This window comes from Sturnira hondurensis, unplaced genomic scaffold (genome assembly GCF_014824575.4).
Source record: "Sturnira hondurensis isolate 20B ecotype Veracruz unplaced genomic scaffold, ASM1482457v3 Scaffold0004322, whole genome shotgun sequence".
Lineage (NCBI taxonomy): Eukaryota > Metazoa > Chordata > Mammalia > Chiroptera > Phyllostomidae > Sturnira > Sturnira hondurensis.
This window is the reverse complement of record NW_028076953.1, coordinates 3,869,919-3,939,539: the sequence shown is the minus strand read 5'-3', so window position 1 is coordinate 3,939,539 and position 69,621 is coordinate 3,869,919. Positions and strand designations below refer to the sequence as shown.

At 38.2% G+C, this 69,621-nt stretch overlaps 1 protein-coding gene across 1 annotated transcript; it reads right to left on the bottom strand.

Annotated features, from left to right (window-relative positions):
* Positions 1-39,529: 39,529 nt before the first annotated feature.
* On the bottom strand, positions 39,530-56,911 carry DR1 (down-regulator of transcription 1). The gene is made up of 3 exons (XM_037045512.1): positions 56,004-56,911; positions 46,531-46,694; positions 39,530-40,409 (listed from the first exon to the last, which is right to left on the bottom strand). Exons 1-3 carry the CDS (start codon positions 56,221-56,223, stop codon positions 40,263-40,265), a joined length of 531 nt encoding a protein of 176 aa, XP_036901407.1. The 5' UTR covers positions 56,224-56,911; the 3' UTR covers positions 39,530-40,262.
* Between the last annotated feature and the right edge of the window lie 12,710 nt (positions 56,912-69,621).

Here is a 69,621-nt window from a genome sequence, read left to right as displayed (position 1 = left end):
ATGTTGGTTCTCTTCATCCTTGCCTAAATCCAGTAAGGATTTTAATGCTCATTTTAAAGACCAAAAGAGCTCAGACTTTAGATATTTTAAGTTCCTCGAAAGTAAGTCAATCTACTTGATGTAAATTCAATATATTTTTTTATTTTAGTTACCACTTCGTGGTAACAAAACAGTTTTATCCCATTAGATAAATAGCAAGTTAAAGCCACTTGTTTTGAAATAAGGCAACAAATACTCAATTTCTTTTTTTTTTAATTTTATTTATTTATCTGTATAGAGGAAGGGAAGGAGAGAAGGAGAGAAATATCAATGTATGGTTGCCTCTCGTGAGTCCCCTGCTGGGAACTGGCCTGCAACCCAGGCATGTGCCCTGACTGGGAATCGAACTGCGATCCTGTGGTTTGCAGGCCCACGCTCAATCCACTCAGCTAAACCAGCCAGGGCTCAATTTCTGATTAAACTCGGATTATTCGGCATCAGCCTGAAGAGCCTGGTCCTATTACTGTAACCTAAGTCATCTGCACTAAAGGGCATTCAAAAGACAATTAATTGGAATATATTCCAATGCATTAAAAATTTCCATATGGTTGTCATATTTAGCAAATAAAAATAAAGAGCTCTGAGTTAAATTTGAATTTCAAATATGCAAATATTACATGGGACATACTTATACTGAAAAATTACTTGCTATTTGAAATTAATTCAACTGGGCATTCTGTATTTTATCTGGCAACACTAAGTTCTCAAGGTGATCTTAGATTAAACACCCTAGGTCAAGGACCCTAAACCAAACAAATTTAGCCCATGGGTTTGAAGAAGCTGGTGAATATCTGAAAGTGTATGTAAAAGACTTTTACTAGATGTGACTGTAGCTTTTTCTGGGAAACAGCATAGCTTTTATCGGTGAATCTTAACGAAGAGTTTGCTTCACAATCTCTTGGAGAGCTTGTAAAAAATGTGTGCCCCCCCTGGCTGGTGTAGCTCAGTGGATTGAGCACGGGCCTGCGAACCACACGATCGCGGTTCGATTCCCAGTCAGGGCACATGCCTGGGTTGCAGGCTGGTTCCCTGCAGGCCAACTCCCAGCAGGGGATGCACGAAAGACAACCATACATTGATGTTTCTCTCCCTCCCCTTCCCCTCTAAAGATAAATAAATAAATAAAATCTTTAAAAAAAAGAAAACTTAAAAAAAAAATGTGTGCCCGACAAAGCTGAGAACAGTGGGTAGAAAATGCTCTTACTTTTGTTTAATAGAGGGAGGAACTTTTTACTATGCGTTTGCGGGTCCAGAATACATCCAGAACAACAACACATAAGAAACTGGAGGTAGTGGGCACCTCTGGAGAGGCGAGCTAGGAGACTGGGACAAGAAGTCTTACTTTTCACTGTGACTCTTTTGTTACACTTAATTTCATGGCATCGTCCATGTTTTATCTATTTAAAAATACAAAAATAACAGCAGTGCCTGGGCCTCACTCAGGTCTCTATAAGTCAGAATTGCTAAATTTTTAGTGGTTGGGCCATAATATTTGTCTATGTTTCTGAGGTTTTTGTTGTTTTTTAACTCTATAGTGTATTTTGAGTATATATCATAACCACTCACACTCCGTTCTATGGCATTTACCAAAACACCCACACCACACTTATATACCATCCCCTGTATTTCTCAGGGAAGCCCCAGGAAAGAATTAGTTATGTCAGCTTCTCTGGAGGAGTTCTGTGTGGAACTGACAGCAGGTGAGTCAAACCAGTCCATATCGGAGGTGGTGAGATAGGAAACTGCTCAATGTAACAAAGAAACAAATGACAAGTGCTGAAGAGGTTGTGGGGAAAGGGGGACCCTAGTTCACTGTTGATGGGATTACAGACTGGTACAACCACTATGGAAAACAGTATGGAACTTCCTAAGAAAACTAAAAATGAACATGCCTTTTGACCCAGCAATTCCACTGTTAGGAGTATATCCTAAGAACCCTGAAACACCAATCCAAAAGAATCTATGCACCCCGATGTTCATAGCAGCACAATTCACAATAGCCAAGAGTTGGAAGCAACCTAGATGCCCATCAGTAGATGACTGGATCAAAAAGCTATGGTACATTTACACAGTGGAATTCTATGCTGCAGAAAGGAAGAAGGAGCTCCTACCTTTCACAACATCATGGATGGAACTTGAGAGCATTATGTTGAGCGAAATAAGCCAGGCAGTGAAAGACAAATACCATATAATCTCACCTTTAACAGGAATCTAAACAAGAAAACAAACAAGCAAGCAAAATATGACCAATGACACTCAAATACGGAACAGGCTGACAGGGTCCAGAGAGGAGAGGGGAGAGAATCATAGGGGAAAAGGGGAGGGACTCACATGAATAAGTATAAAGGACACATGGACAATAATTAAGGTGGGGGGGCAGAAATGGGAGGGAGGTGGGGAGCACTGGGGGGGGGCAGGGCAGGGAATATAAAACAGAAAACTGTACTTGAATAAGAATTAAGTTAAAAAAAGAAACTGCTCAATGTTTAAGCTGAAGGCTCAGGGGAGTGGTCTCCTAACTAATGTTTCTGGCCACCATAGTATGCTGGGCGGTAATTGAGTATACAGTTGTTTATCTCTCTATTAAATAACCTGCATTCTCTGCCCTCCTAGTGGATGGGGCAAGGATTAGGAATGACCTACCACTCCTGGAAACTGTGCCCTGTGTTCTGGCTTCATAGGAATTTGCCCACCCTGGACCACGTGGACAGCCCCACCTGTCCACAATTTACCTCATCCTACCCACTACCCGGCAAATATGACTCAATGACTGAGGAATGGCTACAGTTCTTAGTGATTAAACCTACAAAGAGAAAACTCGCACCCGGCTAAATGTGTTAGACCACTACCAGGGCAATTCTCCTGCAGTCACCTTAACAAAAGTGCCTCTTCTTTATTCATTCATGCTTCTTTCATTTCAGCAAAATTGGCAAGAAAGAATTTCTTCATAGGTAAACGTACGACTGAGGAAAAGAAGTGTTTTATCCCCTTTTCTTAGAAATGTTCTATTTCTGGCCCATTGTGTCCAGAGAAAATGCCACAGATTTCATGACGGCACCACAATTTGCGATGCATTTGATTTCAGTCACAAACAGCTCCAGACATTACTATGAACCTGTGTCCTAGAAAATAGGGTCTGATATTCTTCTAGTGACAATGGTTCTTGGGTGCTGGGATCCCTCTTCAGCCTCCAATTTGGATCATTTCTGAGGTCATTATGGTATTTGACTTATTCTTTGAAAGATAGTACTCTAAAATACCCTTCGATAATCTTAAATATTTTCTTGGTTAAAAGGATCCAGAATGGTCACTCAAAAATTTTTATGTTGGTATTTTTAAGGAAAAGAAGTGTTACAGAACTGTGAATTTATGTTTTCTATAGAATGTCAACACTCAAAGGGGGGTGTGGAAGCAAGGGCGGGAGGTGGGATTGGCTGGGGTGGGGGGAAAAGGCAGACAACTGTAACTGAACAGCAATAAAGTAATTTTAAACAAGAATTTAAAAATGTCGACATTCAAGAACCTTCACAATATGGCCTCTAATCTCTTATCTCCTTCCACTCCCTGCTGTTGTTCCTGAACTCCAGCCACACATACCAGCTGCACTTAGCTCCATTACTGCCCAGGTACGCTCCCGTGGCTCTGTGGATGTGTTCTTCTCCATCTGGTTAATTCTTAGAGTTCTCAAAGACTCTCCTCACATGTAATGACTTTGAGAAATCTTCACAAATTTCCCTCTTCTTTTCTCTCCTGACTTTGAACTTGGTGCTCCTTTGCATGTTCTTATCATTCTTGGTACCCACCTCTAAGCTGACAGCAATCCTAATGTCTTTTAACTTGCCTGTCTCGTTTGAGGGCAGCACTATTTCTGGCACAGAATAGGTACTCACTTAGTGCTTAGTAGATATCAAATATTCTCAAATAATAAGTCAAAACAGCTGTCTATACAGCTTTAAAGTGATGTAGGTAAATCATATTTCTTGGATTGATTTTCAGATTCTTTTACCTCAAACACCTACTTCCCCATTCTTAACTTATTTGCTCTCAAATTACTAATAAACTAGAATTGAAATATGGTTTAAAAGAAATCTTAAAATGAAAATTATTTACATAATAATGTTCTTAATTGTACTTTTTTTTGTACAGAAAACAATTGGCAATTGCTAATTTTTGTAGATTTTTAAAAATGAGTAAATCCCTGAAACAATTTTTTTAAATTTTCACATAAAAATGACATCAGTTAGTTACCATTTTAAAAACTGTTCAGAATTCAAGGTTAAAAGAAACTCTTTAAAATTAAAAAGAGGAATTCAGAAAGACCAAAGTAAGCACGACTTTCATATTTCTGGCAAAAGATCAGTAAGTGGTTAAAGAGTGAATAATCAACCAAAAGATGCAAGCTTAAGTCTAATTTTTTTAAGTGTAAACAAAGTCAATTCAAATATGACTCCAAAACTTCTACTATAAACATGTTATCTTTTTCTACTGTTGCTTTCCTAAAGAATTATACTTGCAAATATTTAATTAGTCAAAAAATACATTCAAATGTACCTAAGTACAAAATATAATTTGGCAAGGCTTACACAGAAAGACAGCAAGATAAGGCCATCTGTGAAAACATATAATCATAAACTAAAAAAATAGTAAAGAAGGAAATCTACATTCAAGTATAAAAGTTATGAAGTATGGAAATAATTTTTGGCCTACAACATCTTTTTTAAAACCACACAATTAGACTTTTAAAATCATCAATCTTTTTCTTAATAGCTGGGGACAGGATTCATATTTTTTCAGCTTTTACCAAGCCTAATGTGAAGAGGTAGGAGTAGGAACACTTGATTTTATACTTGTGTTTGTTTTCTAAAGGTTGAGTGTGTCCATGTTTCCCCAACTCGTTGGTAACATCTTCAGAGGTTCGGATCAGGCCAGTCACAAAGCAGATTAATACAAGCTTTGAGGTTGATTAATTGACTTTAAAGTGTCAGCAGGATCATCTCTAAGTCTATATAATCTGCTTAACTTCAAGCAAATTGTTTGTTTATCCTTTATTTCAAATTCCCCCAAGAAAGGAGAGTGTTTCAACTCCCCAGAAAACGCAATATGTTTTTGAATGAAAGTATCCCCTTGTACAGTTAAATGTGCTTGGGTTTTGTCAAAACCCTGCAAATGTCAACCTATTAAAAAATTTTAATGGGATTTTTATTGGCATTTTTTTCTAGAAAAGCTCTACCAAATGATGAACTTTGCTAACTATGGGTATGTTCTACTTTATGCAAACCTGATGCAGCTTTTAAAAATCGGAACAGAAAGCCGCATGCTGGTACCGCAGAGCAGGAGAACTACAGCCTCTCTAACAGCCAGTGCTGCACTGGCTGGGCGCCCACATGGAAAAAAAGAGTCTTGGTCCCTGCCTCGTATGATACACAAAATTCAATTCCAAGTAGATTTTAGAGGTAACTATGAAAATTAATATAGTGAAGCTTATAGAACAAACCATATGAAATTATCTTCATGACTTGCTGTACACAGAAATTTTTAAAACAAGACACAAAATGCATTGGCCATAAAGGGAAAAATTGATAAATTAGAAGACATCAAAGTTCATTAAAAAGTGTTTTTAAGAGAAAGAAAAGGCAAGCCCAGAATGGGAGAATATATTAGTAATTAATATACCCAACAAAGTACCCATATGTAGAATATGTAAAGAACTCTTACAGAACAATAAGATAGGCTGCATGATAGAAAATTGGCAAATACAAGAACCAGCACTTCAACCAAGAAAATATTCAAATAGTTTACAACTATATGTAAAAAGTGTTTAAACTCATTACATGTCAGAGTAATGCACATTAAAGCCCTCAGTGAAATATTGCTACAGGTCTATCAGAATGGCTAAAATTAAAAAGATTGGCAATACTAAGTGTTGGTGAAAATACGGAACAATGGGAATTCTCACACACTGTTGGTGAAAATGTCAATTGCTACAATATTAAAGAACAATTTGACAATATCACATACTACATGACCCCAAAATTCCACTTCTAGATATATACTAAAAAGCAATACATTCATATGTGCATGTGCAAGAATGTTCATAGCAACAATTATTTGTAATAGCTAAATACTGGAAACCACTCAAATTTCCTTCAGTAGTAGAAAGGACAGAGGTACATTCATATAACAAAATATATTATGATGAAGAAAAACAAAATATATCTACAAGCAAAAGTAACAAAAATATTGAGTGAAAGAAACCATACACAAAAATGTATAATGTGCATAATTTCATTTGTAAAATTTCTCAAAACAGGAAAATCTAAATTATAATATTAGAAGTGAAGATAATGTTTATCTCTGGGGAGAAAGAATGGGGTAATGATTGGGAAGGAGCGCACTGGGCCCTTCTGAGATAATGGTGATGTTTTTTCATTTCATCTGGGTGATGCTTACATGTGTTTTCACTTTTTTAAAGATTTTATTCATTCATTTTTAGAGAGAGGGGAAGGTAGAGAGAAAGGGAGGGAGTGAAGCATCGATATATGAGAGATGCATCATCAGTCAGTTGCCTCTCACATACCCCCAACTGGGGACTTGGCCAGCAACCCAGGCACATGCCCAACGGGGAACAGAACAGAAGACCTTTCAGTGCGAGGGCTAGAACTCAATCCACTGAGCCACACCAGCCAGGGCTCACTTTTTGATGATACTTCAAACTGGTGGTACTTAGATTTGCGCATTTTGCCTATGAAGTCTGTCTGGAAAAAGTCCAGCCATTGTAAATATAATGAGAATGGTTTAGGCTACATTGATGTAACCTGGCAGCCAAGGAGAGTGGCCTGGAATGTGCATGAGTGAACAATGATGACTTCACTGCACTAGTCAGTGGGGCAGGTAGAAGCTGTGAAGTGAGCACATGTAGGGTGTGGCTGTCCATTCAAAATGACTGAGCGAGTAGAGCAATGACTCTGAATCAAATTTGTGTTAAGATTGAACATTCCTTTGCAGAAACTATTTGGATGATCAGAAGGCTGCAGCTATGGGCACCTGGTGATTGGCAGCTTCATCATGACCACTCATGTATAACGCACACACTCATGTATAACGTCTCATACAGAGTTTTGGTGAAACATCAAATCACTCAGGTGACTCAATCCCCTTACAACCCAAATTTGGTGCACTGTGACCTCTGGCTTTTCCCAAAACTAAAATCACCTTTGAAAGGGAAGAGATTTCAGATCATCAATGAGATTCAGGAAAATTCACCAGGGCAGCTGATAGCAACTGGGAAAACTGTGAGATCCCAAGGCGCCTACTTTAAAGGGGATTGAGGTGTCATTGTCCTATGTACAATGTTTCTAGTATCTTTTATCTTCTTCAGTAAATGTCTCTATTTTTTCATATTACATGGCTGGATATCTTCTAGACAGACCTTGTATATGTTATACTTAAAAAAGAACCAATCTTATTTACCTTGTAAAGTTACTTTTGTTTCCAAAAGAAATGTTGGATCATTTATTTCTTTTAATATTCACAGAACTTTTCAGAAACATGTCTACTGGATAACATAAGTAGTATCCATACAAACCAGCATTAAACATAAAGTAAGGGAGTTTAATCATTGCCTTAGTTTTGACTGCCATCTAATGGCAAGAATGCTGCACTACACAGAAACAAACATTATGTGTCCCCGCAGTGAGCAAAAGAATACTTACTGACTTTGCTGCAATTTGCAGAACTGCTTTCCTGTAGAACTTGTCATCTGCAAATATTAGGTAAATACTTTGACATGACATAAATATTATGAAATTCATTTAGGTTGTTAAATCTAAAATAAAATAGAAATTTCCATTTCTTTGTGTAAGAAGTTCATAACCCTATTATAATTTTTATTCTTTCCCTTAACCATACATTACAATCCTTACAGATTACATCTACTTAGTGCAGCAAATATAGTCAACAACATAATATATACCCATGTTACCATGGACATCCAAAGTGAGAAGTGGATTAGGCATGTGTAATTCAATGCCTTGAATACAGTGTAAGTGGTGCTCAGTACAAAGCACCATTGAATTAAAGCAGTCTACTTCGTAGCTTTTCCATGGGATTTTAAGAGGAGGTCCTATGTGGCGTGTTGCTAAGGTCTAACCGCGAGTGACATGCACGGTAACAAAATCTACAACTGACAGAGAAAGGTGTAGAATTCAAAGGTGAGAATTTTAGATGAGAATGAGAACTTTTGCACCTCAGGTATTAACTGGATATATTTTTTAATTTTTAAAAAGTATTTTTGTGGGTTCGAGAGAGAGAGAGAGAGAAACATTGATTGGTTGTTTCCCATACATGCTCCAACCAAAGATCAACCCAAAATCTTAGTATGTGCCCTGACCAAGAATGGAACCCGCAACCTTTTGCTGTATGGCTCCAAGCAACTGAGCCACACTGTCATGGGCTTAACTGTAAACTTCTTAAAGCAAAGAAGAATTTTCCCAGGCAGAACCCTCTGAAAGAATCTTTAAGCCTTGGTTGGTATGGTTCAGTGGGTTGAGCACCAGCCTGCACACTGTAAGGTGGCCAGTTCAATTCCTGGTCAGGGCACATTCCTGGTTGCCGACTGGGGGCATGTGAGAGGCAGCCAACTGATACTTCTTTTCCACACAAATGTTTCTCTCCCCCTCTCTCCAAAAATAAAAAAGTAAAATATTTTATTTTAATAAATAAAATATTTTTAAAAAGAGTCTTTAAGATAAATAAGTAGCAGCCTTTTTGGTGGATTTCAACAATTTCTATGGAAAACCAAAAAATGAAGAGAAAATTGGAAAAGAGGAGGTTTTGGTTATATTTCTTTTAGAATCCCACTCCTTATTAAATCCAGTTTTATTACCAAGTAATCAAGATGACTATAGCTTCGACCTCCAGCAAAATGCACGAACTCTTATATTATAATGAATCCAAACAGAACTACTCAATTTTTTTGTTTGTATAACAGCTTTATTGAGGTATAATTGACACATAATAAACTGTACATATTTAAATGAACATATATGCATTAAATCATCACAACTACCAAGATAATGAATATATTCATCACCCCCAAAGGTGACCTTACGACCCTTGTACCCCAAACCTTCCCAGCCATCCTCCTCCATCCCCAGTCACCAGTTGCTTCTGTTCATTATAAATTTGTGCTCTAGAATTTTATGTAGATGAAATCATGATATGTGTACTCTTTATTGTCTGGATCCTTTTACTTAGTATATTTCCACCAGGACCTGTGAGTAATAAACTTTTCTATTTCAGTTCCTCTTGTGGTCTTTTCTTGAACTGTGGCTCACCATTGGGAACCCTGTGCTCTAGTGAACAAAGGTTAACGAACGAGGGCGTAACAGGAGTCCGTGCAAGTGAAACAAGATGCAGGGGAGTTAGAGTCGGAGAAGATGTAACGAGAGAAGCAGAGCTGTCTTCAAGGACAGCCAGAAGCTAATGAATGCAGAAGCCAGTTTTCCAGCCTCTCAACTTAAAAAAAGCAAGGAAACAGACTGTCTCCTAAGTTGTCCTGAAAACACCCCAATTTTGGTCCAGTGAGATCCATTTCAGACATATACAGAAAAGGGAAACAAGCAATTGAACATTATATATCATCCATTAGCATTTACCTCCAACAGACTCAACATTCTCATACTTTCTTTGTGTGTGCATATTTTTCTGAACCATTTACTTTATTCCTAAATAGTTCACCAAGCATGATCTAAGAATAAAAATGTTCTTATATATATAACCCCATTACCATACCAAAGATTACTAATGATTTCGCGATATCATCTAATACCTGATTCATATTCACATTTTCCTCAAGAAATACCTTCAATGTTTGCCTTTTCAAACAATGGGTCCGTCAAAAAAACTACAAAAAGACCCTATTGAGAAAGCAAAGCAGAGGTTACTGTTTACTATGATAAGAAAGATCACTACTTCCAAGACCATTTTTTAAAAAAGATTTTATTCATTTATTTTTAGAGGGGAAGGGAAGGAGAGAGGGAGAGGAACATCAATGTATGGTTGCCTCTCATGTGTCCCCCGCTGGGAACTGGCCTGCAACTCAGGCATGTGCCCTGACTGGGAATCGAACCACGATCGTCTGCTTTGCAGACCTGAGCTAAGTCCACTGAGCTACACCAGCCAGGGCCCAAGACCAATTTTTAATAGTATCTCAGAGCCCTGGCTGGTGTGGCTCAGTGGACTGAATGCTGGCCTGTGAACCAAAGGGTTGCATTCTCAGTCCGGGCACATGCCTGTGTTGCCGGCCAGGTCCCCAGTAGGGGGCGTGTGAGAGGCAACCACACATTGATGTTTCTTTCTCCTCCCGCCCTTGTCCCCTCTCTAAAAATATATAAATAAAACCTTTAAAACACACACACAACATCTCAGAGAAGGGAAAGACAATATGCGTTTATAAGTTTGGGGGAAATTGTGGCTTAAGGTGGATCTTTTGATGTGGCAGTGGAGGCTTAATTCAGATTGGGCAAGGTAGGAGTGGAGGATAAAATGAAGAGTTAACAAACAAATCTTGAGCAAACCGTTGTTTGATGCTATTTTAGATTTACAGAGGAATGCAAAGACAGCCGAGAATTCTTGTATACCCATCATCCAGTTTCACTTTCCCTAATGACACGTCATTGTGGTACATTTGTCAAAACTAAGAAACCAATGTTGGTACATTACTATTAACAAAACTACACACTTTATTCCGATTTCACTATTTTTTCCTTTAATGTCTTCTTTCTGTTCCAAGGTCCACTCAGGACACCACATTGCATTTAGTTGTCATTTCCCCTTAGTCTTCTCTGTGACAATTTTTCAGACATTCCTTGTTTCTGACAATCATGGTAATTATGAGGTAAGATATTTTTGTGGAATGTCTCTCAATTTGGATGTGTCTTAGGTTTTTCTCATGACTAAACTGGAGTTACAGGGTTTTGGGGGGCGGAAATCTGGCAGAAGTGAAGCACCCTTCTCATTACATCATATTAGGGTGACATGATATCTGTTGGTGACATTAACCTTAGTCACTTGGTTAACGTGGTAGCCAGAAGGTTTCTTCACCGTGCAGTTACTTTTTTTTCATTCCAAACTCTATCCTGTTGAAGTGAGTCCCTAAGTCCAGCCCACATCCAAAGACAGGGAGCCAGTGACTAAGGTTCACTTCCTGAAGGGGGCAGGATTCACATAAATTATTTGGAATTCTTCTGTTAAGAAACATTTTTCTCTTTCCCCCCATTTATTTATCTCAATAATTTTCTTTATCAATATAGACTCAAACATGTGTTTTATTCTTTATTTATGTCATAAACCGATGAGCTGTTCATCCAACCTAATTCCCCTTCTTCATGGACACAAAGCATCCCTTGCAGTTAGATGTGGCCATGTAGACTGAACTCTGCACAACAGAATGTGGGTGGAAGTGATTTATGGCACCTCCCAATCTGGCCCATAAAAACTACCAATGCATCATCTGCATGCAGCTCTCTCTCTTCCCCATTCTACCAGCTGGATGTTGGGTGACTGACTACATGGAGCAAAGATGTTCTTCCTTCAACAACTGCCCTCCCATGACTACCTCTCACCCCACCAACTGTTAGATTTTTACATGAATCAGAAATTTATATTCAAGCCATTGAGATTTGATGATTGGTCTGCTTCAAGAGCTAAGAGTCCCTTAACTAATATAACCATCACCCATTTTTAAAATATAACATAAATTTTAGACCATCTTTTCTCTTCGAAGTAATTTCTATTCCACCTCTCCTACAGTATATTATCCTAAAATATTTTTTAGAATAATTTTTTAAGATTTTATTTATTTATCTTTAGAGGGGAAGGGAAAGAGAGAAGGAGAGAAGTATCAATGTATGGTTGCCTCTAGTGAGTCCTCTGCTGGGAACTGGCCTGCAACCCAGGCATGTGCCCTGACTGGGAATCAAACCGGGATCGTGTGGTTCGCAGGCCCGCGATCAATCCACTGAGCTACACCAGCCAGGGCTATCCTAAAATATTTTGATGGAAAGACATTCCTGGTTATCCTATCATACTTTTCTGAAACAAAAATAAGCATATAACCTTTCATTAGAAAAAGCATGTTTCCTCTGACCACAGGCTCTAAATATTTAAATTTTTTCTTTTGTATGCATTTATCATTCAAATCATTATCAGTATAAAACTTATTAAGATAGTGAAAATGTTACATATTTTTTCTTTAAAAATTTTTATTGACTGATTTTAGAGAGACAGGAAGGGAAAGAGAGAAACATTGATTTGTTTTTCCATTTATTTTTGCATTCATTGGTTGATTTTTGTGTGTGCCACACTAGGGATTGAACCCACAACCTTGGCATATTAGGACAATGCTTTAACCAACTGAGCTACCTGGACAGATTACATGTTTCAATAATTACTAAATATTCTAGTCCAATTACATTAGAAATGCATTGCTTAGTAAGTTGGATAGGTCTATTTTCATTTTTTATATGGATGAATATAACTTAATGCTAGAATGAGAGAGGATTCAGCATCAATTCTATTCCTGGTTTTGTTTTAACAGATGTAAGCACTGAGAAATCTGCATAAGTAAGTGGTTGGGAATGAAAAGAGTCTTGTGATAGCAATGTCACTCAATTCTTTGATCTTCCAAGTTATGTAAAAAAACTTAACTTACATAATGCTCTGTCATCAAAAATAATTTTTACTGATTTCACGAAGACAACTCAATTAGGCTCTCCTTGAAAGAAAAATGATTAAAACTACCCACTTGCAAAAGGACTTGCAACCTAGTCACTTACTTTCTCTATATCAACAACAATATTCAAATTACTCTTTTCTATCATATAGAAAATTTTAACGCCTGAAGAAATGTGTCTAGAAGAATTTGGAGTCTAGGAGAGGTTTATTTTTATAGAATGGGAACAGCCCTGGCTGGTGTGGCTCAGTGGACTGCGGAGCTGCCTGTTCACCTCCTGGTCAAGGCGCAGGCCTGGGCTGTGGGCTCCGTCCCTGGTTGTGGGTGTGTGAGAGGCAACCGATCGATGTGACGTTTCTGTCACACACCAGTGTTTCTCTCCCTTTCTTTCTACCTTATATCCCTGTCTCTAAACATAAGTAAATAAATAAAATATTTTCTAAGAAAAAGAATGGAAGACGAACAATGGTGAAAGGGGATAAGAGAAAGCAGGATCTACATTTCCATCCCAGGTTCACACTCAGGCGGATCAGTTTTCGAAGAGTGTATATGTTAATTGAGGACCTAGAAATTGACTCCTTAAAATGATCCTTTCTATGCCGTGAGAAATCCTTCGGGTATCTCACAAGGTACGCACTCGTGTCTTTGGGAACACTGAGAGGCAGGCTACATGTCTGAGTAATTGAAGGGCTCTGCTCCATATTGTAAAGACAAGTAGCATGAGTGGTGAGTTTTTATTGCTTTGAGCCACTGAGAATTTAGGAGAATTTTGGGTTGTTACCACATCGAAATCTGTATCATCCTCACTTAAGGAGGTAGAAATTGTTATCTAAAGTAAGGTGCTGCCATACAAGAACATAAAATATATTAAGAGACAGATGGCAGGTAGCAAGGAAACTGCTTTCAGAGGATGGAAAGATAGCAATCCATGTTATGCAGTGGTGAGGCATTTCCTAAAACCACTACCTATGGTTAACTTGGAAGATAGGTCATGTAATGTATGTGTAGCTTATGGGGAAGATTGGAAAGCAGAATATCATATGTTCATTGCTATTGGCTGCATTTGGCAAAATATTATTTAAAAATAAATGAGGTGAAAAAGAACTGGCCAATTTGCAAGCAAGAATGAAGGGAATAAAGAGTCCACCAATTTGGGTGCCCTCACTGGCGTGGCTCAGTTGGTTGGGCACCATCCAGTAAAGCGAAAGTTCACCAGTTTGATTCCCTGGGTTGCAGCTTTGGTCCCCACTCAGGGCCCATAGGAGAGGTGGCCATGGATGTCTCTCTCTCACATTGATGTTTCTCTCCCTCTTTTCCCCCTCCTTCCCCTCCCTCTAAAAATAAATAAACAAAATACGGTGTGGCTCAGTTGGTTGGAGCACCATCCCGTGGGCCAAAAAGTTGTGGGTTTGATTCCTGGTCAGGGCACACGCCTGGGTTGCGGGTTTGGTCTCCGGTTGGGGCACATACAAGAGGCAATCGATTGATGTTTCTCTCTCACATCAATGTTTCTCTCCCTCTTTCTCTACCCACTTTTCCCCTCTCTCTAAACAAGTAAGTAAGTAAGTAAATAATAAAGAGTTAAAGATAAAATTAAGGATAAAACAGCTGTTGGTAAAACAGCTTCAAATGACAAAGGATAACCAAAACTCAGCCTGGAGCCAATGCATTAACTTAAGAGAATGGCTGTTTTACCAACTTTAAAAAACTCCAAATGGAGTTTTGAAATAGGTCCACATCAAAGGTCTAATCAACTAAGGCTGTTTGAACACAATAGCTCAGGGAAAAGAGACTAAAGGAAAGTGATTTTCCCATCAAAGCCTGATAAACATACGGAATTACTATGGGGAGGGAGGGAGAAGGGGGAGGGAGAGAATGAATAGGGACTGGAAAACAAAGAATTATACCAAATAAACATTATATCTAGAAAGGAAACATAGAGGTGACTATTGGCTTAGGGAGCTGATAAAAATGACTAGTTTGAGTTTTTTTCTCCTCTTGATTAAGTTTCTGAGAGAGCTATATTTCCAAAATACCTACTAGGCTGGACTACAAGAGCTCATGACTGTTCACCCTCGACCTCCGACCATCTATGGGCAAAAAAGCAGACTACGAAAGCTGCTCAGCTTCTAAGGAGGGCATATTCCCAACAGTCATTCGAGATGTGGCCAAGGAGGAGAATGGAAAAGGAAAAATGAACCACAAAAAGAATCGGGAGCAATGGAGAACGATGAACAAGGAGTCACTACCAGAGAGCAGAGTCAGGGCCTGATGAAGAAACATTCCCCATTCTCCAGGGTGGTAGAGGGTCCTCCAAATTGCTGCCCAACAGGATTTCAGAACTGCTGCAGCTGAGTGTTCGTCTTTGCTGTGTGCCTCTTTCCAAATGGGAATCTTTATGGTGGTTATCCTGTCCATGGGGACCAGTAACTTGCCTTTTCAGGCACTGTCTTCAGATCAAAAGAAGCTACATCTCTAGCAAATGTAGAGATTACTACACATCACTTAGAGATTCTGGGTTTTCCATTGGATATCCCAACTAGAGCTTTTGGCTTTTCTACCTTGGGGAAGAGGTGAGTGTATTTTGCATGCAAACATGAGAATAATTGATGACAAAGAAGGCAGAAGGAAATATTGCTATCCCAACTTTTCTGATTTCCTTCCTTCTAGGCATATGAAAGGACTCAACTTCCTTGATGCCTGGAAGCTCTAAGTGGCCGGAAAAGCTCTGTTTGGGCTGGTAAAACTGAGTAGAAGTGATGAGTCACTCCCAGAAGGAAGGCTCTAAGAGCTGTTGTACAATCTGCTCTTCTCCCTTTCTTTGCTGTGGTTCCCAGCAATGTTTGATAGTGAAGCTTTGTCAACCTGTATCTTTGAGAGAGAATAACATGCAGCAGAGCCCGATAACCCAAGATGAATATATAGCATGAGTGAGAAATACACTCTTGTTTTAAGCCAATAAATGTTTGAGGATGTTAATGAAACATAATCTAACCTGTCCTGAGTATCACAGAAACAAAACAGGTAAACAGAAAACAGCTTGTCTTCAACTGAAAAAAGAAAACCAAATGTTTCTTTTTATATTAGATTTCATTTATTTATTTTTAAAGAGAGCAGAACAGAGGCAGAGAGGGAGAGAAACATCAATTCATTGGGACCTGGTCCACAACCGAGGCACATTCCCTGACTGGAATCAAACCAGCAACCCTTTGATTTGCAGGCCAGTACTCAATCCACTGAGCCACACCCACCAGGGCAGAAAAGCAAATATTTAAAAGAAGAAATGCTAAACATGACAATCTTTAAAATAAATGTTCATTTCAAAATTTGTCTAAGTGCTTGGAAACACAATACCTATAGAAAATTAGAAAACCTTCTGTTCATTTTGTTGTTGTTCATTTTAGACCTTAGAGTTTGCAATGAATATTTCAGGAAACTTCATAACCTTAATACTTAAAGCTGGGCTGCAGTTGCACTCTACTGCAAAGTATATTAAAAATAACTATGATCTCCAGTCTACAAAGAGCCAAGATGGAGTGGAATTATGGAGTGGAATTATTGAGAACAGATTAATTCAATGATTCCTTTAAGTGGTAGCTGGGGTAATATGAGCATTGAGATTCCCACTGAGAACAGAGACCACATCCTTTATACATTCTCAGCCCAGAACCTAATAGTGCCTGACACGTTACAGAAACATTGTAAATATTTTTTATTAAAGATTTTATTTACTTATCTTTAGAGAGAGGAAGGGAGAAAGAGAGGGAGAGAAACACCATTGTGTGGTTGCCTCTCACATATCCCCTACTGGGGACCTGGCCTGCAACCCAGGCATGTGCCCTGACTGGGAATCAAACCAGTGACCCTTTGGTTCATAGTCCACGCTCAATCCACTGAGCTACATCAGCCAGGACACATTGTAAATATTTGAAGTACTGAGTTCAGCTAAAGTCAGTTGCTCACTTGAAAATCTACTCACCAAGGCCAGCTTAAAGGAGCTGGACAGTACTTACTCAGGCCTGAAATGAGGGTAGTGCAGAGGTACTGGGAGGTGATGCTGATGTCATGGTAAAAGGCAAGCTCGGTCGTTAATTCCTATATCTTTGTTTCAAAAAGAACAAATTTTTAGAATCCTAGTCTCCTCTGCTCATATTGCTCACTACTCCTCTGTCCTTGTTGACTTAGTTTCATAAAACAATAGTCTTCTTTTTGCCTACAATAGCCCTGTCAGGGTTCATCACATGCAAACAGAAGTCCAAATCCAGGAGTGTCAGTAAAAGCAAGAGTCCAAATCCAGGAGTGTCAGTAAAAGCAAGAAGGACTGAAGGATTCAGCTGTTGGGCTGGAATTGTTTTCTTTTGTGTGTAGGCAGGCAAGACCTTTTGCAGGTTTGTGTTTGCTGCTAGGAAAAGAAGTGGCCCGCAGATGCTGGGAGGCTCAATTACACAGGGTGGGGGCCTCCTGACACACTAGGCTGGCGAGGCCATCGCAGTCCTGGGCTGCTGGACCATCTGTAAAATGTGTTTGGTCTGGTTCACTGTTTGGCTCTATTCCAAGAGAGCAAATTGTGGTTAGCTTCCTTACCCCAGCCAGCTTGCCTACTGGGAAAACATTTTAGGCCAAACTTATGACTAGAAAGATGAGCTTAAGGTGAAGTATTTTAAAACTAAAAATATTATTTTTGATGGATCTTCTCTAAAATAAAATGATTTTATCTAATTACTCTAGGCAGCCCAACTGATGTATTTTAATTACTTAGATGTACATTGAAAATACTTTTATTATAAAATATTTCCACGTACACAGTAGAGAAGTCAGTGTAATTAATTCCCACACATCTACCACCAATTTAAAGATTTATCATTTTACCATTTGTTTCACCTGTCCCTTTTATTATTTTCATTGCTAAAGTATTTTAAGGTGAATCTCAGACATCATTCTTGCTCACATACCTCCGTATGTATTTTTTAAAGATGCTTACCTGAGGATATGCTTATTAACTTTTAGAAAGAGAGGGAGAGGAAAAGCAACATTAATGTAAGGGAGAAACATCCATCTGTTGCCTCCTGTAGGCACTCTGAGCGACCTAGTTATGTGCCCTGACTGGCAATCAAACACACAGCCTTTGGTACATGGGACGATGCTCCAACCAACTGAGATGCCCAGCCAGGGCTCAGTACATATTTTCAAAGAAAGGTCATGCCTTCACATAACCACAGTATATAAACACATTGTAGATAATGGTGTCAGTGATTTCTCTCCTATAACCTTGGCCATTACCATTTCAGTGTATGCTTTTTGCCTGAGGGCTTTCCATGGCCACTGGAGCCCATTCTCCCTGCATACCTTCCCTCCCTGGCAGGAGCAGTGCTCCACCAATGCCTGATGGGAGTCGCTGTGTAGGTACTCCAGCTCCCTTGGCCTGGAAGGTGGAGATTAGCTCTGAGGTGTATTCTACAGTATTTCCCAAAGTACAGCAGTGAAATTAAGCTCCATTTGCCCACAGTGGTTAATTTGCATAAAAGTGGTGCTTTTATTGGCTTTCATTTCTTTCTCATCTCACTTCCTTTTCTTCTTCCAGTGTTTCCTGGAATCCCCTCTCAAATATGCTAACTTGCATTTGAATCTTTGTCTCAGTATCTGGGAGAACCCAAACTGAGACAGACACCTACCTAACAAAACATGAAGTAAGCCCTTGGTGTTATCTATTATCCAGATCTAATATTCGGATTTTCCTGACTGTATCAAAGGTATCTTTTAATGGTTGGTTTGTTGAAAGCGGATTTTTAAACAAATTGCTTTTGGTTCTCTCATAGGCCTCTTTTAATCTACAGCGCTCTCTTCTCCCTCATCTCTTTCTTCATACCATTGACTTGATTGCAGAGACCAGATCAGTTGTCCTGTAGAATCTCCCTCATTCTGGATTTGTCTGTTTGCTTCCTGGTGTTCCTTTACTTCCACTATTTCCCGTAACTGAAGTTAGCTTTACAAACTTTCAGATTCAAGTTTGGGGAGGCAAGGATACCTCATAAAGCCTCTGAGTTGGTTAGAGCATCGGCCTGATTTGCCAAGGCTGTGGGTTCAGTGTCCAGTCGGAGCATATGCAAGAATCAATCAATGAATGCATAAATAAATGGAACCACAAATCAGCCTTTCTCTCTCCAATTTATTTTCGTAAGGAATTATTCATAAGTAGTGTTGTCAGCTTCATATCAATCACTTTAGGAGACACATATTGCCTGGTTTTCTTATTTTAAATGATACTAAGGTTGACAAGCAGGTTCAGCTTGTTAATGTCAGAGTGGGTTCAACAGAAAGTTATGCCGCTAAAAACCATGTTCCATGTGTACATTACTGAGACTTTTTTGTAACTTCAGAGGGCAGCTACTAAGTTCATTTTTAACATTTTGTAGGGTACAATAATTTTAAATAGACTTTAAATGTTAAAGTCTTAAGACATGAAATTTCATGTCTTGAACAGACCCCAAACTATGTCTTAAGGCAAACTGTTCCCACTTGCATCTTGGATCATAATTTAGTGCATTGTTAGCATGGGAACTAGACTCCCCCCACCCACCTCGAGGCCTCATGAATCCATTTATTCAACAAATACTGAATATTGCAACATGCCAGGCAATGAAATAAGTACTGAGGATAGAGGGGTATGCAAATCATAGTCCTTGCCCTTGAAGAGTCTACAGTCCTGTAGGGATCTTTTTTTTTTTTTTTTTAGTGATACAACAGTAAACACATAGTAGCGGTACATAATTTAGAGGGAGTCAGTCACATCAGGGAAGGCTTTTTTTTTAATTTTATTTTTATTGCTGACACTAGTACAAATACCCCCATTCCCCCACATCTGCCTTTGCCCACCTCCACCCAGCCCGTGACCCCTAGGGAAGGCTTCTTAGAGGAAGTGANATGAAATAAGTACTGAGGATAGAGGGGTATGCAAATCATAGTCCTTGCCCTTGAAGAGTCTACAGTCCTGTAGGGATCTTTTTTTTTTTTTTAGTGATACAACGGTAAACACATAGTAGCGGTACATAATTTAGAGGGAGTCAGTCACATCAGGGAAGGCTTTTTTTTTTAATTTTATTTTTATTGCTGACACTAGTACAAATACCCCCATTCCCCCACATCTGCCTTTGCCCACCTCCACCCAGCCCGTGACCCCTAGGGAAGGCTTCTTAGAGGAAGTGATACCTAAATTGAAACCTGAAAGGTAATTTCTTAGAGAATAAGTGCCAGGAATAACAAAGCTTTCCTCTTCTTGAAATTACCATGTTTCTTTTTTTTTAGATTCTTTTTTTTGTTAGATTTTGTATTTATTTATCTTTAGAGGGAAAGGGAAGGAGAGAAGTATCAATGTATGGCTGCCTCTCGTGAGTCCCCTGCTGGGAACTGGCCTGCAACCCAGGCATGTGCCCTGACTGGGAATCGAACTGTGATCGTTTGGTTCACAGGCCCGAGCTCAATCCACCGAGGAGCTACACCAGCCAGGGCACCATGTTTCTTCTTAAGGATAATATTAATCACATAATTACCTCTCTTTTGTTTTGGACCCTTATAATTTCAGTTTTGCAACTTACCTCTAATTATGCAGGACCTGATAGTTTCCATATCTTCATTTTAAATTACTCCCTGATCCTGATATATTAATCTTTTTCTTTAAAATTTTTATTTATTTATTCACTTTTAGAGAGAGGGGAGAAGGGACTGAGAAAGAGGGAGAGAAACATTGATGTAAGAGAAAAACATTGATCAGTTGCTTTCTGCACGCACCCCAACTGGGAACCAAATCCAAACCCACAACCCAGGCATGTGCCCTTAAGGGTAATCAAATGGGTGACCTTTTGCTTTGTAGGACAATGCCCAACCAACTGAGCCACATTGGTCAGGGCAATCTTTTTCTGATTTTTAAATGTTTATATACAGAGGTGGACAAAAGTAGGTTGAATTACCAGGCATCATCACCTAAAAGATAAATCACAAGTATATGAAGTAATAACAAGAAGACAAATAATACAATAATAAATAATAATAAACTCTGTTTCACATACTCACAACTGTAAACCTACATTTGTCCATCCTTGTATTTTTTGTTTCAAATCATATGTAATTTTGAAGCTACCTCAAATCCCAATCTCTTTTGGTTATATTTAAAACAGGAACAAAAGTTTCCCACATTGAACTAAACCACTGATAAATCTAAACCTGGATACACTGATCAAAAATGTTCCTAAAGAGGGCACGTCTTTCCTCCCTGCTATCGATCTGCACTCCCTGCAGGAGAGTGCGGTGGGAGAAGGTGGGCTGGGAGATTGGCTGAAAACCCAAACCTGCCACTTTCTACCTGTAAAGCCCGGACAAGTCACTTAACCTGAGCTCCACCAGTTTCCTCATCTCCTAAATGGAGATGACATAGGCTCTATAGGGAACTGTGAAGATTACAGAAATAATGTATATAAAAGATCTAAATCAATATCCAGCACAGCACTTACAATCAACATTATATGTTAGGTACATGGCACTCGTTCTTGGTTGCTACTGTTGGTTGTCGTTTATCAATTTGCTAAAACCTTTGTTGAGCCTATTTGTTGTCAACAAGGACTGAATTAATAACATAAGTTCATTTTTCATTGTACCAAGCAGTGCTTCCAAAAAGAACCCTTGTTATATTTTCCCTTCAAAAAGTATTCCTCTAATTACAATATTCTGGGCTTTAGTAAATTTGACATATACTGCCAAATACTGATATATAATGTTTATAACTGAGTCTGGATTCACACCGCCTCTGGCTGAAGGCACTAGTGCCCTTACACTGTTCCTTGTAAAACTGTTTCTCTCACTCTGTTGTTCTCCTAATTGATTTCTTTAGGTTTTTATTCTATAGCTTTTCCCCATCTTTTTCCTTCTATCCGTGAAGGCCAGACCATCCAAATTATTATAGATGTTGATACTCTGGTTTTACTTAATGGTAAAGGCAATGTACAAGGAAAAAAAAGATGCAAATGCAAAAGTGTAGAAAAGGAGGTGTCTTCCTTTGTAACCCCAATTCCTAGCAATGTTAACAACTCTGCGTCTTATTGACCTTTTCATCCTGTGCATATATGAATTTTAGGGTTTTTTAATACAAAAAGAGGGTCATGGTATACATTCTGTTCTGCACCTTGCTTTCTCTCTCTCAAGAATAAATTACAAATAATACCTACAATGATTTTTCACTCGTAAAAGCTCCCATAGTACAAGACATGGAAACAGCCTAATTGTTCACTGATGGGTGAATGGATAAAGAAAATGTGGTATACAGATACAATATTATCCAACCATAAGAAAAAAAGTACTTATCTTTTGAAAAAACATGGATAAATCTTGAGGGCATTATGCTAAGTGAGAAAAGTCAGATAAAGACAAATACTGTATGTTCTCACTACGTGTAGAATCTGAAAAAATCTGAACTCAAAGAATATGAGTAGAATGGTGTTTGCTAGGGGCTATAGGTAGGGAAAATGGGAAGATATTGGCAAAAGGGTATCAACTTCCAGCTATGAGAAAGTTCTGGTAATATATAGTATGGTGAATATAATTAATAATACTGTGTTATATATAATTAACCCTCAAACAACATGGGTTTGAACTGTGTGTCCACTTATACATGAATTTATCTCACTAAATGTACCACTGGACCTCCTTATTTTGCATCCACAGATTCAACAAACTTCCCATTGAAGACAGTACTTTGGAGCTGTGGGGGGGGATCTGCAGATGCGAAGGGCCGACTGCATGCACTGTTCCACACCATCTTATATAAGGGACTTCAGCGTGTGAGGGGTTGAGTATCTATGGGAGATCTGGAACTAATCCTTCACAGATACCAAGGGACAACTGAAGTTTTGGGGGAGTCAAAAGTCACCCACAGAGTTTTGACTATACAAAAGGTTGGCACCCTAAAAACTCATGTTTAACGGTCAACTGTACCTGAAAGTTGTTAAGATCTTAAAAGTTATCATCACACACAAACACACACACACAGAGGATAATTATGTGTTGTATTATCTGTGGCTGTAACCAATAGGGGAATTGACCTGAAGTTTGTATTATTTCCTGAGGTTGCTGTAACAAATTACCACAAACCGGGTGGCTTAAAACAACAAAAGTAGCCCTGACTAGTGTAGTTCAGTGGGTGGGGTATCTTCCTGTAAACCAAAATATCACCAGATCAATTCCCAGTCAGGGCACATGCCAAGGTTAAGGGCCATGTTGGGGGGCACACGGATGGTTTTCTCCTTCTCTTTCTCCCTCCCTTCCCCACTGTAAAAATAAATAAATGAAATCTTTTACAAAAGGAACTAGCCCAGGCCGGATGGCTCAGTTGGTTGGAGTGCTGTCCCATGCACCACTAAAGGCTGAGGGTCGGCTTCTGGGTCAGGGCACATTCCCAGGCTATGCGTTCAATCCCGTTTGTGGCACATGTGGGAGGCAACCCGCCAATGTTTCTCACATCAATGTTTCTCTCTCTCTCTCCCCCTCCTTTCCTCTCTTTCTAAAATCAGTGGGTGAGGATTCAAAAGAAACATGAATTAATTTTCTTTCATTTCTGAAGGTCAGAAGCCCAAAATCAAACTGTTGGCAGGGTGTTCTCCTTCCAAAAGCCCTAGAGTGAATGCCTTACCTTTTCCAACTTCTGGTGGCTCCTGGTATTCCTTGGAGTGTCACCGTGTAATTCGGATCAGTACCTCCATCTTCACATAGCCTTCTCCTCTGTGTCCATTTTCTCCTCTTCTCTGTGCATCTCTCCTCTGTGTTTCTCTTATGAGGGCAGTTGTCACTGGATTTAGGGCCCACCCAAATAAGCCATGATGGTCTTAAGATCTTTAACTACATCGACAAAGACCCTTTCCACAAATATGGTCACATTCACAGGTTCTGGGGGGTTAGAAAATAGTCATGTCTTTTGGGGGCCACCATTCAACCATACATTGGCTTACACAGTGAAGCCATTTTAATTATCTAATGATACATAAAAAGAAGTCTATATGTAATAGGCAATATAGGATTGGTGTGGCTCAATAATCTCATCTGAGACCCAGACTCTACATCTTTCCCCCTCTACAATTCTCAGCATCCTGTTTTTTGCTCCAGCTCCAGGCTTCACATCCTTTGTAGGACAGTGAACAAGGCAGAAAGGGAGAAGAGGAAAAGACCTTCTCCTTTTAGGGAAGAAGACCTCTCCCTGAAGCCTCTGAAGCTTCCCCCTGTGCCCCGTCATGCCCAGTGCAGATGTATTATTGACAAAGGGGTAAGGGGATGCCAGGATGGCCTCAGATCTACCAAGACACATGTTCTGAGGTGCGTCACTACATTGAAACCTGAGTTTTGATAATAAAAAAGAAGAGGGAATGGCAGTTGGGTAGGTAAGTAACATTTTTTAAAAAGGATTTTATTGCCCTGGCTGGTATGGCTCAGTGAACTGAGTGCTGGCCTGTGAGCCAAAGGGTTACCAGTTGGATTCTCAGTTGGGCACATGCCTGGGTTGCAGACCAGGTCCCCAGTAGGGAATGTTACAAGAGGAAACCACACATGAATGTTTCTCTTCCTCTCTTTCCCCCTTCCTTCCCCTCTATCTAAATATAAGCAAATAAAATCTTCTTTAAAGATTTTAGACAGAGGGGAAGGGAGGGGGAAAGAGAGGGAGAGAAACATCCATCAGTTGCCTCTCATACACGCCCCAACTGGGGACTGAACCTGCAATCCAGGCATGTACCTTGACCTTTTGCTTTGTGGGACTACGCCCAACCAGCTGAGCCACACTAGTCAGGGAACAACTAACAACATATAATTCCAAATTGTGTTTCCTTAAGATTACTAGTTAAAACAAACAAAGAAACAACAGCAACAAAACAAAAAACCCACCTCACCAGCCCTTTTACACACTAATCTATCAATTCCTTCCATCATTATCTATAACAATGACTAAATGTTGATTGAAGCAAGACCCTCAAGATATATAGTCCCTGACCTCAAGAAATGCTTAGTTGAGTTGAATAAGAGACAAATACACCAATAATTCCAGGATGGCCCGACAAATGCTGTTGGAGATATTGTGCATGGTGCAGTGGGTGAACAGGAGAGATTGGAGCCTCTTGAAAGGCAAACTTTGAGGTTTTGAGAAGCAGTGAAACAAAGAAAAGGTGGCCTAGAAAATAGCATGTAGAAAGACAATGATGACTGGAGAACATCACCACACCTTTGTGGAATTATAAACATTTTAATGTAGTTAGAGTGGAAAATGTATGAGTAGCAGGAGAGCAGGTCAAGCAAGTGTGGTGAGTGGAAGCTAGTTAATAAAGGGTTATGTGTGCTGAAATAAGAAAATGACACTCAATCCCCAAATCTAAGGAAAGCAATTTAATTGTTTCTTTCAATCAAAAGAATGATCAGATTAGATTGTTTAAGAAGGATTACTCTGTTGGATGTTTCCGACTGAGCAATGGGGTAGATGGCAGTGAAATATCCGGCCCAGGCAGATCCTTTCTCTCCCTCCCCTATTTACATGCGATTTGTCATGCTTTGAGTACTTATATGCCTGCATTTGGCGGGGGGGGTGGGGGGTGGGGGGGGGTGGGGTGGGGGGGGTGGTATTTATTTTTCTAAAAAGATGCCCTTGAATTGAAAAGGAATACATCAAAATGTTACCAGTGACTCTGTGGTGAGATTCTATATGACTTAAAAACTACTTTTCAGTATTTCTCAAAGTGAGCATTTTACACACATTTAAAGACCAAAACTCCTCAATTCTAACTGCTTGAGATGTTTTTCATTCCAGATCCAGTATTTTTCCCCTAGACATGGCAGCATCTTGAATAATTTTAAATGAACTCCAACTTCCTGTGAATTATTTTAAAATTTCACCAATTTTTTTTTATCATACTCTCAATTTCTTATTAACACACCACAATCTTGCCATAGTTGCTTACCAGTCTTTATCACGGACTATGAGGATCTCATAGGAACAAAAAATCTGGCCTTTCTCATCTTGGTAGACCCAGTACCTAGTGGCTAGATATTCAATAAATACTCACTGAACTGGGGTACACAGTATGCATCTTGTGTTTCTAGTTCACAGCACAGTGCCAATGCCTAATCAACTTCAGTGGAGCTGTATTTCAAACTTTGGCCAATATGCTCCCAAAATCATTGTTACTTGGTAGCCCCCCCCAATTCCATTTCCATAAACTGAGGTATTCTTTTTGTTACACAACATACTACTATACATTTACACACAAACATATATTTACATGTACACATACATAATTTTTCCTAATAGGCTTACCACTGTACCTCTGAAAGACTGCCAAGTCAGGTAGGTATTCTAATTTACCAGTAAGAAAACTAAGGCTGAAAATTTCAATAACATCACCTAGTACTCCAAAAGCAGAACCAATTCTAAACATCAGTTTTAAAAAGCTCTTATTTATTGTATTAAATATTTTAAAGCATGAGACAGAGATTCTTCTAACCTAAAATTCCAGTTGAGGCAGAACTTTGGTGGCAGCTATAATTACTATATTCCTTTTGTAAGCTATATCTATAATGCCATGTTCTAGATACTGTGATGTGTTCAGCATCATCCCCACCCTTTTATTGTATTGCAAGTGCTGGGAAACCTAGAAATTTCCTCACTCCTTTCCCAGAAAGGTTCCTATTTAGGGTTCAGTCAACTATGGGCATGTACAAGGCATTAGAAAGCTAAAGGAATATAGAAATTATCTTCTAGCTCAGGCAGTGGTGGCACCAGCAATATCCACACCCTCTTGTAACAGTAGGCTCCCATGGCACCTGGATAGCTAAACATGGGCTCCTTGCAGTGAGTGCATCAAGGGTTTAGGGCCAGAAGAGCACAATTCCTTTCAGTCGTGGCATATGGGTTCTTGCACGAGCTGAGTTCTGCAAACAATGGCTCCGGGAAAAGAGGCAGCTTCCTATGGTCCTCATCTCTGGGTAATCACCTCCTTTCGCTCCTCCAGCCTCCCCAACCATTTAATCTAATTTCCTATATTAAATCCCTCCTTACTTACAATACGTCGAGTAACTTCTATTTTCTAACTACATTTTATCTGACATTCCTAGAACCAAAAAAATGTGGGTGCTATGTTGGGAAAATTATTTTTCCAGAAAAGTTTGAAATTTTCAGGACTAGAATACCAATATTCCTAAACATTTTTCATTGAAATTAGATTCGTATGTGGTCTTTTCTTCCTAAACAAAGTACTGGAAATGCAATTTCCCCCTTTTCTATTAGTGTCACCATTGAATATTCACTAGGCGTCAGCCCTGTTTTAGACTCTACAGTGAAGCTTCTAGAACAGATGGGAGGGGACACCAGGCTAAACCAGTACTGACCACAAGCAGATACTCATAAATTCAATTACAAAAGCCTTTATATACAGGGTGGAGCAAAAGTAAGTTTACAGTTGGGAGTTTGTGAAATGGCTTATTCTTATATTTTATTTACTAATTACTGTATTCTTTTCCTTATAAACCACTGTAAACCTACTTTTGCCACATCCTGTATAAGTTACTAGAGATACAGAGATGGTCTGATTACTTTCCCCTAGATACTCTCACAGAAAAAAAATGTAAGCAAATAAATTATAATAAAGAATGCTAGCTACAAAAATAGAAATGCATACCATAGGCTCAGACTATATGAAGGGGGGGGTTACTGACTATGCAGTGGAAGCATATGGAAAGGCTATATTATTGGGCCAAAATATAAACTGGATCTTGCAGTAAGAATAAAAATTGGTCAGGAAGAGGAAAAAACAACATGCTAGAGCAGAGAAGCAGCATGTGCTAAGACAAGCATAGTAGCCAGTCTCCGAAGACAGGGGGAGGTTTTCTGAGAATTTCAATCCTTTCAGTATTAAAACACTATTTTCCTAAAAGTTTTTCTTAAATGACTTATACATGGAACCTTTCTTCTTAAACAAAGCACATGAAATGTAACTTTTTCTTCCTTTCCATCATCATTACCATCAAATATTTACTGAGTACCTGCTGTGTATTGTACTATAGCTCTAGGAACAGAAAGTATAGAACACCACATGAAGGGCTGACCACAAGCAAATATTTATAATTTCAACTGGAAAAATCTTTACTATGTTCGTTGCTAGGGATGCTGAGATAATGATGGCAATAGTCTCTGTCCTTTAGGAGCTCCCAATGTTATGGGAGTACAGTATAATTATAATATGGTGTATGGAGTCCAAAACAGAAATATGTACCACTGGCACACAGTCTGAAAAGGGTGGCATGTGGAGGCATCAGGGAAAACTTTACACAGGAGCTAAAAGTTAAGCTGGATTGTGCTGTAATGTTAGAAGTTTGCCAGGTAAAGAAAGGAAAAGGTCATTCCAGAGTGGGGAAGAAGCACATGCAAAGGTAGTAAAGTGTGAAAGAAATGGCATTACTCAGCCATTATTTCAGTGCAATTGACACGGTGTAAAAAAGTTTCATTGTGTTGTGAAAGACACTTTATGTAATCCTTAGGAGCTTGGACTTTATACTATGATCACTGAGAAGCAGAGGAATCTCATACTCACATTGGTATTTTAGAAAAAAAACACTGGTAGCAATGTGAAGGATGGAGCAGAACAAGGAGGAACTGGCAGCAAGGCCAGTTAAGAGTCTAGAGGAAGATTCAGGTGAGAATATCAATAGGCTGTGAAGTGAGGGTTTGTAGCTGCCCAACCTCCAAGGCAGCATGACTGGAACACTAACGTTAAGAGGAGGCAGCACCTTCTCCAAGGATTATCCTCATACGTTAACAGCTGCTGACTTATCAGTACCACTAAGAACACGATCTCTAATTTCAAAATTCTAAATAATGGGCCACAGCTACCAGGTTTTGATTCCTTGCATAATAGTTTATTACTGGGATATGAAAAAATAGGGGTCTCACAAACAAAATTTTTAATTTGGCCTTGGTTTCTGAGAGTTTACTAAAAAAAAAAATAATTCCAAAATTCTGCCATGTTTGGATGAGATGAAATTCTAGAAACCTAATGCCAGGCCACATGTGTGTGTGTGTGTGTGTGTGTGTGTGTTCTCAACTTTACTACAGGGAGGGATGGGAGAAGGAAATAGACTGGAATGTTTTTGTTTTCTTGATGCAAAATAATTTACCTTGTGTTTGTAATCAGGAGACTGTAGGATCACTTGTTTCTCTGCTGGCCTACAACTCCAACTCATGCACTCTAAACACCCCCTGGACTGAGCAGGGTGAGATACTACTCTTGGTCACTTTTTTCCAATGAGCTTTCCAGCATTTGGACCAAAAGAAAAGTCATATAAAAAGCCTATATGACAAAATCTTCTGGCCAAGATGGAGGCATAGGTGGAAACACTGTGCCTCCTCGCACAACCAAGTTTAAAGACAACAAAGTTTTAGTAACAAAAATGCAACCAAAACACAGAAAATTGAACTGTACGGAAGCCCGAGAACAACAAACCTTTCAGCCAGACCGGTAAGAAGGGCGGGAGTCAGCAGCAGAGTGGGAATGCACAGGAAAACTCGGCCAGAATGACACGGCCAGGCATGCAGGCGGCAGTTGGCAGATACCAGGCATGGGGTTGTGATGGGCTGACTGAGTGAGGGCGCAAGGCAGCTGGATGACCACGGTCACACATTCGCCCGCAGATAAACCAGGTGAAGAAGCGAGCAGCGAGACAGACCGAGCAGGCCCCAGCGGCAGAAAGCAGCAGAGAGGACCGTCATTGCCCCTCTTTGACCCTGTCCCCCAAAACAGCGTCACAACCCAGCGACCTGGGTTGCCCCGCCCTGGTGAACACCCAGAGCTCCCTTCCTCCTACATAATAGGTGAGAACAGACCAAAACATTATGGCTCAAGAAGAGCTCAAAGCCCCAGAGCCAATAACTAAGCAACCAAGAAATAGCCAACCTATCAGATGCACAGTTCAAAATACTGGTGATCAGGATGCTCACAGAACCGGTTGATTTTAGTCACAAATTAAAGGAACAAATGAAGGCTAAACTAATTGAAATGAAGGGAAATGCACAGGAAACCAAAAGTGATGGAAAGAAAACTGGGGCTCAAATCAATGGAGCGGACCAGAAGGAAGAAAAAAATGACCAAACAGAATAGTATGAAGAAACAAGAATTCAAAAAAAGGAGGAAAGGCTTAGGAACCTCCAGGACATCTTTAAACATTCCAACATCTGAATTATAGGGATACCAGAAGGGGGAAGAAGAACAGCAACAAGTGGAAAACTTATTTGAATAAATAATAAAGGAGAACTTCCCCAGTCTGGCAAAGGAAATAGACTTCCAGGAAATCCAGGAAGCTCAGAGAGTCCCAAAGAAGGTGGACCCAAGAAGGAACACACCAAGGCACATCATAATTACATTAGCCAAGATTAAAATGAGGAAGAGAATCCTAGAAGCATCAAGGGATAAGGGGACAGTCACCTACAAAGGAGTTCCCATCAGACTGTCAGCGGATTTCTCAAAAGAGACCTTACAGGCAAGAAGGGGCTAGAAAGAAGTATTCCAAGTCATGAAATCCAAACACCTACATCCAAGATTGCTCTATCCAGCAAAGCTTTCATTTAGAGTGGAAGGGCAGATAAAGTGCTTCTCAGATAAGGTCAAATTCAAGGAGTTCATCATCACCAAGCCCTTATTATATGAAATGTTAAAGGGACTTACCTAAGAAAAAGAAGATAAAAAATATGAACAGTGAAAGAACAGCAAACTCACAGTTATTAATAACCACACCTAAAACAAAAGCAAAGCAAGAGGACAGCTAGATCAGGAGCAGAACCATAGAAATGAAGATCACATGGAGGGTTAGCAACAGGGGAGTGGGAGGAGAAGTGGGGAGAAGGTACAGAGAATAAGTAGCATAGACGGTAGGTGAAAAATAGATGGGGCGGAGGGCAAGAATAGTATGGGAAATATAGACTCTTAAGAACTTGAGACACGTGGACATAAACTAAAGGGGAGGAATGGTGGGGGAGGGGGTGTGCAGGATGGAGGGGAATGAAGGGGAGGAAATAGGACAACTGTAATGGCATAATCAATAAAATATATTTTTTAAAAAGCCTATATGACAATAAACAAACTTTATGAAATAGTTTCTTTAACTATAGTTCATATTCTGCATAACACTGAGTGACTAGTGACTCATCTGGACAACAGTGGGCAGAAATAGCAAGCTAAAAATATTACCAGACATTACCTCTGCTTCCTTGGAGTGAGCTCTACAATTATCCTGCAATAGCACGCAATTTTGCTATCATCAGGCAGGCTTATAATTTTTTAAATGACCTTCAAATAAAGGTATAAAGATTCATCCCAGTGTTTTCAGCATACTTTTGAAGGAAAAGCAGAATAATAGTGCAAAAAACAAAGTCCTTAGAATTACTTAGATTGAGCGTCAAATTCTGATGCCTCTAATTGGTAGATGTTATTGTATTACCTAATTTCTCTTAACTTGTTTCCTTACTTATAAAATGTTTGTAATAAAGACATATCAAATTTTATATGGGCTACCATTATATGTATATTTCAAGAGCATATTTTAACCTAATGCTATTAGACTTCAAAAACATACACTATTCTGTATAATACACCAAGTAAATGCTTCTGAAATGACTACCATTGTTGTCTTCTCTTAACTATACTACTATACCTTACTGCACAGATCCTAGAAGTTTATTAATGACATAAATATGAAGTTAATGGTATCTTTTATGGGCACAATAAACAGACTTATTTACAAGATACTTGCATAATGAAAACTACTTTTGAGTCTGCCATATTTTTCCCTAGTAGTCGAGGATCTTTAGCTACCTTAACAGCAAGCATGGTTTCTTCTTCCATCACTAGATATATCCTTTCTGACACTATCTCTCTCCCTCCACCTCTAATCCTCAGTAAAAACTTCTCAATTTTACTAAATTTTTTCAATGAAATCTCCTTCTTCCAGCTCCACTACAAACTGTGTCAGTGATAAATGATATTCATATAAAGTATGCAAAAGCAAACGTATTAGATAATATGAAACTGAAAGGAAATAGCCACAGACCATATTACTTTCTAACTCACTACATTATGCATAAGCCATAAAAGTTCATAAATGAAATAAAATACTGTACTTCATATGATGCATATTATATTAAATGGAATTATTTGTGTTACCTGCCTGCCACCCTGGACTAAAAATACCTACCTCACAGAAGTGAGGAGGAAATGAAATAACACGTAAAGATCTAGTACAAAATGTTGGTCACCTTTATTCATGTCACATTATCATATACTATATACAATGTCTTCATATGTGCATTTACACTATACTGCTTTCCTTGTTTCAGTTCTCAATATGTAGATCAGTACACTTGATATGGAAACACAGCCATGGAGAGAAGCCCACCCATATATGCCTGGGTAAAGAATTCAGAGTTGTTTTCCTGTAGCACCATCATCCGTGTTGGATTTGGCTTTGCCCTCACCTATAAGGAACAATGATGACTTCTGATCAGGATGGTGGCATAGGTAAACACAGCTCACCTCCTCACACAACCACATCAAAATTACAACTAAACTATACAACCACCATCACTCAGAACCATCAGAAATTGAGTTGAATGGAAGCCTGATGACTATGGAATTAAAGAAACCACATCCATCCAGACTGGTAGGAGGGGCAGAGACATGGAACAGGCTGGTCCCCCATCCACATGTGGTGGATAGCAATTCAGGAGGCATATCTTGAGAGTGAGGAGTCCCAGCCCCACACCAGGCCCCCCAACCCAGGGTTCCACTGCTGGGAACATAAGTTCCCATAGCTTCTGGCTGCAAAAACCTTTGGAAACTGAGTCACTGGAAGAAACTTCTGGAGACCCAAGCAGTTTCCTTAAAGAACCCCCACACGGACTCACCTACTCAGACTCACTCCCTCTGAGCTCTAGCACTGGGGTAGCATCTTGTAAGGCACCAGTGGCACACAGGGAGGAACTGTGTCTGGCATCAAGGCAACAGCTGAGGGACAGCTTTCTCCCAGAGAGAAAGGTGGACAGAGGCCATTGTTTCTTTTCTGAACTTTCTCCCTACAGAGACACAGAGCCGGCAGGCAGGTACCATATCTGAGACTCTGTGAATCTGTCTGACACTGTTTGCCCCTGCCTGAGATCCCCTGAGACTCCATCCCATCCAACTTACAGGTCCACCAAAGCAGTTAACAATCTTTTCCATATAAATGGCCGGCCTTGGCTCATGCTTCACAACTTCCTAAATCCTCTCAAACAAGCAATAGCCAACCTCTGTGAGCCCCCGGCATCCCTATTTCTTGCTAAGTGGCCCCAGGCCCAGCAGTAGCAGCAGCCAACCCAGATTCACGGCTTGGCTTCACCTGGGAATCTCTAAACCCAGCACAAGTAGCATCCAACTCAGATTGCTTTATAGCTCATGCAGGGTGGCCCCAGGCAAAACATGTATGGGGCTGACTTAGGCCTGCACCACCTGGGAAACCCCAGGGCCAGCACACCCAGTGGACAACTACAGACTATGTCAGGACACTAGCACCGTGCCCAAGCATAGCTGATCCTCCACAAAGGGTGGAAGTTGATGGCCAGTGGTCATAGCCAGCCCTTGCAGGTGACTGGCCTGGGTAAATCCGATTGCTGTTGACCTGCCTACAGCAATGAAAGCTCAACCACAAGAGGTGTATTCAGGCCACACAAAGGGCACAACTGAAGTACCCAGCTTGGGTGATATGAGGAGCTGTGCCACTGGACCCTGCACGACACCTACTACATTAGGCCATGCTACCAAAACAGGGAGTCATAGCAGCTCTACCTAATAAACAGAAACAAACACAGGGAAAATGCCAAAATGAGCAAAGAAAGAAACATGGTCCAAATGAAAGAACAGATCAGAATTCCAGAAAAATAACTAAAGAATATGTAGACAAGCAGTCTAGCAGATGCAGAGCTCACAACACTGGTTATAAGGATGTTCAAGAACTTAGCAAGGACCTCAGTACAAAAGAGATCCAGTCAGAAACAAAGGATGCACTAATTGAAATAAAGAACAATTTACAGGTAAACAACAGTAAAGTGTACTTGAACAACAATCAAAATAAATTTAAAAAAGAAACAATGAATCTACAAACAACTTAAAAAAAAACAGTAAAGTGGATGAAGCCAAGAATCAAATCAATGATTTGGAACATAAGAAAGGAAAACACCACCAATCAGAACAAGATGAAAAAAGAATCCATAGGAATGAGAGTAGTGTAAGCAGTCTCTGGGACAAGTTCAAGCACTCCAACCTTCGCCTCATAGGGGTGCCAGAAGGACAATATAAAGCAAGAAATTGAAAATCTGTTTGAAAAAATATTGAAAAAAGAAAACCTCCCCTAATTTGGTTAAGGAAATAGACATGCAAGTCCAGAAGGCATAGAGTCCCAAACAAGATGGATGCAAAGAGGCCCACTCTAAGACACATCATAACTAAAATACCAAAGGTTAAACATAAGGAGACAATCTTAAAAACAGCAAGAAAAAAGCAGGTAGTTACTACAAGGAGAGTTCCCATCATACTGTCAGCTGATTTCTCAAAAAAAATTCTGCAGGCCAGAAGGGAGTGGGAAGAAATTTTGAATGTCATGTAAAGCAGGGACCTATAGCCAAGACTGCTCTACCCAGCAAAGATATCAGTTAGAATGGAAGTGCAGATAAAGGGCTTCACAAACTAAAGGAGTTCATCATCACAAAAATATTATTTTATGAAATATTAAAGGGACTTATTTAAGAAAAACAAGATAAAAAACTATGAATAATAAAATGGCAGTAAATATATGCCTATCAACAATTGAATCTAAAAAACAAACTAAGTATGCAAGAAAAACAGAAACGGGATCATGGATACAGAGTGTTTTGCTGGTTACTAGATGGGAGGGCACTGTATGGGAAAATGGGTGAAGGGTAAAGGAATTAAGAAGTACAAATACGTAGTTACAGAATAGCTGTGGGGATGTAAAGTACAGTATAGGAAATGGAGTAGTCAAAGGACTTATACGCATGACCCATGGACATGAACAATGGTGTAGGGATTGCCTGAGGGAATAGGGGGTGTTCAGTTGAGAAGGCAAAGAGGGAAAAATTGGGACAACTGTAATAGCATAATCAACAAAGAATAATTAAAAAATAAATCTGTGCACTCAAAAAGACATGGTCCTTAACAATAGGGACCAAACACATATTTGTACACCCATGGTTATGGCAGCATTATTCACAATAGTCAAAAGGTGGAAGCAACTCATGACACATAAACAGGTAAATAAAATGTGACATATACATACTCTTATTCAGCCTTAAAACGGAATGACGTTCTAATAGATGCTACAACATGGATAAACTCTAAAAGCACTTCTTTCAAGAAGCCAGATGCAAAAGTACACACACTGCATGACTCCACTTATATACGGTACCTAGAACAGTGTAATCCACAGAGACAGACTGTAGAAGAGTGGTTACCGGGAGCTGGGGTTAAGGAGAGAAGAACGGGGAGTTGTTTAATGGGTACAATGTTTCTGCTTGGGATGGTGACAAAGTTCTGGAGAAACTGGTGATGGCTGCACAAAATCAATGTAACTAATGCCACTGAACAGAACACTTGAAAATGGTAAAGTAATAAATTTTATATTAAGCCATAATAAAAACAATTTTTAAAAAATAGCATGCTTGTTAAAAGATGTTCATAGTAATGACACAGTCACCGTGACCCATCTACAACTGAGTGTGGCTAGGATCTCCGGTGAAAGAAAAGTAGTGAGACATTTAAGAATGGGACTGGGGTGTTATGGGGTGAAGGGATCAACAGATGTCAAGTTGAGAGCCACTTTTAAGATTTGACTTTGTGGCAAATGCAGTTTAATCCTGGGCCTATTCTCTCCAAATCACTGTTTCTTTTTGTATTTTTCCACTGATACCACATTGTTCATTCCAAAAGAGGTTCTGCAGTCTTTCCCCGAATACCCTATCCTAAAAGAAAAACTTAGATGTTCTAAGGTGGGGGTTCTCAACAGGGGGTGATTTTTCCCCTCAGGGGACATTTGGCAATGCCTGGAGACATTTTTGGGGGCTGTCACAAGGTGGGTGGGATGTGCTACTGGCATCTAGTTGGTATAAACCCGGGGGGCTGCTAAAGTTCGCTTAAGGCACAGGACAAACTCTTAGAACAAGTTAAGTGGCCCAAAGTGCCAATAATGCTCAGGTTGAGAAACCCTGTTCTAAGGTTTTACTAAATTACCTAATTTCTTGCACAAACCAATCATAATTATTGTCTTTGCTTCACTATTTTTTCTCTTCTATTTACATCCTTTATAGGAAAAGGCAAATCTAAACACATGTACTAAGGACAGGTCTTGTATTTTGAGGAAATAGAGTGAGGTTCAGTGTTGATGCTTTGATGACAAATGGGGTTAGGCGAGAGGAGGCTATTTATGCTGCCATCCTCTTCACCCTCATCAATCCTACCCATGATACTCTATGCCATGGGGCAAGGTGACACACTGAGGGGGCCAAGCTGTTGGGGACAGAGAAGAAAACAAACAGACCAAAGAAATCCATGGGAAGCCAGTGGAAGGCAATGCCATGCTATTTGAATTGCATAATTCTTCAAGGAGGCCATTTTGGATACATAGATTTATCTTCATATCTAAATAAGGTTTTAACAAAAATATTTTAATTCAATTAAAACTTTACATCATGAATTTTCCACAACTAAACACACTACTTATAAACTCAACGTACTATGTGTGATTATCTAAAACTTGCATTTCTTCTGAGGAGCAATAACCTAATAGTACATAATACTACTATATCACTAACAAGAACCAATACTTTTGCTTTTACTTTCCTCTTGTATGGTATTAAATAAGAACAAACCTGCTGTAGCAAGTATAACACATTTGGTATAATTTAACACTCTTAAGGCCACTAGACCATTAGAAATTCACTATTATGGTACACATTAAAATGGTGTCTTCTTACAAACATTTTGGAAAACTGACAAGTAAATACTGAAACGGAATACATGCACATCCCATAACCCAATAATTCCAGTCCCAGGTATATATCAACAGAAATGCATATATACACTCACCAAAAAACTTATTTAAGAATGTTATTCACAGCATTATTCATAATAGCTCAGAACCAGAAATTTTTCAAGTGCCCATCAATGTAGAATGAATAAACTTTGGAAATAAAAAAAATGGGTAAATTAATAGAATACAATTCAGCAATTAGAATGAATGAACTGCAAATATATGCAACAATATAAATGAATCTCACTCTGGAAGTTAAAAAATGCCCTCTAAATATACCCACAATCTAATTCCTGGAACCTGTGGACTTTACCTTATACAGAAAAGAAGACTTTGCAGATTTAAGGATCTTGAAATGGGGAGATTATACTGGATTAGAGAGGTGGGGCCTAAATGTAGAGTCAGAGGAAGATGTGACTATAGAAGAAGAGAAGATGATGTGATGATGAAAGCAGAGGCTTTGAACACGGAAGAAGGGACCACAAGCCAAGAAGACACGCAGTCACTAGAAGCTGAAAAAAGGCAAGAAAACAGATTTTCCATTCACGACCTCCAGATTCAGGAACCAACTGTGCTTATTATGTTGAATAAGCACTTTGGCCTAATGAAACTGACTTGGACTTTTGATCTCCAGGACTGCAAGAAAATAAATGTGTTGTTTTAAGTTATTAAGTTTGTGGTAATGTTACAGTGGCATCAGAAAATCAGTACACTCACAAACACAATAGGCAAAAAAGTAGTACACTATGTATGATTGTATCTACATAAATTAAAAGACAGACAAATCTAATCCATGGTTTTATTAGTCGGAATATAGTCACTTCTAGGGAGGAAGAAGAAGACAATGTTAAGACAGGGGCAAGAGGAAGGCTTCTGGGATGCTCATAATGCTCTCTGCGTTGGTCTGAGGGCTGGCAATGTGAGTATGCTAAATTTGTGAAAACCCTTATATGTGTATTCTTCTATGTGTATGGTATACGCAGTTTTAAAATTGGTGCCTTTTCAACACTTAACAATCTGACATTCTGCTAAAAAAAGACAGAAATATATTCAAAAAGGTGGGAAAAACAATCACTGAACAATAACTTTATTTCTCAAGAACGCTAAAGATCTGTTTCACTTTCTAAATGATTAAAAAATATCAACAGACAAATTAGTGAGTTTTAAATCCTAAAAAAACAAGCTAATGGTAAAACACTGCTTACTTAGCTTTGTTATACCTGGACCCTAGGACTGTAAATTATCAAAATACAAGTAAAATCCCATTTTCTAACATAACAGTAAACAAAGGAGAATGTCAGGTACTACACAGCAAATGATCGAAATGTCTTTTGGGCCTAAGATTCCTGAAACTAACAAAAATGTTAGTAACAGAAGCCTGCCATTAATCTATATAGATCATTAAATATAAAAACAATTTATAAAACACATCAGAATTTTATTGCTTGAAGAATACAGCATATGAAATCACAAGAATGTCCAAATGCAAAGTCACTAGGCTTCAAACATATAATACATTATCAGATGCAGGAAAATATTAATTAACCTGAACTCTGCATCAGAAAAAAAAAGTATGAAAAAATATCTAAGTTGTTTACATAAGAAACAGATATACTTAAAATAGCAAGTATAAGGATGTTACAGTACAAATTAGAAAAGCCAACACTCATTAACTTATTGTTTCTCAGACTAGACTACCTTTGGTACTTAAACTTTAAAAAAAAAAAAAATCCCTTCTATCTTGTCCAAAATACTTCATAGACAGAATATTACTTCAACTTAAAAACATTCAGCAAAATTAACCTTTTTCTGGCATGGGAAATGGTATTTAATAAATGTATAACAATATTTCACTTTTTCTAAAACTGCAAAATATGATTGTTAAGAAATCTAATTCTTGTAAACTTTACTTACTTAGCTCTCCAATTAAAATTGGAATCCCAGCGGCCACAAACTATCCTTGGGCTTGGTGAATATAGAAATTTAAATGATTTGGCAACTGACAAAGAAATTCAGATTATGTCATACTATCGTAAGTGGCTTTTCCATTTTGTTTCCAAAATACAAACAAGATGCCATTTCTTCAACACATTGGATTCCTATAAAAATCACTACCATACTGTATTAGAACCAAATTAAAGCTTCCTCTCTTTTAATAAGCAGGTTGAAACTACTTTTTATGTTTCATATAGGACTGATTAGTTATTACATGCTTTTTAAAACAAAACAAATCATTTTTTAAAGCTATCACTCTATGATGGAAACAGTGATGCCATTTTTAAAGGAAGCATTGGACACTGTAGAACATCTAGTCAAGAAAATGTGAGAGTAATGCTAAAAACAAACAATAAGTAAACTATAAGTTAAATTACAAAAAATCCCTCTTTTATAGCAAGCATGCTCGTTAACTTTCATTTCTTTCCCCCAGCGAAGGTTTGAATATTCATTAACCTCAGTTAAACTGATGGAACCTAGGCAATTGTTTCACAAGTTCCAATAAACATGAATAGACTAAGCAAGTAATACTATTGACAATTATTGGAGTGAAATAGTAAGAATCATAACAGTCCTCAAAACTGGACAGTCTTTGAAATGTCATAGTTTAGCTCAAGATGAATTAAGCCATAATAAAACAGTAGTTTTATCTCTACATAAAACAAAACCAAATTTGAAAATATAACCCACCAAATTTGTACAACTTGTATAGAACATACACCTCTTCCTAGTTTCTGAATGTCTTGTTTTGAAATTCTTTCAAACAAATATATTTATCTGAGTGTATATGTGTTGCTGTATACACACACACACACACACACGTGTGCGTGTGTGTGGGCTGTGGATATATTCATTTTAAAAGACAAAAAAATCAGCTATTACAGAACTGAAGTCTTTGTTTTTTTCACCAATCTGACCTAATGTCTAATGCATTGCACAGCACCCCCAACCCAATAATTTAAAATTCCCAATTTTTAGTTTAGTTAAAAGGGCAGAGGAAATGAAAAAATGCAGATTTAGAATTTCCATATAAATTTCACTATATTTTTATAAACTTGAAGTTGCCTTTAACACTGTTTACTGATCAATAAAGGACTCACTGCTATCTAAAATCTCATAAACACCATTAAAAATTCAAAATTGATATTATACTGAGCCTAAATTTTCAACAGCTCAAAGAGACAGTTTTTACATGAATAGCACACAATAGATGAAAGTTAACAGCAGACATCCCTAGAATACCAGTGGCGAGTCCACCAAGATGCATACAAAATTACAGATAAGCATTTCTTTCACTGTTTTCTTGTGCAGAGAGAAACATTCATAGAGGAAACAGAACCTCAGCTGGTGAATTTCAGATATCATCATCATCTTCTTCATCCTGAGAAGATCCTGCCTGGTTAGATGCACTGGCTGAGGCAGCAGCAAGCTGTGCTTGTTGAGCAGCTAGCTGCATTTGAAGCCATTCTTGCTGGGCCAGTTCTGCTTGTTGCTGTCTGGCCTAAACACCAAAAACATAAAAACAAATAATTTTTAAAAAGCCCACAACATACACACTTTGGTTAAATGCAGATTAAGTCAATCGCAGACTAAGCCATCAAATCTGGATATTTCCCAACTACTATACAGGGTAGCCCAAAAGGTTTACAGTTGTGAGTACACAAAATTGAGTTTATTATTATATTACAATATTATTTTCCATATGAACTGTAAACCTATTTCTGCCCTATCCTGTATAATGCTGTACATCTGCAGAACAGGAACTCTATGAGACTGATTCTCTTATAGATAGTCCCCCTTTATATCACATAATTTATGACCTTTGGTTTAACTGAAGAAGCTGAAAAAGTTGACAGAAAAATCACAATATTCTCTCTTTGGTTCCTTTACCTGTGTTTCTCTCTTCCTTTTGTTTCACTTGATTCTTCTGTCCTCTCAACTTATGATTTAGATGTAAACATTTTTCAATCCACAATTGTTTTGGTAGTTTTGAAGCTCTCTAGTACAGTACCCCTAACTCTTAGGGAAAAATATAATACATAAATGCAATAACTATCTTGATATTTCTTTTGAGTTTCTATCATAGCTAGTGATATATACATCTCTGTAAATATACATCTTTTTCTGTCCCCCTCCTTCCTTTCTAAATACACATATGTGCACAACTCTGACACACAATCACATATACACATCAGTGAAAAGATACTTATCAAGTACTGAATTTAAATGGGATAGTTAAAATCCATCCACTTGATATATCTATCCTCTATCATAGGGGTGTCAAACTCATTTTCATCAGGGGTCACATCAGCCTCACACTTGCCTTCAAAAGGCCAAAATAATTTTAGGACTGTATAAATGTAACTATTCCTTAACAGTAAAGGAGCTGAAATTACATTCTGCCCTTTGAAGGCAACTGTGAGGCTGATGTGGCCTCCGGTGAAAATGAGTTTGATACCCCTGCTCTATAAAAAACACAGGAGTTTAGAAAACAGGATGCATACATATGTACTACATGCACTGTGGCAACAGATAATATTCCTTCTCAATTTACATGCACTGTTACAACAGCTGAGACTCTTCCCAATTTATTTTCATTCATTAGCAGAAAAAGCCTGTGAAGGGAAAAAATAAATGCTCTTGAAAAGATCATATAATTTCCCATTAAATGCTATCAAAACAATGCTGTTTCTCCCTCTCTTTCATTCATTAAACCGGGATCACGCATACCCTCCTTTATGCATGACCCATTCCTAGTCATCAAACACAAATCAGTTAGGCTTTTTCACTCTATTTTGCATACACCGTAATTCTCTATGCATTTCCATATTTTGTTCTCTAATTATCTAAGTATATATATTTTTCCTCACTAGATTTGAGAACAGAAACTGTTTTCACATTCATGATTGGACTCCCAATACACAGGCACCCAGTATTTTCTGAGCGAATGGTTCGTGAAAAGCCCATGATGCACAACATAAGCTCTACATACCTAACTTTTCTTAATAATCTGTCATGAATTTATTATCCAAATATTCTCAGCAGAAAATTCTAATCAGATCATTATTATACCATATTTTTCAGACTATAAGATGCACTCCCTCCTCCCAAATTTGGGAGGAATAATGGTTGATAATGCTGCTGTTGAGTTCTGTTTATACTTACATTGGTGAAATATGTTATTTATGTTAGTAAATATTTTACTATTTTTTGCTTCAAATTTTTTTCCCTATTGTCCTCTTCTAAAACCTAGGTGCATCTTGCCCTGGCTGGTGTGCTCAGTGGATTGAGCACCAGGATGCAAACCAAGGGGTCACTTGTTCGATTCCCAGTCAGGGTACATGCCTGGGTTGCAGGCCAGGTCAGGCCCCCAGCAGAGGGCATGGGCGAGGCAACTGCACATTGGTGTTTCTCTCCCTCTCTTTCTTCTCCCCTTCACCTCTTTCTAAAAATAAATAAATAAAATAATTTTAAAAAAATAAACATGTAAAACCTAGGTGCATCTTATGGTCCGAAAAATATGGTACTTTTAAAAATCATTTACTGGTAATTCTTACCATTTAAGTCTAAATTTCTCAGCCTGCAGTTCAAGGTACTCCAAATTACTGCTTACTCTAATCTATTGCTCTAATCTTTTTGGGGGCCATGTACTGTGTATTAAAAAAAAAATCTAGAACAAAAAATGTTTCCCAAACATATACCATCCCTCACATTTTTGCTACCTTCACTCATGCTGATATTCATTCTATTGAAATTTCCTGATTTTCACTTACTAAAATTCCACTCTTTCTTCAGATGAAACCAAAATATTATTTTTCCATTAAGTTCTTTCCTGATTCCTCCCAGTAAAATTTAGGTAGTCTAATCAGGAGGTAGAAGTAACACTAGGTAGGAAAACAGAAAAAATATAATATTTCTTAACCAAGTACAAAGTTGTAAACTAGGTAAGTGAAAAGGCAAGAAAAAAAACTACCATATCACACAGGTGGCAACTACAGAGAGCAGCCACCAACCCTCAAACAGAGGCAACAAGGGGAAAGCCTGAAATTTCTAAAACTGAGGAGCTTAGAGGAGCAACCCATGGAACTAAAATTCAGACCTCTGAAAAAGGGGCATAGATTAACTAATACTAGAATCTCTCTACTTTTAGGAGAGCCCCAAAGTTTGAGAGTCACATCCTTAAAGGAGGAGATGAATGTTCAGGCTGGTTCTGAATGTATTAGAGAAACTGCAAACTAGATTCAGTTCCTCCTGCAGGAAAAAACTGAAGCAGCCAGGATTGCTAGCTTGCTTAAAGGAACTCAAAATTAACAGGAAGTAAAAGGAGTCCAAGTGCTGCCTTCCTCTTCTAGCCTGGCAATCACACTCTAGAGCCCCATACTGGCATTAGAGTCTAACAGTATTCAGCTAGAAAGGAGAAAATGTGATTTGGGGAGTACTGGGCCCTGTCACAAGGTGGAGCATAGAAAGGTGGGTTTCAGGCTGAGACAATGGCTTAGTAACTGGCACACACTCATAACCATCAAAATTGAATATAACGCCTTTGTACTTGGGTTCTTTTTATATCTTCCTCATGAAAGTAGTCAGCCTCATATTACAGTTGTTAGTGTACCTGAATTATACCTCCCCCAGAAAAACTTCTTTTGTTTAGGAAATTACAAACCAGACATTGTCTCTAATAACTACTTTTCTGATTTTTATGAAGAAATATGGAAAATAGTTACTCTAACACACAGGCATATTTACTTTTATGACAGGAATACCCAGAGTTCAAAATAGACTAAGAGTACTTCACAAAAAATATTTTAAGAGTTCATAAGAAATTTGTAGGACAAAATAAATACATGAATTTATCAACTTAAGAATACCTATTCTGTGGACCTAATTGATTATAAATATATATAATTTCATAGTGCAGAAAAAACTCAAATAACATCAAGTCTGTCCATAGGTTTTATTGCAAAGGTGCACAATCTAGCAGTTTATTCAATGATCTGCAAAGGCGTGTGCTGGTTTTATTTAAAATTTAACTGACTTTTAGGTACCATGGTCCCATATCACCTTCCAAACTTTTCTCTCCAAAACTAAAAGCATTCTTATGCCCTCAAAATCAATGTTGATTCATAAATTTTATTTGTATTCATTTCCACAAATTAAACTTTTCAACAGTATTAATTCAATTTCCTTTTCCCCTCCTGCCTCTTACCCAATCCATCTCAAGTATTTTGTTTCTGAAACTGGAATGTGAAAGGTAAAGAGGTATGTACTTCTTCTGTTGGAAGTTTTTATTCTTTTAAGATTCTTACTTTCACACACTAAAATGCCTCATTTATAATTTATAGTTAACTTCTATCTTGATTTTTAATGTTTTCTCCTTTCCAAATAATTGCTGCTAGCAGTGAAAGACAGCCTCAAATAAAGCTACTATTACGTATTTAAAATAAAGTCTAAAAGAAGACATGAAATAAAAGTGATGAAAAGATGCTGTATTTACTTGTTAGTTCCTTTCAGATTTAGGACTTAAGTACTTTGTGCTCTAGGGAAGAAGTACTAGGCAGCTGCTAAAATTTTACTCCTGCTAATTTTCTTCACTAGACCAAAGAATCTTCACACATACATCAGGGCAAGAAAAAAGGGTCACAAGGAAGGGGAAATAAAAAAGCAGATGATAAGGAGAAAGAATAAAGATAAATTTGTCAGGCAGTCAATTACTTCTTTAATTCATCTTTTTGCCCTGGAAAGGATAAAGCATGATCCACTTAAAAATTCCAAAATAAATTTAAGTAGATAAAATGGTGGCTAGAGCACTAGCATGGTACTGTAGAAAGAGCACAAGTTTTGGAGTTAGAAAATATGAGTTTGAATCAAGACTCTAACACTTTCTAACTGTATGAACTTCCCCATTTTATTTGTTTAACTCGATCCTTCCTAGTAAACTAAGCTCTGTAATGGCAGGAACTGTCTCTTTTGTATGATGCCGTAAGCCTCGCACTTAGCACTATGCCTGGTAAACGGTGAGGACTTTGTATAAGTATGTGTAGAACAAATGAATGAATAATCTCATGCAAGTTTCTCCGTCTCTGAGTCTGTTTCTTAATGTATAAATGGATATAATAAAATTTATACATAAAAACTCTACAAAGTGCCCTGATCAGGTGGCTCAGTTGGAGTGTTGTCCTGAGTACACCATAAGGTTACAGGTTCAATCCCCAGTTGGGGCACATACAGTAGGCAACCAATTGATGTCTGTCTGTCTGTCTCTGTCTGTCTCTTTCTTCCCCTCATCCCCCTCTTCCTGCCACCTTCCTCTCACTCTAAAAAACAAAATAAATAAATAAATAAACATATCCTTGGGTAAGGATTAAAAAAAAAAAACCTCTGCAAATATGTTAAGTATCTAACAGAGCATCTTTTCCCTTTCATCAAATATTTAATTTAATACTCTCTAAGTGATTTGCAATAGTAAAGAATCAATAAATGATACTCATTAAGGGTTTTAAAAAAACCATTTTAGCTCCCTCTTTGCTACTTTATATTCATACAGGTTATAACACTGTTTGCATGTGTTCACGACTGCCACAAAGAATTATCTCATAGCTTGTTGTGAGGATTAAATAAAACAATAGTTAAATTACTTGGTAACATAATTAACATATGGTTAGAACTCAATAAATGTTAGTAAGCTTTTACTTTCTTATTTTGGTGCTAATCTGGAATAGATTACCTAAAATGATTGCTTCCCAGTTCTAATAGTAACTTACAGTAATTTGTAGGAAATCTTATTTCTATTTAACCCAAAACTGTCTTTCAATTTTGAATGAGAGGCCAGATCTTAGTAGAGAAAAACAATAGCTTCACTTTCTTCCCTGGTTTTTGTTTTGTTTTTTGTTTTTAAATAGGGAGACTATCAGTACTTTGGTACTAGTCCTTGACAGAACTATATAAACTAAGTAAAAGTTTTCTCCCTTTCTCTGAAAATATTTTAAGATTAGAGTGTTTTAAAGGTGTATTAAAGACCCAAGTTAAGGACATGGTAGATGTAAAGTAGATGGTAATCAGATTTTCCTTATATTCCACTCACCATAAATTTTTAGAGTATTTTATCACCAACCCATCATTTTCTTTTTTAAAGTATATTCTATTATTATGCTATTACAGTTGTCCCATTTTCTCGTTTTTATTCCCCTCTGCCCTGCACTTCACCTCCCACCAGCATTCCCCCCACCTTGGTTCATGTGCCATACATATGAGTTCTTAGGCTTCTCCATTTCCTGTTCTATTACCAATCCATCATTTTAAATCATGAGAATATTTAGGTTTACTTTTCATTCTTGTAAAGAATCATTCTGTCTGGAAAAAAATCAAAGTAAAATCTCAGTAGTTATTTAGAGTCATTCTCCTTAGAAAACAGGTTGCTACAAATACTTTTGCATGAAGTAAACAACTGGTCTAATAGAGTCAAACTGGCCATCTCTACACATCAGACTCTGATCAAATAATCAACCACAGAAAAAAATCTTCTGGGGTATGTTGATTTAAGAAATTATTTAAGAAACCTGTCTTATTTCTATTAGCAAACAGGGTAAGATTCAGATGAAAATAATTTAAAATACATCACTTACTTTTGCAAATAATTCCTGTTGCTGCCTCAATAACTCTTCTTCAGGAATGCCAAGGTTTTCCAAACGAGAACTGGCCTTTCTTCTTTTTAACGCTACAGTCTTGCATTCTTGTAAAACTTCTTTTACTTCACTAATATAAGAGCCAAAGCCCAAACTTTCTAGGGCTAGGGAAATGAAAATATGAAAACATGAAAGAATGATAGACCATAACTTATCCTCTACATACGGCATTTTAAGTTTTTGCGGATTTTTTTGAGATTGTTGTTTTCTAATAATTTTACCTAATTTTTAGTTGCATAGCAATTATCAGGATGGCTATGACAAAATATTTTATTAACATTCTTAATGTGAGATTAGAAATTAGTTAAAACTTAAGAAACATTTCAAGTCACAGGCCTCCTTCATTTTTCCCTTTCTTTCTAATTTTTAAAAAACCAAAGCACTTCCTGTAAGGAAAAAAAGGTCCAATGTAAGAACATATAAATTTAGTAAGAAAACACTTTTCCTATGCCACTCATCAAACATCATTAAATCAAACAGTAAATCAAACATCATCAGTAAATCAATCATCAGTAAATCAAACATCATTAAATCAATCACTTTCTCAAAGAATAGAAAATATTTGGAATATATTTGTTAATAACACATATGATGCCATTTGGCTTAGAAAAAGTAGGCTTTGGTAACACGTTTTAAATTTCAGGAGGATAGGATAAAAGAATAGATAAGTTCTTTTGTCCAATATACCAACAGAAACTATTTTTAGCAAAGACACTCAAACTGCCAAGTTAAGAAATACTGGTGGAAATAACTTATGAAATTCAGCACTTATATTCAGCCAACAAGTTTCTCTTGAAAAATAAAACTTAACAGTAAACACTATTAAAACATTTCAAGTATTGTGGCAGAAAAACTGGGATAAAGGATAATTATAAGGATAGAAGACATGTTAATAAAAAATTCTTTTTTCACATTTAAAAAAAGTTTTACAAGAAAATTCACTCTTTAAATGCTTTCTATAATTGGGAAATACAAGGCATAAAATTTCCTTTTGGCTCATGGTATTTAAAATTATATTATATAGTCCTATATATTGACTAAGACCTTAAAGGCATATTTTTGTTTTCTGAGCCAATGATGAAATAGAGATAGTGAAAAACACAGTAAGTGAACTTAATTTAGTTCATCAGTTCTCGTCAACTTTTAAGAATTATGATGAACCAGACTGCCCTCAGTAAAGATGCCCTAAATTCTAATTTCAGGGATTTGTTCTTAATGAAGGGAGAATACCAGATATATCTTTACGAACCCACATTCCCATTGTAAGCTGTGGTTTTTAAGACATTATAGCCCTGGCTGGTGTGGCTCAGTGGACTGAGTGCCAGCCAGCCTGTGAACCAAAAGGTTGCTGGTTTGATTCCTAGTCAGGGTACATGCAGGCTAGGGTTGCAGGCCAGGTCCATAGTTGGGGGTGGGCGAAAGGCAACCTATCAACATGTCTCTGGCACATCGATGTTTCTCTCCCTCTCTTTAAAAATAAATAAAATCTTTTTAAAAAAGACATTATTAATGATTTCAACTTTACTTCAAATGTTAAACTAGTTAAAGCAGAGTATTGAGTTATTTGAATTTTAATTAAGTTAACCTACTGACCCCTCCTTGCCACCTATAAAACTTCAGTAACGCATTATTCTGATTTCTGTATATCAAATTAACCACTGTATAATTCTTGGCCTGAAGGAGCCTGGGGTATAGTGGAAAATTAAGTGAAGGTCAGGAAGCCTGCATTTTTTACTTGAATTAACAAACTGATTATTTTTCAAGTGTTAATGTTAGATGCAAACGTTTTTTTTCTTTTTTAGAGGCACGAGCATTATAGTGTATTTTCAAAAATATTGACTGGAGACAATATCAAAAGAAACCAAGCGAATGGTTTAGGATTTCCTGCCACATTCTACAGAAAATCTTACTTCCTTAGCCCTTTTGGTTCCTTAGGGTACCAAAGTCCCCCAGGATCTAGCCCACCAACCTTCCCAGCTTTATGTCTGCCATTATTAAATTCCTGCATACTTCTACTAAATCTGCCTGCTCAGTGTTTTCCAGCAGGTACCAGTTTCCCACATTCATGCTGATGGTAATGCATTTAAGGGACAGATCAAACCTCATCTTCAAATTAAGCTTGCTTGATCCTGCTAGACAGAAGTAATTTTCCCTTTTTAAAATCAGATAAATATAGAATTTCAAACTTGGTTGTCACTGCACTTGTATTGTAGGACCTTGGTTATGTTGCTTAACATCTCTCAGCTTCAGTTTTTCATCTCTAAAATGACAAGAGCATTTATTCCATAGTATCTTCCTACAACCAGAAACAGTATAATGGTTAAGCATGAAGGCCTGAAGGCTCCCAGGGACTGACCTCCAGCTCTACCTCATATTAGCTGTGTGACCCTACAAAAATTCCTTCACCTTTGCCTCTAAAATAAGAATAACAGTTCCTGTATCTCAACAGATCAGGTTGCTGGGAAGAATAAATTAATATAAATAAAGAGCTTGTAACAGACTGGCCCACAGAAGGAACAATATAAAATATTCATTATTATATCTGTATTAGTTCTAGGGTTATAGGAACCAACAAGCAATTAATTTAAGCCATTTAATACATCGTCTAGTACATAGGAGTAGCTTAACTGAGTTAGACTATGTATTATTTGTATTTGTTTTTCTCTTACATTTGAAAGAGTATCCTAATAAGGATACAGGACCTAGCAAATATATGGTTATACATTATACACCTAAATTCACATTGAACAAGTATATTTATAATATAAAATATTAAATTTACAAAATTAACAAATGAACAGAATGGACAGACACCTCTTTGAAATGTTATGAATTACTAAATATTTTTAAAAATTCATTCCAAACTACCTTTAACCATAGAGGATGTTTTTTAACAAAAATTAAAAATTCACCTTTAAAAACATCTAAGGTTAAGAGAACTGCTTTCAAAAAACTATGCAAGTAAATCCAAGGTTAATATTTAATATTATTCAACAACCTGCTATACAAAAGTACTGTATTCTTTTTTTTTTAAGATTTTATTTATTTATCTTTAGAGGGGAAGGGAAGGAGAGAGGGAGAGAAACATCAATGCATGGTTGCCTCTCATGCGTCCCCCGCTGGGAACTGGCCCGCAACCCAGGCATGTGCCCTGACTGGGAATCGAACGGCAATCATGTGGTTAGCAGGCCCGCGCTCAATCCACGAGCTACACCAGCCAGGGCAAAAGTACTGTATTCTTAATAAAATGGTTTAACAAGAGCAGCCATAAATTTAAATTAAAAAACTGAATTGACTTTAATCCAAATTTTAAATACACTTTGGCTAACATATTAATAACTGGATATAGTAACTTCTAAACAGGGAGATGTATTACATCATTTCTTACCATGCAATAGTAATCATTCCCATTTTACACAAAGGAGAATCTTAAAGGATAAAAGAAATGGCTCTTAAGAAGGGTCACTATTTATTTTTATGCAAATTATTCAATGTACAACAGTACCATATCTAAGAAAGGCCATTCATACTGTCAACATCATAGATTTGTATGTTTACAATATAATGTTATAATTTATATGTTAAAATATGTGCTTTTTCTGGCAGATGGTAGTAAAGGTTTTTAAGGAAGAAGTGCCTTTTTTGTAATATGTACCAAAGAGACTATGAATTGTTAATGGCTCTAGCTCTAAGGACCTTCGAGTAAAAGCCAAAAAAGAAAAATAATTTTTTAAAAATTTGTGGATAAAACACATATATTAATTGTTCCTCAAAGGTCTGGCTGCTACCCTCTGCCATTTATCTTAAAACTATACCCACAAAAATGCATGGTATATTATGGGAAAAAATTACTTAGCACTCCTTTCAATTTGAAAGAGAGACGTTAACAAGATACCCACTTAGGGGAAAAAAACCACAACTTCCACCAGCAATAATAATTGTAATACAGGCTTATCTTATTGTGCAAAAAATGATGTAATCCTGAAAGGTTTTGTCACAACAAGAATTTGTTTGATTTATGAACTTTATACTTCAAAATGTAATGCATTTTTCATTAAAAAATATAAAATAACATTCTGTAATTTCTCGATTTTAGTTTGTTTGTATGTTGGGAAGGGAGAGGTGTGATATAGTTCACTTAAAAAACGTTAAAAGGGACCTGGCTGGTGTGGCTCAGTGGATTGAACACTGGACCATGAACTGAAAGGTCGCTAGTTCGATTCCCAGTCAGGGCACATGCCTGGGTTAAAGGCCAGGTCCTCCATTGAGGGTATGTGAGAGGCAGCAGATGGATGTATCTGTCACACATTGATGTTTCTCTCCCTCTCTTTCCCCCTCCCTTCCCCTTGCTCCAAAAGTAAATAAATAAAATCTTAAAAAAAAACACAAACCATTAAAAGGATGGAGGTCAAAGTGACTTTTTGGCACATTAGCCTGGCAAGGTTTCTGAAGACCCTTAAGAACCATGTCCTCTATGGGACCACTACTTCTGGAAACGTGGGACAATGAAAGACTGATAGCAGAGCTGGAATCAAGTATCACTCATCTTTACACCCTTAGCTGTACCTAGCACAGTGCCAAGTACCTAGTAGTATCCAAAAGTAATTGATGAGTAACAGAAGAAAAACAAAAGATATATCAATTTAAAGAAAAACAGTAGGCTGATGTAGCTCAGTGGATTAAGCGTGGGCCTGTGAAACACACAAGAAAAACAGTAAAATTCTAACTTGAAAAAGTACTGATTATGTGATAAATTATATGGTGCAAATTACATATGTCTCTGAGGAAAAAATATCAGTATGGATGATTATTTAGGCAATACAGTATCATTCTCATTCTCATTATTATTACAATTCTGCAATCACCCAGATCTTGATTTCAAAACTACTTCACATCCACTTTCCAAAACAGACTGTGGTTTAGGCTAGAGCAAAGCTACTCAAAGTGTAGTCAGTCCACAGACTTGTGCTGGAATTGCTTGTAATGTTCTGTGATAAGTAAAATGTGAAAAATCAAAGTAAGCATTTAAGAAACTTCACAGCGAAACTCTAACTATATGAGTGATGGATGTGTTAACTAGCCTTATTGTGGTAATCATTTCACACTATATGCATATACCAAATCATTACATCATACAACCTAAACTTACACAATGTTATATGTCATTTATATCTCAATAAAAAGGAAAAAACCTTTATATAGCAATTTGACAGAGTAATTTTATATTTACTGAATGTAACAAAATATAAACACTTCTTTACACCTTTTTTTTCTTATTTTTCTAGTGATCCATGTTTACTGTATTTTACAAAAATAGGAGGAGGGACTAGAATTTTTAAAAAGGGACTCAACATAGATAGCCTGGAGCAACTCAACTGCTGAAGAAGTCCTCGAAGACTTTTTCAAACTTTCACTACTTTCAGTTACTATTCTCATAAATGTGAAAAAAATGTAGCAAGAAGTTTAATGTGCAGAAAGAAAATAATACCACTTAAAATACTCTTACTTACACTTTAAGGTTAAATATAACAGACTTTCAGCTTTGTATTTTAATCAGAAACACTATATGAATTTTTAAATGATTATTTATGCCCTAGTTGGTGTGTCTCAGTGGACTGATCGCTGGCCTATGAACTGAAGGGTTGCCTGTTGGACTGCAGGTTCAATTCCTAGTTGAGGCACATGCCTGGGTTGTAGACTGGGTTCCCAGCTGGGGGCAACTGATACGTCTTGCACACTGATGTTTCTCTCCCTCTCCCCCTTCCTTCCCCTTTCTCTAAAGGTAAACAAATAAAATCTTAATTATTAATCTTAATTAATAATTATTAATTATTGTAACATATTTCCTGTAAGGTTCTCAACTCTGACTGATTCTCAGTAAATTGCAAGTTATACCTGAAACCCTTAAGCATTATTTATACATAACTGGGGGAACATTGAATAGATATGCCTAAGGTGAAAGACTTTCCAGTTGCAGAACTTGCAGCTCTTCACTCTCAATGTCAATTCTTTCCATAATGTAACAGAACATGTTAAAATTCATTGAAGAAGATGTGTTCATTGAAACCAGCAATGGAATAATAAACGGAACACTTTAGAACTTCTGCTATTTTGTGTATCTGTGATCATCACTACTAAGTCTATTTTCTTAAATTCAAAATAAGCAAGACATTTAGAAATTTTTTTTAATTTAACTTTATAGTTATAGTATTTCACAGATTTACTGGCAATAAAATTACTTCAGCTTTAACTTGAATTTTACATAACTGATTAAATGCTTAATTTGCTGACAAGATAAAGCAAAGTAGCAAGTGAACGAGTGAAATGTCCTGAAGTGAAGTATAGCTCATTAAACTTATCATTAAACTTATTACTTAAATCTCCAAACTTCAGCCCTGATCGGTGTGGCTCAGTTGGTTGGGTATCATCCTGCAAGGTGAAAGGTCTGGGGTTTGATTCCTAGTCAGTGCACATGCCTGGATTGCCGGCCTCTGAGAGGCAACTGATCTGTTTCTCTCATATCAATGTTTCTCTCTCTTTCTCTCTCCCTTCCCCCTTCTCTAAAAATAAAGAAATAATTTTTATAAAAAATCCCCATACTATTTTAAAATATATATTATTATTCCAATTAGATATATCCTATATTCCCAAATAATGAAAGCTGACAGAAAGAATAAAAAATGTTTTATCTACCATGATTTACCTACCTTTCCAGAGTTAGTCTATAAAAACCACACTTTAGACACCTAAAATGTACATACATTAAACATTTCTTTTTTTTTAAGATTCTTTTTTTTTTTTTTAAAGAGAATGGAAAGGAGGGAGAAACAGAGGAAGAGAAAAATCAATGGCCAAAAGATACATGGATGGGTTGCCTTTCGCATGCCCTTAACTGGGGACTTGGCCTGTAACCCAGGTATGTGCCCTGATTAGGAATTGAACTGCAGACTTTTGCGACTTTTTGAAACTTTTTGGTTCACAGGTTGACACTCAATCCACTAAGCCACACCAGCCAGGGCTTCAACATTTCTTTTAAGAAAATTTAAGCTCTTAAGACCAAAAAAAAAAACCCTTTAAAATGATTAATATGAAACTAATATGAACTTATAAATATATAAAATCTATTCCCCTAACTGGGGGAGATTTTGGGCAAAAATGGTACCTTATCCACCAAACAATGTCAATGTTACAGGGGAGGAAAAGTTAAATTTATAAGACTATAACAGGTCAATACATGGTTTTTTAAATTAATAAATGATACTCAGTACACAAAGGAAATGTTTTCACTGGCACTTCCTGACTTATCCTATAATCTGAATTATCATACTCCAAGTTGAGGCATTTAACACACTGCTTGCTACAGCTGCACTTTTATTCCATCATGTCAATCAGAAATCTAAATATATCCTAGAAAAGAATAAACTATCCAAGATGACAGATTGTAATGTGTTATTAGGTTTGGAACAATCCTCACTTCTGTGGTATAAACAAATGTTTAAGCAGATCCTTTAGAAATTTTTTGCAATTTTCATTAGAAAGGCAATGTTGATAGAAGAACCTTTTTCTTTTTTATGAGTTGTAAAAGGAAATTATAGCTATCTGTGTTGGATAATCTTGTGAAGGGCTGATGACAACAATCACACGCAGTATAAAAATAAAAACACAAGAAGAAAAATTGACAAACTGGCCTTCATTTTACTTGCCAGGGTATTCAGCATACCAAAAAAGTAGAAAAAAAATAGTACCTTAAGTATCAAATATGCTTTTTTCAAGGGATTTATTTTCTCCTTACGTACTAAAATGAAAATGGCAGAGTGTATTTTAAGTCTACCTTCCACACATCATTAAGGACCAAAATGAATCATTTAATCCTTTTGTCAATATTGACAGTAAAATATTGGATATGGGGAATAGGAGCAGATGTGTTCTCTACTTCAGAACAACAGGAAAGTCACCCTTTAAATAGTTAAATTATAAAAATAAATTGGCAGACATCCACTTGTCTACCGAAATGATAAAAATTAATTATGACTTTTTCTTCAAAAGAAATCATGAAATTGATAAAATTTTAATTGGATTATTACAAGAGACAAGTTATCACCTCAAGCAGAACAAAACCACTTTAAAAAAAAAGAGTATGTATAAGTGCTTCCCAAAACATTACTACTAGGAAATATGTCTCCCTATCCCTCAAACAAATCATCAGAATGTGGTCTTCAAGTCCCTATTCCAGGACTAACCCCTTTTTAATTTAAGAGAGGAGAAATTGTTGAAACTTTCAGAAGTGTCGTTCAATAAAAGCTTAAGTGTATACATCTAAATGGTAATGGCATCAGGAAGAGAACACAGAAATATTCCATGAAAAAAATCTCTTGCAATCTATTAATACAAGCTTTAAAAATGTATCTCCATAGAACAAGGGAAATGACACAGAAGGAAAAGTAAGAAAGAGAAAGAGGTAAAAAAGAATATTCACCTTTTTTTTACAGAATAGAACTGGAGTGCTTTTGGTAACTAGGACCATTAAACCATTTTCATTAATTTTTTTAAATTTATTGATTTGAGAGATTGAGAGATTGAGAGAGAGAGAGAGAGAGAGAGAGAGAGAGAGAGAGAGAAAGGGGAAAGAGATGGAGAAAGGGGGGAGGGAAGGAGAGCCCGAGACAGAGAGAAAAAGACAGAGAGATTAATCAGTTATTTTTTCTCACTTATTGACACATTCATTGGTTGATTCTTGTATTGTGTGTGTACCCTAACCCGGGATGAACCCGCAACCTTGGTGTATCCAGGAGGGCGCTCTAACAACTGAACTACCCCGGCCAGGGCTATTAAACCATTTTTACAGCAAGAAATATATTCTCTTTTTTCAACACCAACAAACTTCATAACGTTGAACACATTCATGTTAAGGTTTTGGTACTCGTATGCTCACAAAATTCAACTTTTTCTCTAAACTAGTGAAAAGATCGGTGAGGAAGGGGTGCTGTCCCACTCATTGCTAGAAGTTCCTGTCTGAATTTTAATTTTCCAAGGGAGCACTTCTGGGTTCTTTTCTCAGTTGTCATAGTCTACCTTTTCACTTTAGGAAAGCGATTTCTCAGTTGCATGTCTGGGTTCCACTTTAGCCAGGCAAAATTCTTGTTCCTTTGGCTCACCTGGCTGTACGAAAAGTAAGACTACTACGAACACTACCTTTGGGGATGTTACCTGACCTAAATGCTTACAATCCTTACTTGCACTTGCTGGATGAAAAGTACCACGAGACTACTACACAGGGATTTTCTTAAGGCATCCGCTGCCTCCATGCTTGCGTGGTTATTTCATTTCCCAGTACAGATCACGGGAGAGGAATCAAGGCTTTGACACGCACGGGTGAAGCGACCCTCATTTAAAATCCCACACGTAACACTTACCTTGTATGACATGCTCTGGCGAGATGGTCTTTTTTTCCGATTTGTTGCAAATCTCATTGGCTTCAGAAGATATAAGATGAATGAATTCAGTGCAGCAGTTCACCACCAGCTCCCGGGCATCGTTGGCCACCCGGACATTAGGAAGAGTCTCTTTGATCATCTTATTGATAGCAGCTCTGGGTATCGTCAGATCATCATCGTTGCCAGATGAGGAAGCCATCGTATCTTCCTACCTCTTTCGTTCCGTCTTTTAAAAACTCCCCGGTTCTGGTCCTCTACTCCACAAAGATTTTTCAAAAGGCCGCCCTCAGCGTGATCCCATAGGCGCTATGAGTAGAGGGTGCAGAAAATGAAGGGGTAGGGGGTTGGCACTAGAGGGCGGGTAACACCCGTTTGTGAGATTTAGGGCAAGGTTGGGAGAAAAGTCGTGGGACCGAGGATTCTGGAGACAGCACTGCCCAAGCCCGGAAAGGAAAGCAAGGTGGTCAGGAATTTGAGCACCGGGAAACCACCTTGGGGTATCCTCAAAGAGGAGGGCGCTGTCGCCTAGCCGGTCCCCAACGGCGCCAGAACACAGGCTAGGTCCAGGGACACGGGCCTCGCTGCGGTACCCGTCGTACACACAGAGGACTTGGCTCTACAGAGCCCGAGCCCCCGCTGCCGCCGCCGTCAGCAGCCGTTGCCGCCGCTTCGGCCAAACCATCCTTCAGACACCCACGCCGCCGCCTCACAACATGGCCGCAGCCGCTGCTGGAACCCGGGCGGGCGCCTGGGAACGAATAGGGCAGAGTCAGGCACAAGGGAAACGGCACTGGAGGCCGCCGTGGCCGTCTAGCCCGAACGCAGATCGTGGAAGCCGAAACCGCGGCAAAGGTAGTCCCTCAAGAGGCCAGAGAAGAAGGTTTGGGGGAAGCCTCTCCCGACACCCTTTGCGCTACCGGAAGCCTCAGCCCCCCAGGCCCCCCTCCCTTACCGACAGAGTTCCGGGCGTCACCCTTCCCCCACCCGCGCCGGCGGGAACCGCAGGACCTCGCGGCCCTCCGCTTCCTCCTGCAGAGGTCCCGGCACGCGCCCTGCGATCCTGCGGCGGTACGGAGACCGTAGCCGGACGAGCGCGCGCCTGCCGGTACCGGAAAACCTCGAGCACGCGCTTGCTCTGGGGCTGCTGCGCCAGACTGTGCTTTGGGTGGGCGGATCGCCTCCACAGCAGAGGCCTCGAGACCCTCTTTCTCCCAGCGATATTCTCGGACAAAAGAGCGCTGGATATTGTTAAAAGAAGGTTTTTGTTCTTCCTCAAAGAGCCGTAATTGGGATTGAAGAAAAACGAGGCCTGGGTTCTGGGGAAAGCAGAAACCCGTGTGCCTGCCTGTTTCTGCACAGTCTGGAGGAAAAGCTCTTGATGGTACCCAGTAGACATTATTGGGGTCAAAGATCTTAGTGGTCCTCCACAGTTTCATTTTATGGGAAACAAAACATACAGAGAAGTGACTTAGCCCTCCAAGTCACTACTAATGGCTAAACCGGAAACTAGAAACAAGATACTGTGCAGTGGAAATAATGTGTTGAGTACAGTGAGCCACATTAAGAGGTTCCAATTTAGCCATTATTCATGGTGTATTGCATTTTGGTTTCTGGAGTGGGGGAAATAGTGTGAGAGTAAGCAGCTCTGAGCTTTGCGTCTGTCCAGAGTGACTAGTAATGTCAACGTGTGTCAAGTTCTTCACAAAAAATTGCATTTTTTTATAATTAAGCTCGTCATATTGTCATTTGGAGGAAGAATCTATGAATAGTGGGGTGTTGCAATTTCTAAGAAGTAAGCCAGGTACCATTTAAATCAGTTTGGCACTTTAGTTAATCAGATACATTATTCCTGATACATTGGACAGCAACTGGCTTGTTTGAAATGTTTAAACGATTTTATTTAAGAAAGACCTAGATGTGGCACCTCAAGGAGACCTTGGTTAATTACACTTTTTTTTCCATTAGCATTTTCTCCAGTACACTTGTGGGTTAATTTCTAAAATGCACATGCTTGTTCTTCAATGCTGCTAAGTTTAACCAAACCAATTTTTTTGATAAAACAGTATCTTAAAATAGTCTTCAAAGTAGGAATGCCCACGTTTTCAGCTAAATTTACAATAATTTATAAATTTGTAATTGAAGCTTAACATTAAAAAAAGCAAATAATATTAGTGTTCATGTTCATTTGTCATTGCTAACACACCAATTGCTAGTTGGTGGTTAATACAAATTAAAAATAACAAATGTCTGTTTTGTACTGTTTTTATGATTAGCACTGCTACGTTCTTTTACCTAATTACTTCAGTATTATCTTATTTAATACTCAGCAACCTTATTTGATAGATAGTTTTAATCTCCATTTTAAAGATAAGAAAAGTGAAGCTGGGAGAAGCTAAATAACTTTCCTAAAGTCAGTGTAGCAGTCAGTAATCTAGAGTATGTTGTAAGAAGGAACAACCCCCAAGTCTCAAAAAAAGGTTTATTTCCTGCTCATTTTATGGGTTCATCTTGAGTCTGCAGGAGGATTTTTCACACAGTAATCACTAAAGAATCCACTAGAGCTGTTGGGAAGAAGTAACGAAGGTACCTTGAAATTTAGGCTTTTGACAGCTGGAAAGAAAGAAAATGTTTGTGTTCAAAGTAATAAAATTGTAGAGACTGAAATTGTTCTGGGAACAGTGAGGAGATCACCTTAACTGAAGTAAAGCATTTGTGTTTACAGTAGTAAGAGAGAAGTAAGAAAGCCAAATACATGAAGCAGCAGAAGGCATGAAGTAACAGAAGCCAAGAAATAGAGAGGGGGCAAGAGAGAGAAGTCAGTTGTAACGAGCAATAGAAGAAAGGTAAGAAGCTTTCTTTAGGCCTCAAAAAATCATGTCAGAGCTCAGCAAAACTGGATCATTAGAGTGTTGGTGTATTTGGGGGGTTTTGTTTTGTGTTTTTAAAAGATGTTATTTATTTTTAGAGAGGGGAAAGGAGGGAGAAAAACATCAGCATCAAAGCTCTAGAGAAACATAGATCCATTACCTCCCTCATGCCCCCAAGCAGGGACCTGACCTACAGCATAGGCATGTGCCATGACTGGGAATTGAACCAGCAACACTTAGTTCCACAGGCCAGTGCTCAATCCACTGAGCCACACCAGGGCTGTATTTTGCTTTTGAAATGGACAATAGACCTCCATGAAACATTTTCCTATGCTTATTTACTTTGCATATTCCTATGCTTATTTACTTATCTTCATAATACTCTTCTAAAATCCCCCCCCCCTTTTTTTTGGTTTTATACAACTTGAAAGAGCCCAAATCATTCAGAGGCTTTGGCTTCAGATTTGGGGTTGTTGCCCAACCTGCCACTTACCTAACTTGGGCAGGGTATTTAAGCTGTGTCTTGATTTTTCCTCTATAAAATAAGGATGAGAATACCTACTTTACAGGGTATTTTAAAGCTAAAATTACATAAAATCTACAAAGTAGCCCAGAATTTACATGCTAAAGAAATAGTGATAGTTGTAAAAAAATTATTGCACTGATGAATATTGCTCCTAGGAATGGAATAAAGGGATTGAAAAGAAAGATGATTTCAAAAACTTTCAAAGAAAGAATTGAAGGAAACTGATAGTTTGGATCCAAGATAGTCAAGGAAACAGACTAGACAGGTACAATTATAAGATTTTTATCCTCAGAAACGGATTAGAGATTAGGGTGGTGCCATAAACAGCGAAACTGAAAGGGAGCAGTTTAGAGGCAAGGTCTTGCTCTTGCATGTTTGGGTTTGAGGCAACAGTAGGTATTTCAGAGAGTGACATAGGCAATAGAGAAGATAGCATCTGATTCCTACATTCATTCATCACCTGAGTGTCTACTGTCCTAAGTATGGTATGGGAGAAATAAAGATAACTCTAACCTTCTAGTTTTCAAGGATCCTACAACCTGTTCGGAGAATCACAATATAGACCAGAAGGAAATAAAATACTGCAATAAACATATAATCTAAGAATGCGAAGAGGAAGGATTGATTAACATGCCACTTGTGAGATACAGAGGGCTTTAGGGAGGACTCAACATTTTCACTAAGCCTTAAAGAGTGAGTAGAATTTTGACAGAAGGAAAGGATATGCAGCTGAAGAAGAAACACAAAAGTATGTTGTACAATATGGAAAAATCAACTAGCCTAGAGTGGCTCTGCCTATACGGTTTGTAAAGAAGTACAGTGGGATGAGCTGCAGGAAAAGTAAATTAGGCTCAAAACAAGTCAGTGCCTATTATGAATTACACGCCTTGCCAATAGTTTTCATTTTCACTTTATCATTTACTAACCACACAAAATGGGTGTTTTGACAACTAGGAAACCCTTTTTAGAGAGGTTTATTAATTTTTTCGAAGTCTCACAAATAATCGTATTGAAGCTAGAATTTGAAACTAGATTGTTGTTTAACTCTGAAGCTTAGGCTATTTTCAATGGTAACTACCTCTAAAATTTTTTTAAATGTTGTTTTTATTTTAACACCTTAAAAATATAAAGCACTTTCACATGTATTTGGTCTTTATTACTAGTCATTAATCTCTTTTTGTAGATGGGAAAATCAAAATGCAACAAGGCCATCCAAGGTCACAGAGTGAGTAAACAGTAGATTGGGAATGCAACCTGAGCTTTCTGAATCCAAAGCTTCAGATCTCTCCAGCATCGTTTAGAGGAGTCTGGAGTTTCTTCTGTAGGCAATAGAAGGAGCTAGTGAACATTTTGGAGAAGGAAGATGACATACATGTTTAAATAGGTTAGTCTGGAATAGCATGTGGGATGGACCAGAATGGAGAAGACAAGGACACAAGTTATTAGGCTATTGCAAAAGCAAGTTGATAATGAGGAAGACCTGAACAAAGAGAGCTCTGATTATGAGATAGAGGGAACAAATCAGAGGCATTTGGAAAAAGAATTTACTTATATAGGATTTAGCTCCTAATTTCATGTGCAGTGAGGTAGGAGAAATAAGTACTGCAGGGGGTAATGAGTGTCTGGTTTGTTCATCCCTCCCTTCCCAGGGACAACACAGTTCCAGGCACATTTTAGGCACTTAATGAATATTCATTAACTCTGGAAGTGGATGAGGTTCTTTAAGGATGAAAGAGTAAAAAAAAGTCCAAAGACAAAAAGCAAAAAGAAGAAAATACGTCAAGGAGTATTTGATAGGAGCCAAGAAAGCAAAAGTGGAGAGGGAACTGTGAGGGGAGAGTTGCAAGACTGTGAGGTACCAGACAGGCACTGTTGGAAGAAGATCAGACACAGTGTTCCTGAAGTAAAAGATCAATAGTAGGGAACAGATGTCAACATGCAAACAGTTAAGAGAGCAATTGGGGAAGAACTGGAGCCAAAGAACACAGAATATACTTTCAAAAAATTTGATAGTAAAAGGAAAGTGAGCAATGGGATGACTGAAGAAGAAATGGGGTCAAGGAAGAATTGCACAGGCTAGAAGACACATGTAGTTCAAGTGAAAAAAAGCCAGAGTGCGGTAGATTGAAAAAAAAAAGGCAGCAAAATAAGGGTTTAAGGAAATGAAGGTGGATGAGATTGAAAAACACAGATGGAGTCATCAGGATTAGATGCACAGATCTGGGCATGCTTCACAGAGAGGAGAGGTTGAACACAAGATTATAGGTGAGTGATTGTAGACAGTGATTGCAAAAGGGGATAAGCAGAAGAGTAAGGGAATCTTTAGAGAATGACCACTGGCAAGGACAAAGGAGTGATCAGAGAAAAAGAACAAGCTGTACAAACTCACTTGTCATATAAACATACACTGACAGACTTTGAGAAAAGTAGCCAAAAGTGTCACGTGTAGCCATGTAGGGAACAGATAGTGTTCTCAGGTGACATGAGTACAAGCAGTTCATGAACAAAAACCTTGGAATTCCTTCTATTAGTTAAAGCTGATAAATTTCCATGGTTCAACTTTGCAAGTAACTCAAAAATTTTAAGGTAAATGATAAATCCCCTTGTCTATAGGTAATAAATTTAACATCTGATGCAAATCAATTTTTCTTTAAAATGATGTCAATTTTGAATTAATTCAACCATGCTAATTCAGTTTAAAAGCACTTGAAGCAGATGGAACTAGGAAGCCTGCTCCTGTAAATCCCACTTACTCATTTACACATTGCTTTCATTCAACAAATGATTATTGGGTGTCTAACATATACTTTGCTAGGTACTGGGGATATGGCAGTAAACAAGAAAGACACCATCCTGGACTTCATACCTAAAGAAATAATACTAAAGAAGGGGGAGGGGAAAGCTGTATTTTGTCACATTGTTGACAATAGGAAAAAATAAAAATCTAATGATTATGGTATAACTGAAGAATTATTTAGTGTAACTGAAGAACTATTATGTAGCCATTAAAATTATTATGTATGAATATGGTACTTCTCTCATATTAAAGCAAAGTACAGCATTGTTATTAGAACTATGTAAAAATACATAATACACCTTGGTAAAGGGTTATAGAAACATGTAAAGTAATTAGCATAGGTGTGTTGGAAAAGAGAAGTTACTGGTTATTTTCCTTCTTTATGATGGAATACTATTTTATTTTCAAGTATATTTCATTGATTATGCTATTACAGTTCTCCCATTTTTTCTCCCCTTTATCCCTCTCCACCTGGTACCCCTCCTCCAGAATTCTTCCCCATCCTTAGTTCATGTCCATGGGTTGTACATATTAGTTCTTTGGCTTCTCCATTTCCTATACTATTGTTAACCTTCCCCTATTTTGTACCTACCATATATGCTTCTAATTCCCTGTACGTTTCCCCCCGTACCCCTTCCCCCTCCCTGCTAACTCTTCATGTGATCTCCATTTCTATGATTCTGTTCCTGTTCTAATTGCTTAGTTTGTTTTCTTTTTAGGTTCAATTGTCGATAGTTGTGAGTTTGTTGTCATTTTACTGTTCTTAGTTTTGTTGTTCTTTTTCTTAGATAAGTCCCTTTAACATGTGATATAAGGGCCTGGTGATGATGCTTTAACTTGACCTTATCTGAGAAGCACTTTATCTGCCCTTCCATTCTAAATGATCGCTTTGCTGGATAGAGTAATCTTGGATGTAGGTCCTTGCCTTTCATGACTTTAAAGACTTCTTTCCAGCCCCTTCTTGCCTGTAAGGTTTCTTTTGAGAAATCAGCTGACAGTCTTATGGGAACTCCTTTGTAGATAACTGTCTCCTTTTCTCTTGCTGCTTTTCAGATTCCCTCCTTTTTTTTAATCTTGAGTAAATTAATTATGATGTGTCTTGGTGTATTCCTCCTTGGATTCAACTTGTTTGGGAGACTCTGAGCTTCCTGGACTTGCATGTCTATTTCCGTCACCAATTTGGAGAAGTTCTCCATTATTTTTTCCAATAAATTTTCAACTTCTTGCTCTTTCTCTTCTCCTTCTGGCAACCCTACAATTTGCATGTTGGAACATTGAATGTTGTCCTGGAGGTTCCTAAGCCTCTCCTCATTTTTTAATTCTTGTTTCTTCATTCTGTTCCAATTGAATGTTTATTTCTTCCTTCTTTTCTAAATTGCTGATTTGAGTCTTGGTTTCTTCCCCCCACTGTTGGTTCCATGTATATTTTTCTTTATTTAGCTTTGCATAGCCTTCACTTTTTCCTTTATTTTGCATCCATACTCAGTCATTTCTGTGAGCATCCTAATTACCAGTGTTTTGAACTCTGCATCTGATAGGTTGGCTATCTCCTCATCACTTAGTTATTTTTTCTGGAGTTTTGATCTTTCATTTGGGCCATATTTCTTTGTCTTGGCACACCTGTTATATTGTAACAAGTGGAGACTTAGGTATTTGACAGGGCAGGGCAATCCACATTGCTGTGTTGTGGTGCTCTATGTGGGAGAGGGGTCAGAGAGGAAACAATGGTACTTGTTTGGCTCTTGCCCCACTTTCAGTCACTTCCCCTGCTTCCCACAAGTGAATTGTGCCCTTCTAGGTGCTGTCCTGGTGCTGATTCCAGAGTAGGTGGGCTTGTGTACATACTGGGACCCCTTGGGCCCATCCAACAGACTCTCCTGAGAGACTGGGAGTTTCTTCTGCTACCACAACCCTCACAGGTTTTTACAACTAGAGATTCTGAGGCTTTTTTTTTCAGTGCTGGAACCCTGGGTAGTGTGGTCTACCTCGCTCTTCCATAGTTCCTCCCGGTTCTTAGCCACTGTGAATGTGGGACCACCTGGCTCACCAGCTGCCTCCTCACCACATGTCCTTTTACATGTCCACTTCACCCAGGCTGCCCATCTCCTACCCTCCTACCAGTATGAATGAATGTTTCTTCTTTAACTCCTTGGTTGTCAGACTTCCATGCAGTTCAATTTTCTGGCAATTCTGGTTGTTTTTGTTTTTAACTTGGCTGTTATCCTTCTTTTGGTTGTACGAAGAGGCAAAGTATGCCTACCTATACCTCCGTATTAGCCAGAAACCTCTCTCTAGTTATTTTACTTCTAATTTTTCCTTAGAGATTTTTGTAAATTTTTAAATAATATAGGTTTTGAAATGTCTTATACTAATCTTTAAAAATATATTTATTTATTTTCAGAGAGAGGGGAAGGGAGGGAGAGAGAGGGAGGGAAACATCAATGTGTGACCTTTAAGTTCGCAGGCCAGCACTCAATCCACTGAGCCACACCAGTTAGGACATAATACTAATCTTTTTTAAAAAATATTTTATTTATTTATCTTTATAGGTGAAGGGAAGGAGAGAGGGAGAGAAATATCAATGTATGGTTGCCTTTCATTTGTCCCCTGCTATGAACTGGCCCGCAACCCAGGCATGTGCCCTGACTGGGAATCGACCTTCGATCCTTTGGTTTGCAGGCCCATGAATACTAATCTTAAAACATTAGCAAGTAGTGAGATATTTTATTTGTATTGATTTATAAATATTAACATTCGCAGTCAGACTTGTTAAAGTATTTTAAATCTTTAACAAGATTTATCTGGATTTTAAATCTTTTTAGCACAGGGGTGTCACACTCATTTTCACTGGGGGCCACATCAGCTTTGAGGTTGCCTTCAAAGGGCCAAATGTAATTTTAGGCCTGTATAAATGTAACTACTCTTAACTAGGGGCAGGGTGCTTGGTGCTGCCACCGGGTAGAAACAAGGTGCCGGGCCAGATAAAACAAGGTGGAGGGCTGGATTCCGCCCACAGGCTTTGTGTTTGCCACATGTGATTTAGCTAGTAAAGTTCTCAAGTTCTTGATTCCAGGTGAAATCTAACTCACAGATATTGTACCAGATATTTACTGCCACAAAAATTCTGCCTAACAGGACACCCCAGAGGTCAGTGGATTAAAACAATAACCTTTTATTATTTCCTAAAAGTAGAGGTGTTGTTAGTTGGGCAGCTCTTTGGGAGTTAGCTGGGTTTGTTTGTTTTCTGAGTCAGGTGTGGGTGGGGTAAGTGGCTCTCCGCTGTTGGGCTGCACCGGCTGTTTGTCATCAGGTCTAGAAGGCCTTGGTTCTTTCCCATGGTCTCTCAGATTCTTCCAGCAGGTCAGCCTGGGCATGTTCTCATGATGAAGCAGAAAATGTTTACTCATTTACCCATTTACTTAATGAGTCTCTTATGTGCCAGACACTGTAACAAGGAACTAGAGATATAAAGTTAAATGGGAAGTTTCCTCCTCTGTTGAGGAGCTTGCCATCTAATGGGAGAGACAAACAAGAAAACCTGGAACTATAAGGCAATATGGTTTTAAGTGCATGCTTGTGGCATAACAGACCCTATGGGTATAGTGGAGGACCTTCCAAATCAAAACAGGTAAGTATGGAGTGACAATCTTAAGTGGATTTCCAAGGGGAGATAATGCTTGAATAAATTTTCAGGGAGAAGGGGAAGGGAATTTTGTGCAGGGAACAGCAAAAGCTCAGTGAGACAGAACATGGAATTCTTGGTGAACTTTACCTCCACAATATTTTGGTGGAGGGAAAGGGACATATGATGGAGTTGCATGAGAGAAAACTATTTAGGGAACTGTAGTAGTTAAGGTTCTTGTGATTGCAAATAGCAACTCCAGCTAGTTAAGTTGACTTTTCCAGAAGGATATTGGGGTATCTTACAGAATTTTGGGAATTGTAAAACCAGGAGATTCAGTAGTAGGGATCCATAAACCATCCTCTTGGTGGGCTGTAAACAACTCCCATCTCTTTGCATCTCGACTCAAAATTTCTATTTCCTGGGAGAGCAAATCTGGTCATTTGGATCAGATTTCTACTCCGATGTCACTCATGACTAAACTGCAAGTTACAAGTGTGGATATTTGCGATTATTCTGTCCCTATGCTGGGGAGGGAGGTGTCACTGTGAGCTATGTGGCTGGTCTAAGAGATATCGGTTGTGTTTTATTATTTAGTTGCCTTTCCCCATGTGTACAATGACAAAAATGTTGCCAGCTTATTTGATCCAGCCTTTAGTACAAAAGCCCCCACACTTGCCTTCTTTCCAAGCTCAAACATACATCCAACTGGTGGAACATCTCTGGGTTATTGTTCTCTTAGTCCTGACCTCTGGATGTAAAATACCCATTGTTCTTTGAGGTCTGGAACAGTTCTATCTACATGTGGTTCCTCATGGTCTTGAAATCCAAGGGATAAATGGTAAGTGTAATTACTACCAGTATACTCTGTAAATAGTTGTTGGAGCCAGAGATAGCAATGGTTGCTACAGAAAGAAAGGAAGAAAAAGACAACAGTTGTAATTTTTATTTTAAGAGGGAAAGAATAGGGTAATTTTTCGGTCTTCAGCTATTCTCACAATATATGCACAGACTATTCATTCTTGCTGCTGTAAATGAGGCTATAACTGATAAATATGACTACCTATTCCAACTTTCTTTGCTTGCAGCTAATATCACAGCTGACTGAGGACTTTGCCTACTAGGGTGATTTAAGCCTTCATTTCTTGAGATCTAAGCCCTTGGGGATCATCAGTGTCAATTGTGCCAAACTAAACAAAGGCAATGTAGCAGATTGAAGTATGACTCTGAGGTTGAATGACATGACTGGGGACCAATCAATATTTGTTCAATAAATGGTCTCTATATTACAGATGATGCAACTGAAGCACAAAGAATTTAGATTAAATCTTAAATGACAGGATTTAAAACCATGCTGTCTGGCTCCAGAACAACCCTTGTACAGAGTTATGTTGTACTACATCTGCACTCTTGGTGTGGAGACTGAGTGTGGGTGCTGGGCCTTCCATGCCCAGGACTTCGTCATGTTTTGGCTCTTCAACTTTAACTAGCTTTGTGATCAAGAACAAGTTACTTAATTTATCTGTTTCAGTGTTTTTATCTATGCATTTGAGCTAATTTCATAGATTTATAAGATGTTGGCTATTATTAACTCAATAAAAACTTAGTGAACATACTGTGGTAGGCACTGCATGTATGGAGGTATACAAGATAGACATAATTCCTGTGCTCATGGATCTTTCAATAAAAAGGACCTGCACTGAGCCATAACATGGAAATAGCAATGTGTGGTCCATCCATCTGCCTCTCTCGCCTTAGGTTATAAGTACCAAGACTGATATATGGGAACAAAACAATGATTGTGAACAGAAGAGGACAGATCAGGAAAGAAAACAAGCTTGGAACAATCAAAATTAAAGGGAGCAAGACAAGGAACATGAGTGAAATCAGGAAAATTTCCAAGAAAAAGATTATCACCTAGTTTTCTTAAGCCTAGCATGTAAGTGGATTTTACAAGAACAGTAGAGGGAATTGATCAAAATATTCTTGTCATAGAACAGAAAGTCAGTAGGTGAAATGAAAAATGATCTGTGAGAGGCCTGTGGAGATGAAGTGGTAGATATTCTTAATATACTGTAGAAAGCATGATTAAAGGAAAGAAGCAATGAGAGAAAATTATCCACATGTGCTGATTTGGAGAACAGCCACACTTTGTAATGTGAACCAAGAGATAAAATCAAATTTGTTTCTCAGTGGAGGAACATAAGCCTGTTTTTAGGCTATATTCCCCTGCTACCTGTCTTGTTTTCTTCACTATAAATGAGCACTGGGGAAAGAACAGGCTTTAGAGATTCTGCCCAAGCAATTCACGGACCATTTTCTTAGTAATCACTAGGTAGTTGTTTTTAATTTTTTTCAGTAAAGTTCTAAGGATTTAACCTTGGTTTTTGATAGCAAGTATTATTTTTAATATTTATCAAGGTACCAAATTATCTCTAAAGTTATCTTAGAATGTATGTAGAGAAAGAAAAGTGAATATATACACATATATGTGTGTATATACATGTATATGCATGTATATACATGTATATATGTATGAACATATACATATTTCAATCTGTGGGAGCAACTTTGTCCACAAAGTCCCCCCATCTGCCATGGATGAAAGTGAAACTACCAAAACAGGACCTGCTTGGGGAGGAGAGGTGGCTGATCCCTCAAAGGAGAAGGGCCAATAGCCCCTTCCTCAAAGGACTTTTATTGGGTTTGTTTGCCAAACAATAGATAGCATTCAAAGAACTATGAGGGCTTATTCTCAGTCAGGGTCAGATAGCTAAAGAGCCATAAAACTTTGAGGAACAAACTTCTTGCTTGGATCCTTATAATTTAAATGAGAGCATCCTAAACAAAGCAGGTTTCACAGGATTTTACATATTCTTATGCCTGATCACCCTGGATCCTGCTCTAGCTGGGCAAGGGACTGCACGGCCTCCCCCATCATAGGTTTTCAGGCTTAAGTGGATTAGAGTCAGGAAGTGACTCCCAGAGGACATGGGATCTCGGGCTATGTCAGAATAGCCAGGGGTTGAGGGTCCATCACTCGAGCAGGTCCCCAGTGGGGGCCATGTGAGAGGCAGCCACACATTGATGTTTCTCTCCCTCCTTTTCTCCTTTCCTCCCCCTCTCTCTAAAAATAAATAAAATCTTTACCAAAATCTAACAACATTAATCTATTAGCAATGATATCGTTATAAAATATTTATGGCATTCTTTATTTTTAAAAAACCTGAGATTCATTCAGTATCCTTTTGGCATTTGAACTGACATCTCTTCATCTTCTACACAATTGCTGATTCAGAGAGTAAATGGTTAGATCTGTCAGGCAGCTTTATACTTTCACATTAAAATTCAATATTAGGACTTCTGCCAAGATGGAGGCATAGGTGGAAACACTGTGCCTTCTCCCACAACCAAGTTTGAATAAAACAAAGGTTTGGAGAAACAAAGACACAACCAAAGGACAGAAAATTGAATTATACAGAAGTCCGACTACATCTAACCGGTCAACGGGGACGGGCTCTGATCCTGCTATGGAACAGGCACGAACAACCCGAAAGATGGCACAAGAAGAACTCAAGTCCAAGAGCCAATAACTCTCAGCGACCAAGAAATTGCCAGCCTCTCAGAAGCACAATTCAGGACACTATTTATCAGGATGCTCACAGAACTGGTAGATTATAGTCACAAATTAGAGGAACAAAGTCACAAATTAGAGGAATATATGAAGGCTAAACTAATTGAAATGAAGGGAGATGCACAGGAAACCAATAGTGATGGAAAGGAAA

Coding starts and splice junctions, on each gene's coding strand:
- DR1 (XM_037045512.1), bottom strand. CDS start 56,223: ATGGCTTCCTCATCTGGCAACGATGATGATCTGACGATACCCAGAGCT. Junction 46,695..56,003: donor GCCAGAGCATGTCATACAAG/GTAAGTGTTACG, acceptor TCATTTCCCTAG/CCCTAGAAAGTTTGGGCTTT. Junction 40,410..46,530: donor AACAGGAATTATTTGCAAAA/GTAAGTGATGTA, acceptor TTTGGTGTTTAG/GCCAGACAGCAACAAGCAGA.